The 60,948-nt window shown below is 45.8% G+C and overlaps 1 protein-coding gene across 1 annotated transcript; it reads right to left on the bottom strand.

Moving 5' to 3' along the window:
- Positions 1-1,078: 1,078 nt before the first annotated feature.
- pou2af1 (POU class 2 homeobox associating factor 1) lies at positions 1,079-25,252 on the bottom strand. Its single transcript, XM_078426602.1, has 5 exons — positions 25,177-25,252; positions 14,242-14,363; positions 9,890-9,932; positions 7,059-7,345; positions 1,079-1,369 (listed from the first exon to the last, which is right to left on the bottom strand). Exons 1-5 carry the CDS (start codon positions 25,250-25,252, stop codon positions 1,079-1,081), a joined length of 819 nt encoding a protein of 272 aa, XP_078282728.1.
- Positions 25,253-60,948: the final 35,696 nt, after the last annotated feature.

The raw sequence follows: 60,948 nt of genomic DNA, 5'->3' as shown, positions 1-60,948 counted from the left end.
AACTATTGTCAAATAGAAAGTTAGGAACATGGGGCTGACACACAGATCTGACACGAGATCTAAGGAAGGAACTGCAGATGCTGGTTTACACCGAAGATAGACACTAAATGTTGGAGTAACTCAGCGGGACAGGCAGCATCTCTGGATAGAAGGGACGGGTGATGTTTAGGGTCGAGACCCTTCTTCAGACAGAGAGTAAGGGGAGAGGGAGTCACAGAGGCAAGGAAGTGTAAGATGTGAAAACAAGACATCAAAGGGGATGGTGTTCAAGGACAATGTAGAATAGATCATTGCTAGCTAGGAGAAGGTGACAACGAGGCGTACAGAGATAACATTTAATCAGGAGGTCAGTCAGACTGATCGGAGAACGAGGAAGGTGGAGGGTTGGAGAGAGAGGAAAAGCAAGGGTTACCTGAAGTCAGAGAAGTCAATATTCATACTCTTCCATGTACCTAAACTTGCGAGAAGCAATGTGACAAGAATGTATGTAGATACAAGAAACTGTAGATTCTGATTAATACACAAATGCTGGAGTAACTCAGCAGGTCAGGCAGCATCTCGGGAGAGAAGGAATGGGTGACGTTTCGGGTCGAGACCCTTCTTCAGACTCGACCCGAAACGTCACCCATTCCTTCTCTCCTGAGATGCTGCCTGACCTGCTGAGTTACTCCAGCATTTTGTGAATAAATACCTTCGATTTGTACCAGCATCTGCAGTTATTTTCTTACACTGATTAATGCACAATCAGGCCAGGAAGTGTTGGAGTAACTCAGCCGGTCAGGCAGCATCTCTGAAGAACATGGATAAGTGACGTTTCGGGTTCACACCCTTCTTGAGACTCAACATGGATAGGTGACATTTCAGGTCGAGACCCTTCTTCAGATTGAAGTCCTATCCATGTTCTCCAGGGATGCTGCCTGATCTGCTGAGTTACTCCAGCAACTTGTGCCCTTTTGTGACAAGAATTCCTGTAATCAGTAGGAGTTACAAGCTGCAAGCCCTCTCCAGCAACCTCTATAGAGTCGTATATCTGTGGCTCTGCGCCACTACTCAGTCTAGACATTCAGGCTTCCCGCTGCTATTGTAAAGTAACGTACGTGTCGTTGTCTTCGTCTTGCTGCAGCAGCTTCTCAATGGGCATGTTTGCAATGGTTCTCCTGGCATCCTCCAGCTCCAGAAGTCCAGGCTCAGGGATAGAAATGTTCAGAGGCACAAACTGGGGCGGCAGGGGCGGCAATGGGCCGGCCTGGCACGGCGTCCCTGGCGCTGGGAGAGCCGAGAGAGGTTGGTTCCAAGGAGAGTGGTTGAGTGACTGCTGCTGGCCTGAGAGGTCCATTTGCGAAAGACCAGCTGGCGTGGGCGCCCTCGACTGTGGAGAAACAAAACGGTTTTATCAACTCACAAGTTCACAAGTTATAGGAGTAGAGTTAGGCCATTCGGCCCATCGAGTCCGCTCCGCCATTCAATCATGGCTGATCTCTGCCTCCTAACCCCATTCTCCTGCCTTCTCCCCATAACCCTTGACACCCGTTCTAATCAAGATTTTGGCTATCTCTGCCTTAAAAATATTTGGCCTCCACAGCCTTCTGTGGCAATGAGTTCCACAGATTCACTACCCTCTGACTAAAGACAGTTCAAAACATAGCTACCAGTTATTGATAAACCCTTGCCTCCCCTCTCTCTCCGTCCCCCAACCTAGACATTGTACTAGGTTCACTGTCATCCTGGTGAGTTTCATTGTCTCTATAACTTATTCTCACCGAGACCACAGCCAGCAAGGGGGCCGTTTCCTTTATCATCATTACTTTTTTGCAGATCTTTCATTCATTTGTTCCATATCTCTCGATGTCACCGTCTATATCCCTCGTTAACCTCTCCCCTGACTTCCAGTCCGAAGAAGGGTCTCCATCCAAAACATCACCCGTTCCTTTTCAATAGACAATAGACAATAGGTGCAGGAGGAGGCCATTTGGGCCTTCGAGCCAGCACCGCCATTCAATGTGATCATGGCTGATCATTCTCAATCAGTACCCCGTTCCTGCCTTCTCCCCATACCCCCTGACTCCGCTATCCTTAAGAGCCCTATCTAGCTCTCTCTTGAATGCATTCAGAGAATTGGCCTCCACTGCCTTCTGAGGCAGAGAATTCCACAGATTCACAACTCTCTGACTGAAAAAGTTTTCTGCACAGATGCTGCCTGACCCGCTGAGTTACTCCAGCACTCTGTGAAACGTCACCTATCCATGTTCTCCAGAGATGCTGCCTGACCCGCTGAGTTACTCCAGCACTCTGTGAAATGTCACCTATCCATGTTCTCCACAGATGCTGCCTGACCCGCTGAGACACTCCAGCACTTTGTGTCTATCTTCGGTTTAAACCAGCATCTGCAGTTCCTTCCCACACATTACGTCTGGTGACATTGTAGGAATGTGTGCGTGTTAGGGTGGGTGAGGGAAAGGAATATGAGGGGGTGGGGGGGAGGAATATAACCTGAAACGGGGAAATCCGCCGTTCTTCCCCACAGGTTGTGACAACCTGGTGTGGAGCCGTTGCAGTACCAGGAGTGTGCTGTTGGGGGTGATGTTGATCAGACAAGGCAATAAAACGAGGGGCTGCTTCCCTTCTCAGGCGGGTGTGATAATTACCCTGGCATTATTTCACATAAGAGAGCGATATCCTTCCCTCTCACTCGCCCAGGGCACCCCAAGTGCCTTCGAAATACTCAATGAACGCCACAAAATAGCTAGGCAATCTGACCTCCCAACACATTGCCACGTATAAGATTATTAAGGGGTTGGACACATTAGAGGCAAGAAACATGTTCCCAATGTTGGGGGAGTCCAGAACAAGGGGCTACAGTTTAAGAACAAGGGGTAGGCCATTTAGAACTGAGATGAGGAAAAACTTTTTCAGTCAGAGAGTTGTGAATCTGTGGAATTCTCTGCCTCAGAAGGCAGTGGAGGCCAATTCTCTGAATGCATTCAAGAGAGAGCTAGATAGAGCTCTTAAGGATAGCAGAGTCAGGGGGTATGGGGAGAAGGCAGGAATGGGGTACTGATTGAGAATGATCAGCCGTGATCACATTGAATGGCGGTGCTGGCTCGAAGGGCCGAATGGCCTCCTCCTGCACCTATTGTCTATTGTCTATTGATGGACCTAGCTGTGTGCAAACAGACCATGGCTGTTCCTACATTACAACACGGCTCCAGGGCAAAGGCGTTGGTCTGCATGGCTATTTTGATGTCTCGGGACTGTGACTGATGTTAAATAATTGCAAATAATTTATTTTTCCATCTGCAGCCTCTAAATTACAAATGTGTCCCCAATATGCGTTATTATCTTGTAGCATATCAGCATAGCAACTACTCACACTGACCTGCGTGAATATTTATTGCTCCAACATTTTCCACAGTGGCTCGTCTGAACATGTTGCTAAGTTTTACTGGGTGAAAGGGAGTTAGGTACTACATGTTTTGACATTATTTGAAATGATAAGTAGACAGGAAGTTTAAGCCAGCAGCTTTTCAATCACCATTTCAATGTGGCATAAGCAAATGTGGTTTTGTACTTAATCAGCCGTGCTTTCTACTTCTGACACTTTCATCGCCACGATAATGTGATAAACTGCGCTGGTCTCTCCTTTTGGTTCTGAAAGACATCTACCCTCCAATATCTGGAGGCAAATGGCCTCTTTTCACGCTGCATCTGCATCTCGAAAAGTAAAAGTTGAGTGAAGGTGAAATGGGGAGCAAAGTTGTACAATTCTTATTTCATCCCAGAGGGCGGTGCAGCGGTCTAGTTGCTGCCTCCAGAGACCCAGGTTCGATCCTGACTAGGGGCGCTGTCTGTACGGAGTTTGTACGTTCTCCCCGCGGCCTGCGCGGGTTTTTTCCGGGATCTTTGGTTTCCTCCCACGCTCCAAAGACGTACAGGTTTTGGCGGTTAATTGGCTTGGTATCAATGTAAAAAGGTTCCCAAGTGTGTGTGGTGTTAATGCGTGGGGATCGCTGGTCAGTGCGGACTCGATGGGCTGAAGGGCCTATTCCACGATGTATCTCTAAACTAAACCAGTTAGTATCTCGAAGCCAAGCCTATTGAGTTACAACATTGCAGTCACGGTACAATTGGATTTGGTGAAGCCTGAGCTGAATGCTTCTGTGTGTTTACAGAAGGCATGGGACATGATTCTCAACGAGGTCAGATGAGGAAGATATAATGAACTGCAGTTGCTGGAATCTTGCATTTCAGGTCAGCACAGCGGTGCAGCGGTAAAGTTGCTGCCTTCCGGCTCCAGAGACCCGGGTTCAATCCTGACCACGTGTACTGTCTGTACGAGTATGTACGTTCTACCTGTGACCGCATGGGTTTTCTCCGGGTGCTCCGGTTTCCTCCCACAATCCAAAGACATACAGGTTTGTAAGTTAATTGATTTTGGTAACAATTGTAAATTGTCCCTAGTGTGTAGGATAGTGTTAGTATGCGGCGTGATCACTGGTCTGCATAGACTTGTTGGGCTGAATGGCCCATTTCTGCACTGTATCTCTAAAGTCAAAAGGCTAAAGTAAACACAAAGTGCTGGAGTACCTCAGCGGGTCAGGCAGCATCTCTGATGGACATAAATAAGTGTCGTTTAGGGTCGAGGCCCTTCAGACAGAAAAAGCATCCCGACCCAAAACATTGCCTGCCCATGTCTTTCAGAGGTGTTGCCTGACCTCCTGAGTTACTCCAGCACTTTGCCTTCTATGAGGAAGTTGATTATTGGAAGGAACCTTCAGTTGCACCGAATCAGTCGCATTTGTGGTTCATCTACCTGACAGTTGTTTGGTGAAGCACCGTCAAGGCCATATGAACCACAAAGTGAAGTAAATGATTGCAAGCACCAGGAATCTTCTCCTAAATTGAATCTCGAACTGACTTGCCATGAATGGTTGGGCAGGAGGGACAGAAGCCTGAAATCCCACATCACCAGGTTCAAGAACAGCATCCATCCTGCAACTATTCCCTCCTTCATCTTCCTTGGCAATGGAACACTATGGACCACCTTTTGCACTACCACGGACTTGTTTCCTAAACGTGTGTTTGCACAGATTTCCTTTCACGGTGTTGGGAGAATTTGTGCATGGTTTATGGATAACTTAGGTTTTTAGTCTGCTGTCTGAGTCCATGTCCCCGTGAGCAAGTTTTTAAATTGTATCTGCACCTTGTCATACTTGTGCATGTGGCTACAATCTCGACCTGACTTGACTTGATCTGATGCACGGCAGGCATACCTATCACCATCTGTTGATGAGACTCCAGAACAAACTGAGTCATCCCATTCACAAAAACTGGCAGAGAAACTATATGAAGGGTTTGCTACATAACTCTGTTGTACCGGTGCAATTTTTTGACTGAGTTTTGCGTACATTTCATTCACACTCAGAGGGGAAGAGATCATCCTTCAAAAGGTATGGTTTGTTTTAAGAAATATGATTGTATTATCACTTCCCTCTAGTGGTCAGATGATGTTACGAAAATAAAAGTATCTTCACACAGAGAGAGGCATGTGGTGAACTTGATGGTCTGTGACTAACGTTCACGCAAAAGGGTGATAGGAGTATGGAATGAGCAATCAGAGGAGGTAGTTGAGGTAGGGACTATTGCAATGTTTAAGAAACAATTAGACAGGTAAAGGATAGGACAGGTTTGGAGGGGAAAGAGACATGTTGGCCGGTGACAATATGACAATATGACAATATGACATCTATGACAATATTTTAATCAATTTTCCACCTAAGAGAATGGAACAATTATGATCATAACTCATTAGTGATCGATCCAACGCAACACATAATCAGGCTCAGTGCATCTATTCCTGCTCTCCAGTTCCTGAGGATGATACTGGTCATTTTAGTGCAGAGAATCAGATCTGAAACTTGCAGGAACATAACTGGTTTCCCAAATCAGCCCAACTATCAATTTAAGGGGAGAGTCTGGAAGTTTGGAGGGGTGCTGAGGGTAGGTGAGGTCAGGAATGTGCTGCCTGAAGAGGTGGTGGGGCTGCTACTCACAAATGAGGCTTCTAGACAAGTATTTAAACCATCACTGTATGGAAGGCAGTGGGCCCACTGCAAGTAGTTGGGATGAACGTCAATCGGGGCAGTGGATGGCATGGATGTGATGGGCCGAATGCAAGTCGTCCTTTTTGCTCTCACAGCCTCCCCTCCACTTTATTTCCCACTTAAAATATGGTTTAGCTTAGTTTAGAGATACAGCATGGAAACAGGCCCTTTGGCCCATCGAGTCCACGCCATCTATTGATCACCTGCTCACACTATTTGTATGTTATCCCACAGTCTCATTCACTTCCTACACACTAGAACAATTTTAATTTTACAGATACCAATTAACCCATAAACCCGCACGTCTTTGGGATGTGGGAGGAAAGTGGGACACCCGAAGGAATCCCACGGGGTCACGGGGAGAACGTGCAAACTCCACACAGACAGTGTCTGAGGTTAGGATCGAACCCGGGACTCTGGCGCTGTGCGGCAGTGGCTCTCCCAGCTGCACCACCTTTACCTTTTCCAGCTGCAGAGGATGGTTATTGAAACGTCAATTGTCTTTCACTCTGCAGAGACATCGCCTGACCGTCAGGGTCAGTCAGGTCAGGACGGGCTTATTGCCGTCTGTACAAGGACGCTGAGGTACAAGTACAATGACAATCCTGGTCACAGCAGCTTCACCAGCACATAAACGCAGCCAAACACACAAAAGCTAATTGGACTTAAATTACACTGAAGAAGGGTCTTGACCCGATACGTCACCCATTCCTTCTCTCCAGAGATCCTGCCTGTCCCACTGAGTTACTCCAGCTGTTTGTGTCTATCTTCGGTTTAAACCAGCATCTGCAGTTCCTTCCTACACAATTACACTTAACGTATTTGTTTGTGCAGTACAAGACTCTACGATTGCAAGGCATCAAAGGTGTTCCCCATTCATTGTACCCTTGTTGGGAGCGCATGGAAACAAACCCAAGACATATCGTACAATAGACAATAGACAATAGACAATAGTACCTGGCAGTTCCCTGTGAAGTTGCCCTGCAGTGGCTGGGAACTGTAAGGCATGGCCGAGGGGGGTCCCAGCATCGTGTAGCTGGGACAGGCAGCTGGCATGCACATGTCTTGCATGAACGGTGAGTCGACAGCATCGTGCGGGGGGTAACTGGGGCAAGGTGACCATTGTGATACCGGCTGTAGGCTGGCAGAGGATGGCTGAGGCAGCCATGTAGTGTGGAAGGTTCCCTCCTCAGCAGGTTGCACTGGTGGTGAAGCAGCATCTGCCTCATGGAACGCTGGATATCCTGAAGATAGGAACGAATAGCAGCAAAAAATTAAAAATACACACGTATTCTCAGCCTTGATTGGCAGTGAACAGTGATGCCAATAAACTTTCCAAATATTATGCATTCTATGCTTTGTAAAATTCTATACCATCATTATTAAAATGATTTAATAGGAACCTGATGGGTAACTTTTTCACACAAAGGGTGGCGGGTGGTATGGAACGAGTTGCCGGAGGAGGTAGTTGAGGCAGGGACTATCGCAACGTTTAAGAAACATTTAGACATGCACATGGATAGGATAGGTTTAGAGGGATTTGCAGGCAGGTAGGACTAGTGTAGATGGGACATGTTGGCTGGTGTGGGCAAGTTGGGCCGAAGGGCCTGTTTCCACACTGTATCACTCTATGACTCTATAAATCTTCAGCTTGATGATCTGCTGTAATGACTCCATTACAGACTAAAGTTGCTCGAACAAGGTGACAGGTACAACCGGCACCCATTGACAACCGTTTTTCCGGCACCCTCGTTTCCACAGCCTTTCCATATTATCCATTTTGCCATCATAGGTCACGTAATAATAACTCTACAATACACCGCTGTCACACTAATTATACCCTCCTGTATCTTTAAAGCACCATGGACTGCTAAATAATAACCTAAATAACGAAGTAACAATTAACAAAGAAATGAATAATGAACTCTTTCAGGACGGAAGGCTCATGTCCCTAAGGACTTTGCACTCTTGTCATTCTGTCCGGATTAAAGAGGTGCCAGGCCATCAGTTGCTGCAAAATCGGTGGTGGACCTGAGCTTATATTAAAAACTGAAAACACTGGAAATCCTTCCTCGACAATGGAACACTTCAGCCCACTCTTGCACTGTGATGGACTCGTTCTCTTTTCGACTATTGTCCAAAAGTATATATTGTATATTGTATATACAATATGTCAAGAGGACTGGGATACAAAAACAGAGATGTGATGCTGAGCCTCCATAAGGCGCTGGTCAGGCGGCATTTGGAGTACGGTGAGTAAATTTGGTCCCCATACCTGAGGAAGGGCGTGCTGGCTCTGGATAGGGTCCAGAGGAGGTTTACAAGAATGATTCCAGGAATGAGTGAGTTAGTATATGATGAGCGTTTGCCAGCACTGGGCCTATACTCACTGGTGTTTAGAAGGATGAGGAGGGGCCTCATTGAAACTTACAGAATAATGAAAGGCATAGATCGAGAGGACATAGAAAGGATGTTTCCACTGTCGGGAGAGTCTAGGACCAGAGGCCACAGCCTCAGAGTTAAAGGGGGCTTTTTCAGAAAGGAGGTGAGGAGGAAGTTCTTTAATTAGAGGGTAGTTAATCTGTGGAACTCATTGCCACAGAGAGCTGTGGAGGCCAAGTCAGTGATATTTTTAAGGCAGAGATAGACAAATTCTTGATTAGAACGGGTGTCAAGGGTTATGGGGAGAAGGCAGAAAAATGGGTATAGGAGGCAGAGGTCAGCCATGATTAAATGACGGAGTAGGCTCGGTGGGCCGAATCCTATTCCTAGAACTTGTGAACTTGTGAAAGTCTTCTTTGCAGAGACGAGGGTAGGGTGGGAAATTGGGCAAACAAGTGACAAGTGAAAGTTAATACAGAGAAGTGTGAAGTGATACATATTAGCAGAGAGAAAACTGAGAGTGAACATAGATTGGATGTCACAGGTTGGAAGTGTGTCCCACATGCACACTAACATCCCCCAGTGCAGTTTAGGGAATGGCCACGTTCTAGGAACAGAAGTAGGTCATTCGGCCGATCAAGTTTGCTCCGCCATGCATTCGTGGCTGATCTATCCTTCGCTCTCAAACCCATTCTCCTGCATCCTCCCCATAACCCTGACACCCGTGCCAATCAAACGACAATAACCTAACGCCGACCTATACCCAATCAATCCATGAAAGATTCCTCACTCCGTTGGTTGTAGGAACTCTAGACATACTTATTCAAGACAAAGGATACTATCTAGAAGCAATACCTCCCCACAAAAGTGTCCATCACTCAGTACAGTAATAAAGCCTCAGTCCCATCAGCAGCATTGATCGAGACATCATTAAAAATGATGGACACAAAATGCTGGAGGAATTCATTTGCTGGAGTAAACCAAATGGTAGAATAACGCAGAAGGGTCTCGACCCAAAATGTCACCTATCCATTTTCTCCAGAGACACTGCCTGACCCATATTCTGACTCCAACATTTTGTGTTTATCTTTGGTATAAACCAGCATCTGCAGTTCCTTTTCATTTTATTAAAAGTGATTCCATTTAACACAATATCTGGTGATAAAAAAAAGAGCTGGAGGATAGTTCTATTATGAACCATAGTTACCGTTTTATGTCATAATATTTGGCACGTATGATATAAACACACAATAACTAAAATAATGCTGGCTAGATATCTCTGGCGATAAAAACAATGCCAGTTTTAAATGGAGAAACAATGACTTCCTGTATGTAGACAAATTATTAGGAGCTTCTTGCTATCAAGTTACATTATTTATGCAATAAATATGTACATTGAATCTTACCTATTTGCGAATAGCATGTCATTGAGAGATGTGGCAGAATCACCTGGTTGGCATAAAAAAAATACATAATTAGAAAAATGATAATATATGTTGTTGCTGTAAACACAAGATATTTTGATCTGAGGAATGCGATTAGTAATTTTTTTTGTAGGCAGGAACTACAGATGCTGGTTTACACTGAAGACAGACGCAAAATGCTGGAGTAACTCAGCGGGACAGGCAGCATCTATGGATAGAAGGAATGGGTGACGTTTCAGGTCGAGACCCTTCTTCAGAATGAGAGTCGGGGAGAGGGAGACACAAAGATAAGGAAGGGTAAGGTGTGAAAACGAGATATCAAAAGAGATGCTGCTTAAGGAAATTGTAGAATAGATCATTGTTAGCTCGGAGAAGGTGACAGCAAAGCAAACACAGTTAAAACACATAGGAGATTAGTGGGCAAAATTAGAGCACATGGTATTGGGGGTAGGGTACTGACATGGATAGAAAATTGGTTGACAGACAGAAAGCAAAGAGTGGGGATAAATGGGTCCCTTTCGGAATGGCAGGCAGTGACCAGTAGGGTACCGCAAGGTTCGGTGCTGGGACCCCAGCTATTTACGATATACATTAATGACTTAGATGAAGGGATTAAAAGTACCATTAGCAAATTTGCAGATGATACTAAGCTGGGGGGTAGTGTGAATTGTGAGGAAGATGCAATAAGGCTGCAGGGTGACTTGGACAGGTTGTGTGAGTGGGCGGATACATGGCAGATGCAGTTTAATGTAGATAAGTGTGAGGTTATTCACTTTGGAAGTAAGAATAGAAAGGCAGATTATTATCTGAATGGTGTCAAGTTAGGAAGAGGGGATGTTCAACGAGATCTGGGTGTCCTAGTGCATCAGTCACTGAAAGGAAGCATGCAGGTACAGCAGGCAGTGAAGAAAGCCAATGGAATGTTGGCCTTCATAACAAGAGGAGTTGAGTATAGGAGCAAAGAGGTCCTTCTACAGTTGTACCGGGCCCTGGTGAGACCGCACCAGGAGTACTGTGTGTAGTTTTTGTCTCCAAATTTGAGGAAGGATATTCTTGCTATTGAGGGCGTGCAGCGTAGGTTCACTAGGTTAATTCCCGGAATGGCGGGACTGTCGTATGTTGAAAGGCTGGAGCAATTAGGCTTGTATACACTGGAATTTAGAAGGATGAGGGGGGATCTTATTGAAACATATAAGATAATTAGGGGATTGGACACATTAGAGGCAGGAAACATGTTCCCAATGTTGGGGGAGTCCAGAACAAGAGGCCACAGTTTAAGAATAAGGGGTAGGCCATTTAGAATGGAGATGAGGAAGAACTTTTTCAGTCAGAGAGTGGTGAAGGTGTGGAATTCTCTGCCTCAGAAGGCAGTGGAGGCCATTCGTTGGATGCTTTCAAGAGAGAGCTGGATAGAGCTCTTAAGGATAGCGGAGTGAGGGGGTATGGGGAGAAGGCAGGAACGGGGTACTGATTGAGAGTGATCAGCCATGATCGCATTGAATGGCGGTGCTGGCTCGAAGGGCTGAATGGCCTACTCCTGCACCTTTTGTCTATTGTCTATTGTAATCGGGGGACAGTCAGACCGGTCAGAGAACTGGTAAGGGGGGAGAGATAGAGAGGGAATGATCCTCCTTGTTCGATTCCTCTGTGAGAGCACACATATCTTCATCATCCACTCACTGAGCACGTTGCAATAAAATATCACCTCTCATTCTTCTAAGCCATTGAGTATGAGCTCAACATTATTTAGTTGAGTTTATAGTCACATGTACCGAGGTACAGAGAAAAGCTTTAGTTGCGTGCTATCCAGTCAGCGGAAAGACAATACATGGTTACAATCGAGTCATTTACAGTGTATAGATACATGATAAGGGAAGAATGTTTAGTGCAAGGTAAAGCCAGTAAAGTCCAATCATGGATAGTCCGAGGGCCACCAATGAGGTAGATAGTAGTCCAGGACTGGGATGGTCTTTCCACAATCCAAACATGGGATTGGTGTTGGTTTATTCTTGTCATGTGTACTGAGGTACAATGAAAAACTTTGTTTGCTCTCCAGTCAAATCATACCATACATGCCTACATTCTTGAGAAGGGTGAGGGGAGAGGGACCTCATCTAAACCTACTGAATAGTGAAAGGCCTGGATAGAGTGGATGTGGAGAGGATGTTTCCACTGGTGAGGGAGTCCAAGACCAGAGGCTAGAGCCTCAGATTTAAAGGACGTACCTTTGAGAAGGAGATGAGGAGGAATCTCTTTAGTCATAGAATGGTGAATCTGTGGAATTCATTGCCGCAGACGATGGTGGAGGCCAAGTCAATGGGTATTTTTAAGGTGGAAATTGACAGACTCTTAACTGGTAAGGGTGTCTGGGGTTATGGGGTGAATGCAGGAGAATGGGGTTGAGAAGGAAAGATTGATCAGCCATGATTGAATGGTGGAGTAGACTTGATGGATCAAATGGCCTACTTCTGCTCCTATAACCCATGACTAATCAGCCCATACACAATACAACCCGCAGTGAAAAATACCAGATTGAAGAATATAGTTTCTCAATGTTAATTTGACAAAGTGAGACAGCAGTGTATGGTGTGAAGAAGGGTCCCGACCCAAAATGCCACCTACCCATGTTCTCCAGAGATGCTGCCTGACCCGTTAAGTTACTCCACCACATTGTGTCTACTTTGGAAAACCAGCATCTGCATTTCCTCGTATCCAGCAGTGTACGGTTCTTTTATTCAATGAGAACTGACCAAGGGCTACAAAGATGGGCGGTAAACTATCGTACAGAAACTATCGTACAATGCAGTTCTCTTGAGAAACTTTGTCCCTGGTTCAGAACCTGCCAAAGAAACCCATTGGGTTTCCTAATGCCCATTCCCCACCTCATCAAGGATCATGTTAGAAGGGTAAGAAGCTCCATCTAGCTCCAGCTAGTCTTACTAAGAACTGGACAAACTCAACAGAAAGAATGCAGGGAACAAATGAAAGATGACCCCGAAAGTTGTGCCAAAATAGGACGCTGTTTGAGAAATAAAACAGAATTTAATCTGTAATTATCTGGCTATGTTTGTTATGTTCTGTAAGTTGCAATGTCAGGATTGTGCTGCAGAGTCTGAAGGTTGTTATATTCAATACTGGTCACCATACTTTATAGAAAGGGTGTGAAGTTCCAGAAATGTCGGTGAAGGTTTCACTGGAATAGTCCCAGTGCTTGACGTTACCATTGCAAGGCTGGGATTATTCTCTTCGGATCACAGAGGTTGAGGAGAGAATTGTCAGTGGCGTTTGAGATCATGGTGGGATTTGACATGGTAGGTAGAGAGATGGTCCCTGTAGCAGAGGTTCCACAGACCAGAGGTCGCAGATGTATGACTGCAGTGGTGTGATGGTGGAAAGTTGTTTTTCAGACTGGAGGCCCCTTGACTAGTGGTGTGCCTCAGGAGTCATAGAGTCATAGAGTGGAACAGCGTGGAAACAGGCCCGTCGGCTCGACCTTCCCACACCGGCCAACATGTCCCATCTACACTAGTCCAACCTTCCCCGCACTTGGCCCATATCCCTCCAAACCTGTCCTATCCATGTACCTGTCTAACTGTTTCTTAACTGTTGGGATAGTCCCAGCCTCAACTACCTCCTCTGTTAGCTCGTTCCATACACCCACCACACTTTGTGTGAAAAAGTTACCCCTCAGATTCCTATTATACAGTGCTGGGTCCATTGTTGTTTGTCATCTACATCAAGAATTTGTGTAAGGCATGGTTAGTAAGCTTGCTGATACACTATAATACATGATGTTATGGACAGTGCAGAAGGTTATTAACAATTACAGAGGGAGCTTGATCAGCTGGGTCCGAGGAATGGCAAATGGAGTTTAATTCACAAAGGTGCGATGAATTACATTTTAGGAAGTAAAACCAAGGTAGGACTTTCAGTGTTTTAGTTTAGTTTAGTTTAATTTAGTTTAGAAAGATGGCGTAGAAACAGGCCCTTCGGCCCACCGAGTCTGCACTGACCAGCAATCACCCACACACCTGTTCTATCTTACACACTAGGGACAATTAACCTACAAACCTGCACATCTTTGGAATGTGGGAGTAAACCGGAGCACCCGGAGAAAACCCACGCGGTCACAGGGAGAACGTACTAACTCCGTACAGACAGCACCCGTTGTCAGGATCAAACCCGGGTCCCCAGCGCTGGGAGGCAGCAACTCTACCGCTGCGCCACCATGTTACCTCAGTGAGTGGTAATTTTGATGATATGTGCCTGATTAAACGCTGAAAACAAACGTACGACACATATCAAATCAATGCAATAACCACTAAAATGCTCACCGAGCTGCCGGAAGTTGTGTTAGTGTTCTCAACGTTCTTCCTCTTTCTTTTAAGCAGTTCCTTCACGGGATCTTTCACACGAACACCTAAATAAGGTCGCTGCTGTGACTGGTCAGAAGAAGCTGGAAAAGTAGAAGCAATAAATCGTGAGTGAACATCTTTAAATATCATGTGCTGATGAGCCCACCAACACACTCTGCAATGTGTGCTCTGCAATCTGAAGAAGGGTCTCGACCCGAAACGTCGCCCATTCCTTCTCTCCTGAGATGCTGCCTGACCTGCTGAGTTACTCCAGCATTTTGTGATGAGATGGCCAACAACCTCTTTTTGGAACAAATCATTTGAAACAAATCATTTTTTTTCCTCTCTATACTCTATATTGTTGGACTAGATATTGTCAGATATTCACTGTTTCTTTATGATCCTCGTATTGTTGAGAAGACAGGTTGGAGACGCAAGAGACTGCAGATGCTGAATCAGGAGCAACAAACTAATGGTCGAACGAACTCAAAAGGGCGAGCAGGGATTAACCATAGAGTGAGACAGCATGGAAACAGGCCCTTCAGCCCAACTTGCCTACACCGACCAACATGTCCCATCTACACTAGTCCCACCTGCCTGCATTTGGCCCACATCCCTCTAAACCTCCTATAACATGTTGGTTTGTAGGTTAATTGGCTTCAGAAAAATTATAAATGATCCCTAGTGCTAGTGCTAGATCATCGCTCGGCGGGGACTCGATGGGCCAAAGTGCCAAAACTAAACCAAACTCATAACCAGACTATGCATAAAATTAAAGGTCTTTTCTCACCATCCCCCCTACATTTAAATTTGGTGCACCAAAGAAGGGTCTCGACCCGAAACGTCACCCATTCCTTCTCTCCTGAGATGCTGCCTGACCTGCTGGGTTACTCCAGCATTTTGTGAATAAATCACAGCACTAAATGTTATTTCTAATTGAGCTGGAGTCAAGGGAGAAATTCTATTCATCAGATAGTTGTAATGGCCTGGAATGCATTGCCTGAAAGAAGGCAGACGCAGATGTAATAGAGATTCTCCAAAAGGAATTGAATATACAAGCATGAAGCCAAAATGTTCGGCTATTGTATAAGTGGGATTAATCAGGTGGTTGAGAGAACGAACACTTGTAAGACTGGTGTAGGAAAATAACTGCAGATGCTGGTACAAATCGAAGGTGTCACAAAATGCTGGAGTAACTCAGCGGGTCAGGCAGCATAGATGCTGCTTAACCTGCTGAGTTACTCCAGCATTTTGTGGTACTTGTAAGACTGGTCACCTCTGGGGTACAAGGTACTGTAATTTCTCCACTGAGGAGCTTTAAAATATTAAAGGAACCACCACCGAGGAGCTTTATTTTCATGGCTGCTGGACATCATATTAAAAACAATGCTTAAACACTCACATGTGCAGGTGAGGGATTGACCAGTCCAGTTACTCTCCCAACTTGCACATTCCACATACGATAACTGACCCAGTGCACAGCAGATCGTGAGAGGTCTAGACAAGATTTACGAGGATATTGCCAGGACTAGAGGGTCTGAGCTCCAGGCAGAGGTTGAGCAGGCTGGGACTCTATTCCTTGGAGCACAGGAGGATGAGGGGTGATCTTATAGAGGTATGTAAGATAATGAGAGGAATAGATCGGGTAGATGCACAGAGTCTCTCGCTCAGAGTAGGTGAATCGAGGACCAGACGACATAGGTTTAAGGTGAAGGGGGAAAAGATTTAATAGGAATCTGAGGGATAACCTTTTCACACAAAGGGTGGTGGGTGTATGGAACAAGCTGCCAGAGGAGGTAGTTGAGGCAGGGACTATCTCAACATTTAAGAAACAGTTAGATAGATACATGGACAGGACAGGTTTGGAGGGATATGGACCAAATGCTGGCAGGTGGGACTAGTGTTAGCTGCGACATGTTGGCCAGTTTGGGCAAGTTGGGCCGAAGGGCCTGTTTCCACACTGTATCACTCAATGACTCTATGACTCTATGGCCTAGACCATTTAAAGTTCTTCCCTTCAATTATCGTGGTCCTCACTGGGCTCCATTAGTTCGGGTGGCACAGTGGGGCAGTGCTGCCTCACAGAGTTGCTGCCTCACAGAGCCATAGACCCGGCCGGGTTCCATCATGACTATGGGTGCTGTCTGTACTGAGTTTGTACCTTCTCCCCGTGACCATGTGGGCTTTCTCCAGGTGCTCAGGTTTCCTCCCACGCTCCAAAGACCTGTAGGCTTTCGACATGCAACAAAGGCTTTTCACTGTACCTCAGTGACAATAACTTAAAAACTAAACCTAACTAAACTAAAGATTTGGTCGGTTCATTGGCTTCTATCCCTAGGATAGAACTAGTGTACAGGTGATTGCTGGTTGGCACGGACTCGATGAACCGAATGGGCATGTTTTCATACTCTATCTCTAAACTAGTTATATTTCCCTCTCCCTGAGTCAATACCAATATCATTACACTTGCCTATCAAAGGCTTCAGTTGACTTGAACCACGTTATCTCTGCAAACTTGTGAAATCTGACATTGCTGAATGTAAGACTGAAAATAGAAGGATTGAAAGATACAGCATGGTCCAGTCCTAGTTTAAATTTCCCAAATGCACCATCTCGACTTATCTGCATTAAACTCCATTAACCGTTCTTTTAACAGGAACCTGAGGGGCAACTGCACAAAGCCTGAAATAAAACTTTATACGTTGGAGTGCAGGAGGGTAAGGGATGGTCTTATAAAGGTGTACAAAATCATGAGAGGAATAGATCAGGTAGACTCCAAGAGTAAAGGGATTAGAGAACCAGAGGACATAGGTTTAAGGTAAGGGGGGGGGGGGAAAGATTTATTTTTACACAAAGGATGGTGGGTGAATGGAATGAGCTGCTGGAGGAGGTAGTTGAGGCAGGGACTATCGCAATGTTTAAGAAGCATCTAGACAGGTACATGGATGTGATATATTTCGAGGGATATGGGCCAAATGCAGGCAGGTGGGACTAGTGTAGATGTGACATGTTGGCCAGCATGGGCCATCTGAGCCATAGGGCCTGTTATCATGCTGTACGACTCTATGGCGGCACGGTGGCACAGCGGTAGAGTTGCTGCCTTACAGCGAATGCAGCGCCGGAGACCCGGGTTCGATCCCGACTGTGGGTGCTGTCTGTACGGAGTTTGTACGTTCTCCCCGTGACCTGCACGGGTTTTCTCCGAGATCTTCCGCTTCCTCCCACACTCCAAAGACGTACAGGTTTGTAGGTTAATTGGCTTGGTAAATGTAAAAATCGTCCCTAGTGTGTGTGTAGGATAGTGTTAATGTGCGGGGATCGCTGGTCGGCGCGGACCCGGTGGGCCGAAAGGGCCTGTTTCTGCGCTGTATCTCTAAACTAAACTATGAGTCTAAACTTGTGCCACTCATTCTCTCCTCCCTACCACGAACACCTTCCACACTTCCTCAGCTAATTTGCAATGGCTTCGTTTTTAATTTGTTCTCAGTTCTGACGAAAAGATGTCGACCTGACACTTTGTCTCTTTGACCACAAACACTGCTTGAATATTTCCAGAATGTTCTAATTTGTGCGTGAGTCACGTTCACCTCAGATGCCTTGGCCTTCTTTGGCTGAGCAATGCAGGGTCACCTGCACCTGACTAAGTGAGAAACCACCAAACACACACACGCTTCAAGTGATTCACTGCTTACTGTCCTCACACCTACAATTACTGTCCTCACACCTACCACCCTCAGCTGCAGGATGATCGTGACTGTCATCTCCGGAAGGTCTGAAACCTTAATCACTTAAGAAAAAAGGCACCGATTTCTGTCATTTTAGTTTTGCAAGGCCATACTTTAAATTATTATCTAAAGATGAAGCAGGAGTTATTGAATTATTATATGTAGGAAGGAACTGGAGAGCCTGGTTTAAACCAAAGATTGACACAAACGCTGGACTTTCTCAGCGTGACAGGCAGCATCTCTGGAGACAAGGAACAGGCGGCTCTCAGTCTGAAGAAGGGTCTCGATCCGAAACATCACATATTCCTTTTCTCCAGAGATGCTGCCTGACCCGATGAGTTACTCCAGCTTTTTGTGTCTATATTCGATGTAAACCAGCATCTGTAGTTCCTTCCTAGACATGTACCATGAGATGCTGGTTTATACCAAAGACGGACACAAAGTGCTGGAGTAACACAGCCACATCTCCAGCCAACTGTGCCTTACTTCTCTGGTGCAAAAATCTATGCTTTATTCTCTCTCGCTCATCAGAGATGCTACCTGACCCGCTGAGTTACTCCAGCACTCTGTGAAACGTCACCTATCCATGTTCTCCAGAGATGCTGCCTGACCCGCTGAGTTACTCCAGCACTCTGTGAAAGGTCATCTATCCATGTTCTCCAGAGATGCTGCCTGACCCGCTGAGTTACTCCAGCACTCTGTGAAACGTCACCTATCCATGTTCTCCAGAGATGCTGCCTGACCCACTGAGTTACTCCAGCACTCTGTGAAACGTCACCTATCCATGTTCTCCAGAGATGCTGCCTGACCCGCTGAGTTACTCCAGCACTCTGTGAAACGTCACCTATCCATGTTCTCCAGAGATGCTGCCTGACCCACTGAGTTACTCCTGCACTCTGTGAAACGTCACCTATCCATGTTCTCCAGAGATGCTGCCTGACCCACTGAGTTACTCCTGCACTCTGTGAAACGTCACCTATCCATGTTCTCCAGAGATGCTGCCTGATCCGCTGAGTTACTCCAGCACTCTGTGAAACGTCACCTATCCATGTTCTCCAGAGATGCTGCCTGACCCGCTGAGTTGCACCAGCTTTTTGTGTCTAACTATGATTACATTATTGATGGCTTCAGATCTAAGGCAGATCTAAAATATTGCACACCTTCCTAACAACTGCTAATATGAAAGAGACACAAGGGTCTGCTGATGTTGGAATATTGTGCAATAAAACAAAGTGCTGGAGGAACTCAGTAGATCAGGCAGCATCTGTGGAGGGAACGGGCAGATGGCATTTAGGATCGGGCCCCTTCTTCAGAATTGATAGACCTCTCTTCTCCAGCTTTCTCCCCTGCTACAATCAGACTAAAGAAGGGTACTGACGTGAAATATCATCTGCCTGAACTGCCGAGTTTAGTTTAGTTTCGAGATACAGTGCAGTAACAGACCCTTTGGCCCTCCGAGTTCACGCCGGCCAGCGATCCCCGTACACTACATCTATCCTACACACGAGGGACAATTTTCAGAAGGCAGTTAACTTACAAACCTGCACATCTTTGGAGTGTGGGAGGAAACCGGAGCACCCGGAGAAAACCAACCTAGGGAGAAGGCACAAATTCCGCACAGACAGCACCCATAGTCAGGATCGAACCTGGGTCTCTGGCGCTGTGAGGCAGCAACTTCACCTCTACCCCACTGTTCCGCCCACTTAATTCCTCCAGCACTCTGCGTTTTGCAGTCTCGTCGCAAGATAGACGTGGGAGTGGAGGATTTACGAAGCAGCAGGTTGGTTGGAAATTGCATATAACCTCCTTTGAAGAAGCTGATGACTGCTTTTAATGTGGTTTGTCTATGGTGTTGATCTATGAGCCGTAGAGCCTCCCCCTGTATGGTTACCTTCACTACTTCCCACACTGAGTCAATGATCAGCTGAAGTTTCACAGTTGTACATATCAAAGGAAACGTGTGCACACACTTGCTCATCCAACACAGAAGAAGTGCCTCATATTACCTAACCTCAAAAACCATTGCTGAAAGGTCATTAATCGGGAAATAGTTCTGATAAAATGGGGAGGGGAGGGGGGAGGGGGGAGGGGAGGAGAGGGTGCTGCACCAATGCAGGAGAGGTTTGAGCCCAACGGGTCCACTTGGTCTAGTTTAACGAGATAAAATTGGAGAAACGATAACAGTTGATCTTTTGCCACTAGTTTACATTCAAGTGGGCAGCACAGTGGGGCAACAATAGAGTTGCTGCCTTAAAGCACCAGAGACCCAGGTTTGATCCTGACTACAAGTGCTGTCTGTGTGGAGTTTGTACGCTCTACCTATGACCACATGGGTTTGCTCCGGATGCTCCGGTTTCCTCCCATATTCCAAAGAGGTACAGGTTCAGGTTTATAGCTTAACATGGCTTCAGTAAGTTGTAAAATTGTCCCTAGTGTGTAGGATAGTGCTAGGGTTTGGGGGGGTGTCGCTGGTCGGCACGGACTCGGTGGGCCGTAGGGCCTGTTTCCTCGCTGTACCTCTAAAGTCTAAAGTTCCCAAACAGCTAGAAATCACGACTGCTGAATAAGATGAGAGACTTCCTTTTTAGGAGTGTTATTTATTCAGCACTCTGCGAACTCACAACCCTCGTGTGGGAAGTGTGAATTGAAACCATTGCTATTTTTCTGCACTCAGTTTCCTATAAACTCACGTGAACTAGATGAATTATAGGGTGCTTAAATGGCTTAGTTTTAACACCATAACCCTGCCAAGTCCTCAGTGGGCTCACTTTTACAATTCAAAGAAATGCAAAGCCTGGAATAAAAACTAATTTCTAAACACATGACATTCAAGCAACAATAGTCAGTTCTCATGGATTGTAATTGTAATGTAATACTCTAATCTTCTCAGTAAGGATTCCCAGCTTCTTTGAATACAGATTTCTCAGGTAGGGTCCCCATAAGACTTATTGTGCCAGGTCACAACAAATTTTTTAGAAACAGGATTTTACTGAGGCAAGTTCCCAAACAGCCAGGGTGAGGAGTCAATGGGATGAAAGGTCATAGTCATCTGATTGGAGCAAATTTAGGCCATTCGGCCCATCAAGTCTACTCTGCCATTCAATCATGGCTGATCTATCACTCCCTCCTCACCCCACTCCCCTGACTTCTCCCCATAACCCCTGACACCCGTACTAATCAAGAATTTCTCAACGTTATTTATTTCACAAAATGCTGGAGTAACTCAGCAGGTCAGGCAGCATCTCAGGAGAGAAGGAATGGGTGACCTTTCGGGTCGAGTCCCTTTGATTCTGAAGAAGGGTCTCGACCCGAAACGTCACCCATTCCTTCTCTCCTGAGATGCTGCCTGACCTGCTGAGTTACTCCAGCATTTTGTGAAATAAATACCTTCGATTTGTACCAGCATCTGCAGTTATTTTCTTACACTAAGAATTTCTCAATCTCTGCCTTAAAAATATCCATTGACTTGGCCTCGACAGCCGTCTCTGGCAAAGAATTCCACAGATCCCCCCCCAACCCCCCCCCGGCAATGCGTTCCAGGCCTCCGTGTGGAAAAAACCTGCCTCAAACATCTCCATTAAACTTTCCCCCTCTCACCTTATCGTTTTATGCCCTCTAGTGTTGAACATTTCCACCCTGGATTAAAAAAAGGTTCTGACTAATATTGGCTGCAAAATTCTAGCAGCCTGATTTTACTTTGATTTTTCAAGATATATATATTGGGCTTTTGTTTTCGGGAAAATAGGTGCAAGTGTTTTTCCACAGAGAAGGGCGGCGCGGTGGCGCAGCGGTAGAGTTACAGCACTTAAGACCCGGGTTCGATCCTGACTACGGAGTCTCATTTTCACTGTCAGAGGTTACGGGGAGAAGGCAGGGGAATGTGGTTAGGAGGGAGAGATAGATCAGCCATGAGTGAATGACGGAGTAGACTTGATGGGCCGAATGGCCTAGTTCATTAATGACCTCATGACCATAACCCGGTAAACTGATATAGCAGACTTCACCGAGGCAGTACACGTGTTGCCATGGTTTGGCGCCAACATAGTTACAAATGTTCACCGCACAGTCCTATCAACCGGGTGCGGCACGGTGGCGCAGCGGTAGAGTTGCTGCCTTACAGCAAACGCAGCGCCGGAGACTCAGGTTCGATCCTGACTACGGGTGCCGTCTCGGTACGGAGTTTGTACGTTCTCCCCGTGACCTGCGTGGGTTTTCTCCGAGATCTTCGGTTTCCTCCCACACTCCAAAGACGTACAGGTTTGTAGGTTAATTGGCTTGGCAAATGTAAAAATTGTCCCTAGTGGGTGTTAGGATAGTGTTAATGTGCGGGGATCGCTGGTCGGTGCGGACCCGGTGGGCCGAAGGGGCCTGTTTCCGCGCTGTATCTCTAAACTAAACAACCGTGCCGCAAGTGGCAACAGACCACCCCCCCCCCTCCTCCTCTGGAACCCCCACCGTTCTTAGCAGCCCCCCGCTGGGTCCTGCTTTGTTATCGGTGGCCCCCTATCCTCCTCGCCCCCCCCCCCCCCAAGGCTGGGTCTCTCATCATTCATCGTAGTAGATGGATGTACGATCATAAAATGTTATCATCAGTCCATGCTCGTTTTCAGAAAAAAAATAGTCTGCCCACAAACATTTTCTGGCAAGGTGTCAATATATAGATTTTGTTCAGACACTAAAATCTATTGATCAATATCGTACAAGAAAAGAGCCAGTGTAAAAAAGCAATTGAAGGTTTCACAGCTTGGTGCAGTTCCAGCGGGTAGTAATATACTGACTCAGCACGATGTGCTACATTGCACACTCGGGTAGAAATTATTTCCTCATTAGGATTTCCCTTTGACAAGTAAAAATCTTTAAATGTAAATTCAAGGGGATAGCCCAAAGACGTGCTTTTCCATTCGGTCATCGTTACTCGGGATTCCACTTACACTAAAGTTTGCATATTGGTTGAAACCCACAAAGATAAGTCGAAGATAACTTGCTCCAAATCACCAGAAATAATAATTACAATACCCATGGTAAATTTTAAAAACCGACGCAATATTTTTGAAGAAATGACTTTGGAATAATTGCTTTCGCTTTAGTTTACCAACTATCTCATTTTTAACCAGGCTTCAAAGTCTTAGAGCAGTACAGCGCAGACACAGGCCCTTCAGCCCACCACTTTCATGCTGGCCCTTTTACCCACCTGCATTAATCCATTTGGTGAATCGAGGACCAGAGGACAGAGGTTTGAGGTGAAGGGGAAAAAGATTTAATAGGAATCTGAGGGATATCTCTTTCGCACAAAGGGTGGTGGGAACACGCTGCCAGAGGAGGTAGTTGAGGCAGGGATTATCCCAAAGTTTAAGAAACAGTTAGACAGGTACATGGATAGGACAGGTTTGGAGAGATATGGGCTAAATGCGAGCAGGTGGGACTAGTGTAGCTGGGACATGTTGGCCGGTGTGGACAAGTTGGGCCAAAGGGCCTGTTTCCACGCTGTATCACTCTATGACTCTATGACCGCATTAGGACCATATTTTTCCATGGCTTGCCCACTGGAGTGCCTGTCTAAAGTTCTCCTGAACATCGTGATTGTATACAATTCCAGCTTCTCCTCTGGCAGCGAGTTCCAGATTTAACTACTTTAGTTTCGTTTAGAGATTCAGCGCGGAAACTAGTGGGAGAGTCTAGGACTAGAGGTAGTAGCCTCAGAATTAAAGGACGTTCCTTTAGGACGATGAGAAGGAATTTCTTTAGTCAGAGGATGGTGAATCTGTGGAATTCTTTGCCACAGAAGGCTGTGGAGGCCAAGTCAATGGATGTATTTAGACCAGAGATAGATAGATTCTTGATTAGTATGGGTGTCAGGGGTTAAGGGGAGAAGGCAGGAGAATGGGGTTAGGAGGGAGAGATAGATCAGCCATGGCTTAATTCTGCTCCTATCACATGACCTTATGACCTTTGGCTCACCTTTGGCCCACCTTTGGCCAACCGGGTCTGCAGCAATCAACGATCCACTGCACATTAACACTATCCTAGGCTAAGGACAATTAACAAAAGATTATACCAAGGCAATTAACCTACAAATCTGTACGCCTTTGGAGTGTGGGAGGAAACCAAAGTTCTCGGAGAAAACCCACGCAAATGTACAAATGTACAAATCCAGCAGTGAAAATAGACTCCGTAGAGAAAGAGCCCTTAGTCAGGTTCGAACCCGGTTCTTAAGTGGTGTAAGGCAGCGACTCTACCGCTGCGCCACTGCACCGCCGTTCTCTGTGTAAAACACCTAGCACCTACTTTCCCTTTTGGATGAATCAGAAGAAGGGTCCCAACCCGAAACGTCACCTTTCCATGTTCTCCAGGGATGCTAGAACAAGGGGTCACAGTTTAAGGATAAGGGGGAAGTCTTTTAGGACCGAGATGAGAACGTTTTTTTTCACACAGAGAGTGGTGAATCTGTGGAATTCTCTGCCACAGAAGGTAGTTGAGGCCAGTTCATTGGCTATATTTAAGAGGGAGTTAGATGTGGCCCTTGTGGCTAAAGGGATCAGGGGGTATGGAGAGAAGGCAGGTACGGGATACTGAGTTGGATGATCAGCCATGATCATATTGAATGGCGGTGCAGGCTCGAAGGGCCGAATGGCCTACTCCTGCTCCTACTTTCTATGTTTCTATGTTTCTATGCTACCTGACCCGCTGAGTTACTCCAACACTCTGTGTCTTTTTTTTAACCACAGTGGTTGGTCCAAGACTGTTTCTGATCAATAGTGATGTAAGTCAATGGTGAAGGGCTTGGCCATGACAATGCCCATTGAATGTCAAAGAGTAGGTGGTTAGAGAGATGCAGCATGGAAACAGGTCCATTGAGTCACTGCTGATTGTTAACCACCAATTTACACTCATCAAATCCACAACAAATTATTATATTAAATCAGAGATATTATTTCATTGGAAGTTAAGTTTCATTTTATTTTGAACTGCGTAACCAGGATTGAGTTTTCTTTAATTGTTTCATTGTATGTCTCCAAATTTACCCTTGAATTCTAAAAAAAGACGAGTCAGCTTCTTCCCGTAATTCTCGATGACGAAAATTAATTTCTTATTTTAGACTGAACAGCAACCAAAACCTGAAAAATGTCAAAAATACTAACCATCGATATTTCAGTTCCCTTCATTTGAACCCAGACATCCTCTCTCTTACATAAATAGTTCAATAGTTCAGGCCTGATGACGTTAATGTCCACTTTCGAACTGGCTAAGTCTGCATCTGTGTCCATTCCAACTCTCTCAGAATAACCCGTCTGAGGTTTTAAGAAGCAAAGTGGCGTAGTAACTCAACGGGTCAGGCAGCATCGCTGGAGGAAAGGAATAGATTTAGATTTTCTTTAGATTTAGAGATACTGCGCAGAAACAGGCCCTTCGGCCCACCGGGACCGCGCCGCCCAGCGATCCCCGCACACACTAACACTATCCTACACCCACTAGGGACAATTTTTACATTTTTGCCCAGCCAATTAACCTACATACCTGTACGTCTTTGGAGTGTGGGAGGAAACCGAAGATCTCGGAGAAAACCCACGCAGGTCACGGGGAGAACTCCGTACAGACGGCGCCCGTAGTCAGGACCGAACCTGAGTCTCCGGCGCTGTAAGGCAGCAACTCTACCGCTGCGCCATATTCACCTATGGCGAATAGGTGACGTTTCAGGTGGAAACCCTTCATCAGACGAGTCTCAACCCAACACTTAATTCAGAAATCGGAGGTCCAAAGTGACTTGGGGGTTGCCGGTGCAGGATTCCCAAAAAGTTAATTTGCAAGTTGAACCGGTAGTAAGGAAGGTGAATGCGATACTAGCGTTTATTTCAAGCAGACTGGAACACTAAAACAGGGATGTCATGTCGAGTCTTCATAAGGCACGGGTCAGACCGCATTTGGAGTATTGTGAGCACTTTTGTGCCCCATATCTGAGGAAGGATGTGCTGGCGTTGGAGAGGGTCTAGACTAGGTTTACGAGAATGATCCTAGGAGTTATTGGGTTAACATCTGATGAGCGTTTGACAGCACTAGGCCTAAACTCGCTGGAGTTTAGAAGGATGAGGGGGGACCTCATTGAAACGTACCGAATCGAGAAAGGCCTGGATCGAGTGACTATGGAGAGGATGTTTCCACTAGTGGGAGAGTCTAGGACCAGAGGCCACAGCCTCAGAATTAATGGACGTGGTGACCTTCATCATTGTTGAGCCTGATGAAGGGTTGACAATATATTTTCATGTCGTGATGGTGTGTGGCATGGAGGGGAACAACTAGAGAGCGGTTCTGACCCACCAACTACCTAATTGGAGACCCTGAGACCATCTTTAATTGGCCTTCACTGGACATTATCTTGCACTAAAAATTATTCCCATTATCATGCATCTGTACACAGTGGATGGCTCGATTATAATCCTGTATCGTTTTCCTGCTGACTGGTCAGTATGCAACAAAAGTTTTTCACTGTACCTCGGCACGTGTGACATTAAACTAGTTTAGTTTAGTTTAGTTTAGTTTTGTGATACAGTATGGAAACAGGCCCTTTGGCCCACCTAGTTCTTGGCGACCAGCGATCACCCCACACTAATACTATCCTACACACATTGTGCAATTACAATTATAGCAAGCCAATTAAACTACAAACCTGCACATCTTTGCAGCATGGGAGGAAACCAGAGATCCCACTTGGTCAGGGGGAGAACGGACAAACTCCGTACAGACAGCACCCGTAGTCAGAATTGAACCCAGGTCCCTGGCGCTGTAAGGCAGTAACTCTACCGCTGCGCCACCGTGCTGCCCCACTAAACCAAACAGAACTTATTTTTAAAGTGGTGGTGATGCCAGGTGCTGTTGCCCTGGCCCGGCTTGGTGGCACCCATTGCGGGTCTGAGAGGTGCTGCCAGATGAGTCCATGCTCGTCCCTCTGAGTACTGCTAGTTACATGTGAACATGCTTCTCCTGAACAGTTAGAGTGGTATTAGTTTAGAAACAAACTACCTTGATATTGGAGACATAAACATGTATTAGACCTCTTATCTGTTTCCGCAAAGACAACACTTCAGAAGGGCAGCTTGTGTATCTGACTGGATTCCTTGAGCATAACCTTGCTTGCACACAACAGATCGCACTTGCACTCATCTGCAGAAAGTGCTACAGCTAAAATATGAGTCACTCATTAGAGATACATTGCAGAAACACACCCTTTGGTTCCCCCGAGTCTGTGCCAACCATTGATCACTCTGAACACTAACACTATCCTACACACTCGGGACTACTCTACCAAAGCCAATTAACCTACAAACTTGTACTTCTTCGGAGTGTGGGAGGAAACCGGAGCACCCGGAGAAAACCCACGGGGTCACAGGAAGAACACACAAACTCCATACAGTCAGCAGCTGTAGTCAGGACCGCACCCGGGTCTCAAGCTTCATAAGGCAGCAACTCAGTCGTACTGCCGCTAATTTAGATTTAGCAGAAAGAGATTTTCATTGTAAATAAATGTCGACTTCACCTCACAGTCACATATTGATGCAAATGGCTTTTTATTGATTACAACCGGAATTCATTACCCAAGCAGCCATCAAACAAAGCTTTGATACCACAAAAACATTGATACCACCAGGTATCACAAGGTGATCTACATCCCCCTTGATCTCTCAGTTTTACACCTCACCCTTCCATATCTCCTAGTCTCCCTCTCCCCTAAGTCTGAAGGTCTCAACCCAAAACGTCACCCATTCCTTCTCTCCAGAGCAGCTGCCTGCCCCGCTGAGTTACTCAGGCATTTTGTGTCTATCTACAAGGTGGCCATAGTTGGCTGAACTCACAAACTATGCCCTCAGGAAATTCATACTTTTTATTTCTTAAATCAATAATTTTTTCCTTAGAAAAAGACACAATTGTCAAATGAACACGATGATTTAATGCAGATAATCCTGGCTCAGATGGTTACTGATTTACGCACATTTCCTGTTTTAACTGGTGATGATATTGCCCTGTATATCATCCTTAAATGGTCCTACTGTGTCAGCCTTAAATATGCACAGTCGTGAAAACTGAAATTTATAAAAGGTTTTTAAAAATGCTTAAAAATGTAACACCATCTCACCTAACAAAATTATTAAAAAATCAAAATCAAATTTTGGGTAATGTTGCAAATTATTACAGCAGGACTTTTATATCAATTTCTTCTCATCGCCTGTTTTTAGGGAGGCATTAACACCTGGAAACACATGGTAGTGCTGCTGCCCATCAGCTCCCGATCCTTGGTTCTGTCTGTGTGGAGTTCGCATGTTCTCTCTGTGACTGCATAGGTTTCTCCCAGGTGCTCCTGCTTCCTCTCACATCCCAAAGACATGCTGGTAAGTTAATTGCCCCAGCAAAAGGCATGCTCTACAGTATTGGTAAGGGTTTATTATTGTCATGTGTACTGAGGTACAGTGATAAACCTTGTTGGTGTGCTACTCATTCAACTCAACTATACATGTGTACAGTCAAGACATACAACGGGTGGTGCAATGAGAAAAATATCTAAGTGCAGAATATAGTGTTACAGTGTTACAGTTACAGAGAAAGTGCAGGTGAAAAAAAGTGAGGGCGCAGTGAGGTAGGTTGGGAGATCAGGAAAACACCCTTATTTATGAGAGGATCTTTTCAGTAATCTGACAACAGCAGGAAAGATGGGGAGCATTGGAGAGCAGAGGGTCACAACCCTGAGTGGACAGATCCAGGATGGGGAGGAACCTGCCTACCAACAGGGAGTGACACAGCTGGTGTCTTGGTGCCTTCGCGACAACCTGGAGATCAAGGCTCTTAAGTCGGTGGAATTGATTGTAGACTTTAGGAGAGCTCCCCATCCCCTATCCCCTACCCCCACTCATCCTCAACAACACCACAGTCACGTCTGTGGAGTCATTTAAGTTCCTTGGAACCATCATCCCCAGGGACCTTAAATGGGGGGCCACCATCGGTCAAAAAGGCCTAACAGAGGATGTACTTCCTGCGGCAGCGGAGAAAACACAATCTGCCACAGGCAATGATAGTCCAGTTTTACACTGCCATCATAGAGTCTGTCCTCACCTTCTCCATCATGGTCTGGTTTGGCTCAGCCACCAAGCATGACATCTGGAGGCTGCAGCGCATCGTTCGATCAGCCGAGAAGGTTGTTGGCTGCAACCTTCCCCCCCCCCCCCCCCCCATCTCTGACCCCTCTCACCCTGGCCACAAACTCTTCGAAGCACTTCCCTCTGGAAGGCGGCTCCGGACTGTCAAAGCACCCACAGCCAGACCTAAAAACAGCTGTTTTCAAGCTGAGGGGTGAGAGGGGTAGCTTTTAAAAGACTTTCAGATAGGTACGTCGATATACAGGGAATGGAGGGGTGCGGATTATGGGCTAGCACCTAAGAGCTGGTCTGGGCATTATGTCTGGCATAGACATTGTGGGTCGAAGGGCCTGTACTGTACTGTTCTATATTCTATGTTTGTGGCTGGGAATATATACAGGCACTCAATGAAAACAAGGCTGTATGTAATCTGATAGAAGAGAGCAGAGGCCAAGAAAGTATGTACAGGAGTGACTCATAGGTGCAACTTTAGATAAGCTTTTCGCTGATGTGCAGATCCATTAAAGGTTTCTTGGAAGTGATTACAGTGGTGAAATCCAACCAAAGCATTCATCATAAACCATCTGAGCCAGGATTAGATTATAGCTTTAACTTTCATCTCTGCCACTACAGAAATTATAATGAAACACCTTTCACTTTAAGTCTTATTGTGTTTAGTATTATCATATCATATCATATATATACAGCCGGAAACAGGCCTTTTCGGCCCACCAAGTCCGTGCCGCCCAGCGATCCCCGTAACATTAACACTAACCTACACCCACTAGGGACAATTTTTTTTAATTTTTTTTTTACATTTACCCAGCCAATTAACCTACATACCTGTACGTCTTTGGAGTGTGGGAGGAAACCGAAGATCTTGGAGAAAACCCACGCAGGTCACGGGGAGAACGTACAAACTCCTTACAGTGCAGCACCCGTAGTCAGGATCGAACCTGAGTCTCCGGCGCTGCATTCGCTGTAAAGCAGCAACTCTACCGCTTAGTTGCAGATGTGGAATTATCATACTGCCATGATGTATTGCGATGCGTCGGAAATAATCTTAAGAAATAATCTTAAGAACGTTTTCTCTGCCCACAATAAAATAGACAAATGTGAACCAATAGTCCAGATAAGCCATTTGACAATGTTACCGAAGGTAGTAGTGTTGGTCGTACCCAGGCCGTGTGGCCTTGCAAGATGTTTTTAAAGGCATTATAATTCGATATAATTAAACCATGAAATGGTTGCTCTCATGTAGCTTTGGAGCATTAGATTGCATGGTAATGATGGAGGGCAGAGCAGCAGTAGGTTAATTGGCTTGGCATTAAAAAAACGTAAAAATTGTCGCGAGTGTAGGATAGTGTTAGTGTGCGGGGATTGCTGGTCCGTGCGGACTCGGTGGAACGAAAGGCCTGTTTCTGTGCTGTATCTTTAAACGAAACTAGAGTAAATTAAGCAGCAACTAGCTAATAGAGGCATTGATGCACTTCCAAGCTGGTCTCGTGACTTTGATCATTGGGTGATGGAGGTGTGTGAAGGAAATGTCATCTATGTCGCAGTCATGACCTTAAGTGGCCAATTTAACCATGAGACTCGTGAGAAGGTCCTTCGAGTTTCTCGTCACCTTCTGCACAGAGTAATCTAAGATCAGGAGGGAGTGACCAGAGGATGACCAGTATTCAAGGAAGTTCTCCATCAAATAGTGAAAGACAAATCATCTGACAACAAAGATAGACACAAAATGCCTGAGTAACTCAGCGGGACAGGCAGCATCTCTGGAGAGAAGGAATGGGTGACGTTTCGGGTCGAGACCTTTCTACAGACTGGGTTCAGGCTGAGCTCAGGTCTCGACACAAATCGTCACCCATTCCTTCTCTCCAGAGATGCAGCCTGTCCCGCTGAGTTACTCAGGCATTTTGTATCTATCTTCAGTATAAACCAGCATCTGCAGTTCCGTCCTACACGTTTCATCTGACAGCATCTCACTCTATGGGTGAAATGTGCAATGTTCTGAGCTGGAAAGGTTACAAGGCTTTGCGGTTCTCCTTCGTTAGTTGACTTTATTGCCACGTGCACTAAGGTACAGTGATCCGCTTAAGAATCAGTTGCAGGACTACTCCAGCGCCCTGAATGCCAGATACCCAGGGGAACAGAGATCGGGCACAGGATCCCAGGAGAACTTGTCCCATTCCCAGATGGATTTACCACTAAAGCCGAAGGGCACAATAGGCAACAAACCTTTTGTAAAGTCTGCTTAGAATACTTCGAAAATAAACTGAGAACATTTTGTGCTTATCACAAAGCCAGCCAGTGTTATATTTCAAGGCTGAGGGAGCAATCTGATTTTTTTAATTCTTTAAAATAATCTTTGCGGCCGCACTTTGGCGCAGCGGTACATTTGCTTCCTCACGGCGCCAGACACCCGGGTTCAATCCTGACCACGGGTGCTGTCTGTATGGAGTTTGTACGTTCTCCCCGTGACCGCGTGAGTTTTCTCCGGGTGCTCCAGATTCCTCCCACATTCCAATGACGTACAGGTTTGTAGGTTATTTGGCTTCGGTAAGAATTGTAAATTGTCCCTAGTCTGTAGCATAGTGCTAGCGTGTGGGGATCGCTGGTCGGCGATGACTCGATAGGCCGAAGGGCCTGTTTCCCCACTGTTCCTCTAAATTCAACTAAAACACAGCATGAACATTGAATTCTCCAATTTTAGGTAACAACCCCCCTTTCTTTCCCCCTTGTTTTCTTGTGCCCCCTCCCCCAACCCCGATGCGCCCCCCCCATTTTCCCCACTCTCCTGCCTCCCCTGCGCTCTCTCTCCATCCCGTCCCTCCCACCTACATCTCTCCCCCTGTCTTCACCATTCACTGTCTCGCTTTTGTCTCCTTTTCATGTCCCCCCCTTCAGCCAAAGCCCCCCCCTCACCTGCATCCACCTATCACTTGCCAAGCACTTGCCACACCATCCTGCACACACTAGGGACAATTTACAATTATACCAAACCAATTAACCAACAAAGCTGTACGTCTTTGGAGCGTGGAAGGAAACAGTCAGGGAACACCCACACAGGTCACGGGGAGAACGTACAAACTCCGTACAGACAGCACCCGTAGTCGGGATGGAACCCGGGTCTCTGGCGCTGTGAGGCAGCAACTCTACCGCTGCGCCACCCTGCCTCCTGTATGGGCGGTAAGCTGCCCAAGCAGAAGATTAGGTGCAGTTTGTGTGTGACAATGGAGGAGGCCCAGGACAGAAATGGCAGTGTGGGAACGGCAGTGATGGAACTGGGTTTTAGGAACTAGGGGTACTCTAAGGTCTGTGAGGCTGAGGTTGGGAAGGAAGGGGGGGGGAGGATTTTTTTATGTGCGGTCATACCCATGTAAGAGTACAAGAATGCATAACTTGTTTATAGTGTATTTATAATATAGTATTGGTACTACTTATTTAATTTTCTCCCCATCCATTCTAATTTAACTGAAACACAGCAGCAGAGAGGCACAGAGGCACAGTGGCAGAGCGGCAAATAAAATAACGTGGAATAATAAGTTAACGTGACTTTACCTGAGCCCGTGCTAGTGGTCCGGTAGCCCTGACAGTGAGTTTAAGAAATTCTCCCTTTAATTTTATTCAAAGGAACGCGGCGTCATTAATACATGGTCAAAACACAGTTACATTTACTGAGGAATGTGGATCGATGTATTGATGACACATTGTATAACTACTACCTGTTAACTACTGGCTGTTTATTCACAAAATGCTGGAGTAACTCAGCAGGTCAGGCAGCATCTCGGGAGAGAAGGAATGGGTGACGTTTCGGGTCGAGACCCTTCTTCAGAGAGAAGAAGGGTCTCGACCCGAAACGTCACCCATTCCTTCTCTCCCGAGATGCTGCCTGACCTGCTGAGTTACTCCAGCATTTTGTGAATAAATACCTTCGATTTGTACCAGCACCTGCAGTTATCTTCTTAAACTACTGGCTGTAAACAAGTGCTAACAGTGGCAGTTAACAAATCGTTTTCGTCCGAGTTGAATAAAGTGATAAACGACTCGAATCTTTCTGCAGTGCTCATTAAACCCGAGCTGGAAATTGAAAACTAGGGGAACTCCATCCCCCTGCGTACCCCCCCCCCCCCCCCATTTCCATCACTGGGGAACGGTAAGCAACCTGGAAATCTAGCAGGCCTCAGACAGCCATGCGCAAGTTTTCGGCAAAACAGTCGCCTGGTCTCACCTAAAATGCCAGTAGTGCCAGGCAATTTATTCCTTCAGAAACAAAAGGTAGAAGGATTGTTTTCTATGGAGCATCGGAGGTTGAGGGGAAATTTGATAAAAGTATATAAGATGATGCAGGGCATTGGTAGGATAGATAGTCAGAACCTTTTTTTCCCAGCGTGGACATTTCCAACTCCAGAGGGCAGAGCTACGAAGTGAGAGGGGGAAAATGTCACGGGGATGTGCAGGGCAAGTTTTTTTTTCAGACAGAGGATGGTGGCTGCCTGGGGAACACGTTGCCAGGGTGTTGGTGGAGGCACATACGATAGTGGCACTCCAGAAGCTTTTAGATAGGCACATGGATTGTCAGCCCATGGAAGGACATGGATCACTTGCAAGTAGGTGAGATCATGTTCAGCACAAACATTGTGGGCCAAAGGGAACATTCCTTGGTGTACTGTTCTGTGTACTATGTAAATTGTTAAGCAAGACCAGAAAACTTTCTCTCACCTGACTATTAGAACACAGCCTGTTGACTATTTCCAGTAATTCCTGAAGATTCTTTTTTTAAATTTAGAGATACAGCGCAGAAACAGGCCCTTCGGCCCATGGGGTCCGCGCCGCCCAGCGATCCCCGCACACTAACACTATCCTACACACACTAGGGACAATTTTTACATTTGCCCAGCCAATTAACCTACATACCTGTGCGTCATTGGAGTGTGGGAGGAAACCGAAGATCTCGGAGAAAACCCACACAGGTCATGGGGAGAACGTACAAACTCCGTACAGACGGCCCCCATAGTCAGGATCGAACCTGAGTCTCTGGCGCTGCATTCGCTGTAAGGCAGCAACTCTACCGCTGCGCCACCGTGCCGAGGCCTTTAAGCCCCCTTTGCTTGACATTCAACGGTATTATATTTATTTGTCCTCCACTATCAGTCCTGTTCATAAGTTCATTGGTAATAGGAGCGTCATTAGGCCATTTGGCCCATCAATTCTACTCCGCCATTCAATCATGGCTGATCTATCTTTCCCCCTCAACCCCATTCTCCTGCATTCTCCCCATAACCCCTGACACCCGTACCAATCAAGAATCTGTCAATCTCTGCTTTTAAAGTATCCATTGACTTGGCCTCCACAGCCTTCTGTGCCAATGAGTTCCACAGTCCTGTGAGTCACCGTTGACCATAGGTCTGATGAGACCGTTGACATAAATGCAGAGGAGAGAAAGAGGCATTACAATTTTATCTTGACAATATCTAGATGTGTGCAGCTGGAGGGTAGTGAGTCAGTGATGGGCATTAGTCACTCACCTCTTCACACCTCGATGACTTTCCGCCAACTACGAGACACATGTCAGGTGTATGATGGAATACTTTCCACTTGCCCTGATGAGTGTGGGTCCAGCAATTCTCCTGAAGTGTCTCACTCTCTGACACACTTCTTTGGTTCACCATTCACCAGCACAGGCATTCACTCCCTCCACTGACTCTAATGCGTACCATCTACAAGATGCCTTTAAGTTACTAACCAAGGCTAAGTTCTCCCAAAACGTCATCATTTATCAGCAAGGATGATAGGAATATCATATCATATCATATCATATCATGTATATACAGCCGGAAACAGGCCTTTTCGGCCCACCAAGTCCGTGCCGCCCAGCGATCCCCGTACATTAACACTATCCTACACCCACTAGGGACAATTTTTACATTTACCCAGCCAATTAACCTACATACCTACATAATCCGAGGGGCAACATTTTCACACAAAGAGTGGCGGGTGTATGGAGGAGGGAGTTGAGGCTGGGACTATCCAAACGCTTAACAAACAGTTAGACAGGTACATGGACGGGACAGGTTTGGAGGGATATGGACCACACACAGGCAGGTGGGACTAGTGTAGCTGGGACATGTTGGCTGGTGCGGGCAAATTGGGTCGAAGGGCCTGTTTCCACGCTGTATCACTCTATGACTATCACTCTATGACAAGGACTTTGAGAGCATCGAAACACCCTCCACCCAAGCACCATACTGACCTGGAAACCTCTCACCAGCTCATCGTTACTGAGTCTAAATCTTGGAACTCCCTCCCAATTAGCACCGAGGAAGAACCTTCACTAAAGTTGCCAGAATTTATGAAGGCTGCCAGCTTTTCCTGAAGGGTTGGGCAATAAATGCTGATCTTGTTCTGATGAAGAGTCAGTGATCTGGACAGAGTGGATGTGAAGAGGATGTTTCCAGCAGTGGGAGAGTCTAGGACCAGAGGTCATAGCCTCAGGATTAAAGGACGTTTCTTTAAGGAAGATCAGGAGGAATTTCTTTAGTCAGAGGGTGGAGACTAGACATGTGGGGCACCTTGGTTAGCATGGGCAAGTTGGGCCGAAGGGCTTGTTTCTGTGCTGTCTGACCCTATGACTGTGTGACTCTATAATGCAGCTAGTCTCCAGAGCCCTGGATTTGTAGTTCGATAGAGAGGTTGTAAGGTTGTGCCAATGACTGATTTGGACATGGGATCACTACCACAAACGTCATCAGCACCTGAGCTGGGGAGCAGGGTCAAGCAATCGAAGGATTGGGTCCTCCATTGATGAGGATAGATTCTCAGAAAGCTGGAGAACTTGGGCCATGGGCACCACAGGTGGGTGTATTTGGTTGAGAGAGGGAGGGATGGAGGACCAAGGGTGAGATGGTAAACATGCTCGATGTTGGTCAATCTTGGGACCTTGCGCAATATTTTGTTTTTCTCTGGCAAAAATTCAAAAGGGAATGTTATCATTTCATGTGAATCTGATGTCAAAATCATGTCAGACATGCAAATGAGAGTCACATTAGGAAGTACCCAAATTAGGTTCCAAAATAAGGCAGCACGGTGGCGCAGCGGTAGAGTTGCTGCAGTACAGAGACCCGGGTTCCATCCCGACCACGGGTGTCGTCTGTACGGTGTTTGTACGTTCTCCCCGTGACCCGCGTGGGTTTTCTGTGAGAACTTCAGTTTCCTCCCACTCTCCAAAGACGTACAAGTTTCTAGGCTAATTGGCTTGGTATAAATGTAAAATGTAAAAATTGTCCCTAGTTTAGGATGGTGTTAATGTGCGGGGATCGCTGGTCGGTGCGGACTCAGTGGGCCGAAGGGCCTGTTTCCCTGTTGTATCTCTAAACTAAACTAAAAAAACTCAAAATAGCCTGTATTTCCCTCTATCTACAGTACTTTCTGAAACTCTGAAATAAAAAGTGCCATGCAATTAAATTTCTATGCCCACATTGTCAAGCCCATAACCTACACACCATGTCAGCAATGCTTATATCCCAGGAGAGGATTAATAATAACCTAGATGTTACTCATCACACGAGTTCCACCATCTCCGAATCAAGCAGTTGATGCTGAGGATTTCAAGGCTGATTTAAAGCTGTGCTGAGCTTCCATTTCTCACAATGCCGGACATACATTGTGGAGCAGGCGAGGAGATGTTTCCAACTCTACAACGCTAATATATCTGGTTCTTTAGGAAGTTCAACTGAGAAGGTAGTTGAGGCAGGTACTATCTCAACGTTGAAGAAACATTTAGACAGGTCCATGGATAGGGCAGGTTTAGGGGGATGTAGGCCAAATGCAGGCGGGTGGGACTAGTGTAGATGGGACATGTTGGCCCGTGTGGGCAAGTTGGGCCAAAGGGCTATTTCCATGCTGTCTGGCTCTATGATTCTATTGCCTGACTACTTTTCCACTCCTCAAATTCTAGGTCATAGTTATTTCCACTCTCATCTATTCCATGCTTCTTCTGAGGGCCCTGCCACAGCTTGAGATTCTTACAGTCAGGTTCTGATCTGACCATGGTCTTATCCCCTCTCTCCATTCCAACAATCCTCTGGGATCTCTGCATTCCTAAATCATTCGGATTCTACAAACCAGTCCGAAGAAGGGTTCCGACACGAAACATCACCTATTCCTTTCCTTCAGAGATACTGCTGAGTTACTCCTGGATTTTGTGTCTATCTTCCTAAATGATTGATGGTGAAATTAGCCCCACGCCTTAGATTTCCTTCCTTAAACCACTTTGTTTCTCTCTAATCTTTTGACACCTCTCAAAGCCTTCTTTGACTAAGTCCCAATTGAATGTATAAGTTCATAGGTTCTTGGAGCAGAATGAAGCCATTCAGCCCATCAAGTCTACTCCGCCTTTGAATGATGGCTGATCTATCTTTCCCTCCCATCCCCATTCCCCTGCCCAGCCACTGTCGTGTTAGCTCCGCGGAGACGGTGCGTTTTTTAAATTTGTACGTTTATTTTAAATTTATTTTTAAGTACTAACACACTAGCACTAATAACGTACGACTGGAAAACTCGTTAAACGAAGCTTTAGCGTAACTGAAGACGTATTAGACACTGTACTCACCGATCCAGCGTGGCCGACAGAGATCAAAGGAGCGCGCCGCGGCAACAACAATGGGAGCACGGCTCCGAGAAAAAGTGGGAGAAAACATCAAGGAAAGCGGGGGAGGGGGGGGATTGGGAATAGGCTGAGAGCCCGAGCCTTCCGTCCACCTCTGCCCAGCATCCTTCTGGCGAATGTCCAGTCCCTGGAGAACAAGCTGGATGACCTCAGGGCGAAGATCGGATTCCAGAGGGACATAAGGAACTGCAACATCTTCTGTCTGACCGAGACATGGCTGACCCCGCTGGTGCCAGACCAGGTGATCTGCCCATCCGAGTCCTTCACTGTTTTCCGGGCGCACAGAACGGAAGAATCCGGGAAATCCAAGGGTGGAGGAGTCTGCTTCATGACCAACAACAACTGGTGCAACTCTAGGAATATTAAGACGCTTTCTCGTTCCTGCTCGCCGGACCTGGAGCATCTGACTATCTCATGCCGACCGTTCTACCTTCCCCGGGAGTTCAGCTCGGTGATCATCACAGCCGTCTATATCCCACCGCATGCGGACACCGACCTGGCACTGTCGGCCCTACACGATGTGTTGTGTCGACACCAAAACAAGAACCCTGATGCAGCTGTGGTGGTGGCTGGAGATTTCAATGGGGCAAATCTCAAAAAGGTCATGCCCAACTTCTACCAACACGTCACGTGTGTCACCAGGGGGGAAAGAACTCTGGACCACTGCTACACGCTGTTCAGGAAAGGCTATAAGGCCGTTTCTCTCCCTCCTCTTGGAAAATCTGACCACACTGCCATTTTCCTGCTGCCGGAGTATAAACAACGGATGGTACGGGAAACGACAATGACGAGGGACGTAAAGCGGTGGGCTGACCATTCAGAGGCCATGCTGCAAGATGCACTGAGCGATGTCGACTGGAATATGTTCCAAGCAAGTTCCAGAAACGTCAGTGAGTTCGCGGAAGCGGTTACGAACTTCATTTCAACAATAGCCGATAACATCGTCCCCACGGTAAGGGTCAGTATCTTTCCTAACCAAAAACCCTGGGTGGACAGGTCTATTCACGTTGCCTTGAATGCTCGCACCGCTGCTTACAACTCCGGCCTGGCATCCGGCAATATGGACAACTACAAGGTAGAGTCTTACCGACTGCGAAGGGCAGTGAAGGATGCAAAAAGGAGGTACGGGGACAGAATGGAATCGCAGATGAAGCAGCAGGACACCAGGCCCCTTTGGCAGGGGCTACGGACTATAACTAACTACCGATCCAGCACACCCTCAACCGGAAGTGCCGGCACCTCCTTAGCTGATGACTTGAACTCCTTCTACGCACGGTTCGAGACGGGCAACATCACCCCTAGCTCGCCGTCTAAAAACAACACCACCAGGGCGCTGGCTAGCGAGGCGGGAGGGGGATCCACCGCCGGGGATGTGCACACATTCTTGGTGTCCGAGCATGACGTGAGGTGGGCTCTGACGTGTGTGAACACGAGGAAAGCTGGAGGCCCAGATGGTATATCTGGGCGAGTACTAAAGTCTTGTGCTACTCAGCTTGCTCCAGTGCTCACCACAATATTCAACCTCTCCTTGGCCAAGTCCGTGGTCCCTGCATGCTTCAAAAGATCCATCATCGTACCGGTGCCAAAGAATGCCTCTCCAGCGTGTTTAAATGACTACCGACCGGTGGCCCTCACCTCGGTTGTCACGAAATGCTTCGAGAGGCTGATCAAGAACCACATCTGTGCCCTCCTCCCTCGTAACATGGACCCACTACAGTTCGCATACCGTCCGAACAGGTCCACGGATGATGTGGTCTCCCAGGTTCTGCACACCGCTCTCTCTCATCTGGACAACCAGGGGGGCTATGTGAGGATGCTGTTCATTGACTTTAGTTCAGCTTTCAATACAATAGTCCCCACCAGACTGGCTGGGAAGCTGCTGGAACTGGGGCTTAACACTCCCCTGTGTGCCTGGGTTCTGGACTTTCTCACCGCCAGGCCCCAAGTGGTCAGGATGGGGGAACACACATCTAGCCCCCTCACCCTGAACACAGGATCCCCCCAGGGTTGTGTCCTTAGCCCCCTACTGTACTCCCTGTACACACATGACTGTGTGGCCAGGTTCAGCTCAAACTCCATCATCAAGTTTGCTGATGACACTGTGGTGGTGGGCCGGATCTCCGACAACGATGAGAAGGCCTACCGGGAGGAGGTGGCTGATCTGGCACTCTGGTGTCAGGACAATAGCCTCCTCTTGAATGTCACTAAAACAAAGGAGCTGATTGTGGACTTTAGAAGGGCTCAACATCCGAGGACGTACACGCCACTGGAGTTAAATGGGATTACTGTGGATAGGGTGAGCAGCTTTAAATACCTGGGAGTCCACATCACAGAGGATCTGACATGGACAACACACATTGCCGCACTGGTGAGTAAGGCAAGGCAGCGCCTTTACCACCTCAGACAACTGAGGAAATTCAGAGTCTCTCTGAGGTTCCTTCAGTGCTTCTACTCTGGGGCTGTAGAGAGCATCTTGACAGGCAACATCTCAATCTGGTTTGGGAACAGTTCTGCCCAGGACAGGAAGGCTCTGCGGAGAGTAGTGCGTTCGGCTGAACGCACCATGGGAACTACACTCGCCCCCCGGCAGGACCCATACATCAGGAGGTGCAGATCCAGACTCAGCGACATTATGGGGGACCCCTACCACCCCAGCAACGGACTGTTCCAGCTGCTACGGTCAGGCAAATGCCTCCGCTGTCACGCTGTGAAAACAGAGAGGATGAGACGGAGTTTCTTCCCACAGGCCATCAGGACTGTTAACTCTTATACCACCAGGGACTAATTTACTGTATTAATTTTTTTTTGTGTTGTGTCTTTTTAAAAAAATGTTCTATTCTGGTTTGTAGTTTTAGCACAATCCGCAGGCGTTGCCATTTTAATTTCACTGCACATCTTGTATGTATATGTTACCAATAAAGTCAACTTGACTTCTCCCCATAACCCCTGACACCCATACTAATCAAGAACCTGGCAGTCTCTGCCTAAAACTCTCCATTGATTTGGCCTCCACCTGCCGTCTGTGGCAATGAATTCCACAGCTTTCCCACCCTCTGACGAAAGAAATTCCTTCTCATCTCCTTCCTAAAGGTACATCCTTATACTGAGGCACTGGTCTCTGGTCCTAGACTCTCCCACTAGTGGAAGCGTCCCCATCCACATTCACTCTACCCTGGCCTTCCACCATGTTGGCTGATTTAGTTACGCGAGCAGATGTGGGCGAGGTCTATCAATGTCATGGCACGCAGCCTTCCGCCGAGATTTATCAGGTTGTCTGATCTCTGCATGCTCTTCTAATTTCTTTGCTAACTCTCACTGATTGCTGACTGGGCCTGTTCACCGTTCCTCTGCAGTCGACGCAGCAGCAAAACAGGGTGGCAGGAAATGAGTGCAGACGATTCTGAGAAATATATCTCTACGAACCATATAAGTCACAGGATCCCCTCAAGAACAGGAAATGGGAGGTCAACGCTTTGAGGTATTGTGGTATACCCTCAGAACAATATCAAAGGTGGCGACTCATGGAAGAAAAGGTGTGTGCACAGTTTAGCTGTCGGAATGATCCATTCAGCCACCCTCCCTCGCCATCGGAATTATTCACGTTGGCGAGACGATCAATACCGGGGTGATTCACGGCTTCGAAGGAAAATGATGGTCAATCGTCTCCAGTGGCAACTGACACATGTCGAGTAAAGGACAAGCCAGAAGCAAACGTGACGAGACTAACTGTTTCCAACTTGAACTGGCGGTGGCGTGGCTGTGTACGATCGGCGTGAGTCATGTGCTCTGATCCTTCCAGGTGCTGGGAGTACCAAGGGGCAGTGAGATGGGCATCTCAATACATTCATCTACACCATATATTATTACATACTTCAGAAAATGCCTTTAGTGAGTCAGTCTCTCTCTCTCTCTCTCTCTCTCTCTCTCTCTCTCTCTCTCTCTCTCTCTCTCTCTCTCTCTCTCTCTCTCTCTCTCTCTCTCTCTCTCTCTCTCTCTCTCTCTCTCTCTCTCTCTCTCTCTCTCTCTCTCTTCTCTCCCTCTTCTCTCCCTCTCCCTCTCTCCCTCTCCCTCTCTCTCTCTCCCTCCCTCTCTCTTTCTCCCCCTGCCTAACTCTGTCTCTCTCCCCCCCAAACGCTCCCCGTCTCTCTCTCTCTCCCTAACTCTCCCCGTCTCTCTCCCTCCCTAACTCTCTGCCTCTAACTCTCTCTGTCTTCCTCTCAGTCCAAGGTAATATTTTGACGTTACTATCTCTGCCACAGGTAAAGGACATAGTTGGCAAGAGCTGCAACAGGGCAAGTTGGAACAGCTGTACAACAGATATCACAGATAACAGTGTCTGTGGGCGCATAGGGAGAGGCGAGATAGACTGGGATGATACGGGATATTCCTTCACACAATGGGTTCCATGTAGCCAGTTGTTGTTGATGGCATCATTTCAAACTCCTTATCTTTACTTCAGTGATTCTGATACCAGCTGGAGGCCAGGCAATGATTGTAAAACACCAGTGTTGGCAACACACACAAGATGCCTGAGCTACCAAGTTAGGTGCTGCACAGGAAGTTGATATTTAAAGAAAAATAAACTCACCTAGGTAAAGAATCATTTTAAACCCTCCATGATATAGATAAAGATAGATATAGCTCTTAGGGCTAATGGATTCAAGGGATATGGGGAGAAAGCAGGAACGGGGTACTGATTTTGGATGAACAGCCATGATCATATTGAATGGTGGTGCTGGCTCGAAGGGCCGAATGGCCTACCCCTGCACCTATTTTCTTCAGAAGGGCGGGCACCAAAACTGTACACAGTACAGAGTCTAAAGAAGGGTCGAAATACCAAAACGTCACCCATTGCTTCTCTCCAAAGACGCTGCCTGACCCGCTGAGTTACTCCAGCATTTAGGTCTATCTTCCGTTTAAACCAGCATCTGCAGTTACTTCCTACACAAAGAATCATTTTAGTTGTGTACATTGTAATCAATGTTCAGTGTTCAGTCAATACATTTATGTAAAGTACAGTGTTATGTAAAGTACTGAGTCAGGCTGGCCATTGCTTGAGGGTCCTTAAAATTGTTTCTAGTAGTTATTCCACCTACGGCATGTAATGTAATATGTTTGGACCTGTTAAATAAGCAATTCATCTCGCACATGTCCAACTTGGAATTCACTGTGCAGGCAAAGTACTGGGTAATCAATGATCGGAATGGACTCGGTGGGCCGAAGGGCCTGTTTCCATGCAGTAGCTTTCAATCCATCGGTCCAGTTGAGGACGGCAATGACTTTAGTGGTAACAGGAATGCTGAACTTGCTCTCGGATAGGGGCCTTTCAGTGGGAGCTCTGTGTCAGTCACTGCAGAAGAAGTGTACCCCTGTTATAAGGTCGTAGGTGATAGGAGTAGAATTAGGCCATTCGTCCCAACAAGTCTACTCCGCCGTTCAATCATGGCTGATCTACATCTCCCTCCTATCCCCATTCATAGAAACATAGAAAATAGGTGCAGGAGTAGGCCATTCGGCCCTTCGAGCCTGCACCGCCATTCAATATGATCATGGCTGATCATCCAGCTCAGTAACCTGTACCTGCCTTCTCTCCATACCCCCTGATCCCTTTAGCCACAAGGGCCACATCTAACTCCCTCTTAAATATAGCCAATGAACTGGCCTCAACTACCTTCTGTGGCAGAGAATTCCACAGACTCACCACTCTCTGTGTGAAGAAATGATTTTTCATCTCGGTCCTAAAAGACTTCCCCCTTATCCTTAAGCTGTGACCCCTGGTTCTGGACTTCCCCAACATAGGGAACAATCTTCCCGCATCTAGCCTCTCCAACTCCTTAAGAATTTTATATGTTTCTATAAGATCCCCCCTCAGTCTTCTAAATTCCAGCGAGTATAAGCCTAGTCTATCCAGTCTTTCTTCATATGAAAGTCCTGCCATCCCAGGGATCAATCTGGTGAACCTTCTCTGTACTCCCTCTAAGGCTAGAATGTTTTTCCTCAGATTAGGAGACCAAAACTGTACACAATACTCCAGGTGCGGTCTCACCAAGGCCCTGTACAACTGCAGCAGAACCTCCCTGCTCTTATACTCAAATCCTCTTGCTATGAATGCTAACATACCATTCGCTTCCTTCACTGCCTGCTGCACCTGCACACTTGCTTTCAATGACTGGTGCACCATGACACCCAGGTCACGTTGCATCTCCCCTTTTCCTAATTGGCCACCATTCAGGTAATACTCTACTTTCCTGTTCTTGCCGCCAAAGAACCTGCCTTCTCCCCATAACCTCTGACACTTTGCTTCACTGAGAACTGTAGGCACGGTAACGATTCTACCGAGCACCATAGTTCTCCTTCTGGTGAGGTTCCATTATATTCCTCTTCCTCCTGCTACAGTGTCGGCCCCAAAAGGACCAGCAAGCTTGAAAATACAGTGGAGTCCTTTTAATAAGTGGCATCACTGTCCGGGCTTGCTACAAATTATGAATTGTATAAATAGACAATATTGATAAAATGCAAGAATTTCCCCAGAAGGCCATCCAGAGCGATTGAACGATCTTCGAATCATCGTTCAGAAATGACAAACATGACATTCCACCTCTGAAAATTGATTGCATGGAATTGAAATCTTCAAAACACTTCCATGTGTTTCACTCAGCTGAGGGTTCTTTCCATAACATTAAGAGTGACAACATCTTAATCTGTGCCACCCACGTGATGTGAGCGAGTTGAGGAACTGTAGCTTGCATGGCAGATAGCAACCAGAACCACTTGCTCACTTGCCTCTGCTTGGGCCTTGAACTCTTCACATCTAAACTCCTGCTTAATTCCCCTAACCTGCACCGTTCCATCTCTCCCATTACCTGTCCACCAGCTACCCCATATTTGTTCCCCGTACAGAGACTCTTCAATCTTCAACCCTTGCTTTCCCTCTCTCCCCTCCCCTCCCCCACCCTAGTTCTCTGACCAGTCTGACTGCCCTTCTGATTAAAATGTTATCTCCGTCTGCTTCATTGTCACCTTCCCCTAGCTAACAATAATCTCTTCTACATTTTCCTTGATATTTGCCCCCTTTGATTTCTCATTTTCACACCTTACCCGTCTGTATCTCTATGTCTCCCTCTCCCCTCACTTTGTCCGAAGAAGGGTCTTCTTGGATCTTCCTGGATCGTCACCCATTCCTTCTCTCCAGAGATGCTGCCTGTCCCGCTGAGTTACTCCGGTATTTTGCATCGATCTTCGGTTCTTCTGCAGTTCCTTCCTACACATTCAATATTGCACCCTAGTTTGCAAATCCAGCCTTAGTTTGATCGTTCCTCATATCTGTAGCCTCTTACAACCCTATGACCGCCAAGATCGCTAGGGTGTTTAATGCTGCTTTTGTAAATATTACCAAACTTAACTCAATCCTCCTTCAACAGGTCAGCTTTGGAATTCTCTTTCTTTTGAGCCTTCTTAGAAGTCACTTCATTAGTATTTCCCTCTGCACGTTTGTACCAATGCTCCATGAATGTTGCAGTGTTTTGGTACCAAAAAAACCCCTAAAAATACTAAAACTGCAAGTTTTCATTTTGTAACACATGTGCAGATACAGTATCAGATAGTGCAGATCAATTTAACTTGGCATGAGTTAGAAGGATGAGAGGAGATCTTACCGAAACATATAAGATTATTAAGGGGTTGGATACGTTAGAGGCAGGAAACATGTTCCCAATGTTGGGGCAGTCCAGAACAAGGGGCCACAGTTTAAGAATAAGGAGTAGGCCATTTAGAAATGAGATGAGGAAAAACTTTTTCAGTCAGAGAGTTGTGAATCTGTGGAATTCTCTGCCTCAGAAGACAGTGGAGGCCAATTCTCTGAATGCATTCAAGAGAGAGCTGGATAGAGCTCTTAAGGATAGCGGAGTCAGGGGGTATGGGGAGAAGGCAGGAACGGGGTACTGATTGAGAATGATCAGCCATGATCACATTGAATGGCGGTGCTGGCTCGAAGGGCCGAATGGCCTCCTCCTGCACCTATTGTCTATTGTCTATTGGCATCATGTTCAGCACAGACAATGTGGGCCGAAGGGCCCGTTCCTGTGCTGTACTGTTCTATGTTTTATTTACACCCACCCCTCAGAACTTTACTTGCTATTGATACTTAAATAAAATCACACTCAATAAATTGCAAGAACATTGGCAATGACCACAGAATCACACAGCATGGCCCTTCAGTTCATGGACTTCACATAAACAGGCAGCCCATTGCTCTAACCCGTCATTCTCCAAACATCTCATTCCCATCCACAGATGCCGCCATGTGCCGACAACCCAGGGGCAATTTACCGAGGCCAATTAACCTACCAGTCCACACAACTTTACGCAGTGGAGGAAAATGGAGTATCTGGAGGAGGTACACGTAGGCTCAGGACGAACGTGCAAACTCTGCACAGACAGCACTAGAAGCACCGGGTCTCCTGGATTTGCACCGCAGTGTTGCTCCAATATTGCCTCCGTCAATTCTCCACCCCACCACATGATCCAATGGTTAAAAGACATGACAATAGATGGACAACAAATGTCTTCAGAGTCCGTAAAGTTGATTGAATCGCAGCCAATGTTAGCCTAAGATTCATTAAAGTTAACTGGCAGATGAGTGAAACTGTGATCAGGCAGCTGAACCATCCTCTCACCAACTAGAGTGGTCCTGACCTCCCATCTACCTCAGCGGAGACCTTAGAACTATCTTTAATCAGACTTTACTAGACTTTATCTCGCACTAAACCTTCTACCCTTTATCCTCTATCTGTATACTGTGGACTGCTCGATTGTAATCATGTATAGTCTTTTTGCCGACTGGATAGCACGCAACAAAAATCTTTTCAGTACCTTGGTACACGTGACAATAAACTGAACTCAACTCAGTAGTCCCAGGTGATTTGCTGCCCAGCACATTGCGACAAGCTGAGGCGTCGTGACTCAGGCTTGTTTGCAGAGCAGTGTCTTTACATGTAGAAACATGCATTAAAATCGTGCTTTGCTGGTTTCCTGTGAAGACTCAAGGGAATGCATGTCCAGCCTGCAGCAGTGCAAGCCGCCATGCACGCCAGTGGCACCTGCAAGGATTTTTAATGCGTGCGTACATGCTAATCACATGGGGCAGTCACGGTGGTGCAGCGGTAGAGTTGCTGCCTTACAGCGAATGCAGCGCCGGAGACCCGGGTTCGATCCTGACTACAGGTGCCGTCTGTACGGAGTTTGTACGTTCTCCCCATGACCTGCGTGGGTTTTCTTTGAGATCTTCGATTTCCTCCCACACTCCAAGGACGTGCAGGTTTGCCGGATAATCGGCATGGTAAATTTAAAACTTGGCCCTAGTGGGTGTAGGATAGTGTTAATGTGCAGGGATCGCTAGTCGGCGTGGCCCCGGTGGGCCGATGGGCCTGTTTCCGCGCTGTATCTCTAAGCTAAACTAAACTAAGAGTGGGGGGAAAGGTGCCAACTAACCTTTGCCATCACCGACCATGATGAAAGCTCTTCCAGTGGGATTCTCAACAGGACCCACTCTTGAAAGCACCGGGACCGATTCACCGGGCCTACCGCTGGAGCTTTGAGGCGAGACATATCGTCTCTCTGACACAGTGCCAAGTGAGTGGATGCAGAGAACAAATAGTCCGTGTGGTCGTGTTTCCTCTTCCTCTTGGCTGTTTACCAAAACAAGAAAGACCTCGCACGCAGTCACAAGGAGAACGTACAAACTCCGTACAGACAGCACCCGTAGTCAGGATCGAACCCGGGTCTCTGGCGCTGTGAGGCAGCAACTCTACCGCTGCACCACCGTGCCACCTCTGAATTTCCTTGCAATTGTCTGTAATTGAGGATTTTAATCCCATTTTTAAGGATGTGAGTTTGTTCACCAGGCAACAAAAGCTTTTCACTGTACCTCGGTACATGTGACAATAAACTAAACTGAACTAAGCTAAACTAAAGATACCTCAATCAAAATACATCTGGTCCTTGAGAAAGATATCTATTGTACTAATCATTGGATTTCCCAACAACACCTCTAGTCAGGCCCATCTCTTTAAACAAGGATCTAGTCTGCTTTGCTTTAGATGGCCCTAGTTGTATCTGTTGTGTGAGAGGTGCAGCAGAAACTCCAGGCATGCATTGACACAGACTGATATCATTGTTGTGTGCCTGAACTGAAACCCGCATTGTGAGATAGAGCCATAGAGTGATACAGTGCGGAAACAGGCCCTTCAGCCCAACTTGCCCACACCGGCCAACTTGTCCCAGCTACACTAGTCCCACCTGCCTGCACTTGGTCCATATCCCTCCAAACCTGTCCTATCCACGTACCTGTCTAACTGTTTCTTAAACGTTGGGATAGTCCCTGTCTGGCAGCTTGTTCCGTACACCCATCAACCTTTGTGTGAAAAAGTTAACCCTCAGATTCCTATTAAAACTTTTCCCCCTTCACCTTGAACCTATGTCCTCTGGTCCTCGATTCCCCTACTCTGGGCAAGAGACTTTTGTGCATCTACCCGATCTATTCCTCTCATGATTTACGTCTCAGTAACATTTTCCCTTCACACATTCAAGCGTAGAGATGGAACTCATTTGTAATTAGGTTATTAAGAAAATGAAACCTAACCACTAGTTCAAAAATACAGACAGAATATAAACCTCATTGTTTTCATTAATACACAGAGTTTTTAAACCTGCATCCCTCAAACGTACCCTGCCCCTGAGGCCCAGTGTATTAGTGTGAACACTTGAGTTAGGCTGAAAGAGGAAGGGCTTACAGACGAGTAAACAGAAGTCAGTAGCCAACAGTGCAGGTGTCACCAATCGATCTCCCAGGAGAGAAGGTCTTGCTCAGTATCGGGCATGTTTAACCGTAATCCTGACCACTCGAACGTGCAAAGCAACCAAACTCAAACTGCACACATGTACGATTTAGCAACTTGGGAATTAAAGTCCTCTTCTGGTCAAAAGAGCCAGACTGTGGCATTATTCTGAATAATGCATTCGGCACAAATCTTGAAAACCAAGTGCAACACTGATAATGTAGGGAAAAAACTGCAGATGCTGGTTAAAATGGAAGGTAGACACAACTTTCCAGTCTACACCTTTTTCATTAAGAATTGGCCATTTGGAATTCAATGCAGTTCTTTTCCTGTCTACACCTTTTTCATTAAGAATTGGCCATTTGGAATTCAATGCAGTTATTTGAAGAGTAGGTTCCCTTATGTAGAACACAGCACAGGGGTTGACCCGTTCCTTCTCTCCAGAGATGCTGCCTGACCCGCTGAGTTACTCCAACATTTTGTGTCTACCTGCAACACTGATAGGATTGACTTCACCTTCTTAAGCGTTCTCCATCAATTTGTTTCTCTTTACAGAACCACATAACTTTGGTCATAGAAGAAACCAAAAACTATAAATATCAAGAAAAGGTAAGGATTATATGCTTATTAACTTAAGGTGGACACAAAATTGCTGGAGTAACTCAGCAGGACAGGCAGTAACTCCTCCATTCCTTCTCTCCAGAGATGCTGCCTGGACCCGCTGAGTTACCCCAGCATTTTGTGTCTACCTTCAGTTAAACCAGCATCTGCAGTTCCTTCCTACACTGTTTAGTTTAGAGATACAGTGCAGAAACAGGCCCTTCGATCCACCGAGTTTGCACTGGCCAGCGATCCCTGCACACTAACATTTTCATAAACACACTAGGGACAATTTACATTTGTACCAAGCTAATTATCCTACAAACCTGCACATCTTTGGAGTGTGGGAGGATATTGGAGCACCAGGAGAAAGCCCACACCGGTCACGGGGGGAATGTAGAAACTCCGTACAGACAGCACCCGTAGTCAGGATCGAACCTGGATCGCTGGCGCTGTGAGGCAGCAACTCTACCGCTGCGCCACCATTGCTTATTAACTTTCTGGGTTCCGAGTGAAGTGCATTGTTAGGAAGATTAATTACATATTGAGAGAAAAAAACCTAATCACTGCTTTACATAATGCATTGTAATTCCCCCCGAGCTCTGTTCCGTTAATGCTCCTTGTTAGGGTTGCCAACTTCCTCACTCCCAAATACGGGACAAGGTGACGTCACCGCCCCGCCCCACGTGACCTCACCCAGCCAGCGGCCACGTGCTCCCACTCCACCAATGGCGGCCGCCCGGGTCGGGAGGCGGGTTGCCACGCAACCTCCGTTAGGCGAACACACTCGGCCCCGCTCCCCGAACACACTCCGTTAGCCTACACTGTCCCGGCCTACAACAGCCCGCGGGCCTAATACGGGACAAGGGCCATCCCGTACGGGACAAACCAATTTAGGCCAAAATACGGGATGTCCCGGCAAATACGGGACAGTTGGCAACCCTAAACTGTATTGAAGCAGAACAGTATGATGCTCAGATAGTTATTTATTTTTAGCTTTAGTTTAGAGATACAGCATGGAAACAGACGCGTCGGCCCATCGGATCCACGCCAAGTAATGATCACCCGTACACTAGATCTATCCTACACACCAGGGACAATTTACAGAAGCCAATTAACTTACAAATGCTGCGTGTCTTTGGAATGAAGTGGACGAAACCAGAACACATGGAGAAAACACAAGCAGTCATGTTTAAGAGACATTTGGACAGGTAAGGTTTAGAGAGTAGACACAAAATGCTGGAGTACCTCAGCGGGACAGGCAGCATCTTTGGAGAGAAAGAATGGGTGACGTTTCGGGTCGAGACCCTTGGAAAAGCCAATTAGCCTATGAACCTGTATGCCTTAGGAGCATGGGAGGAAACTGGCGTACCCGGAGAAAACCCACGCAGGTCATGGGGAGAACGCACAAACTCCGTACAGACATCACCCGTGGTCAGGATCGAACTCGTGTCCCTGGCGCTGTAAGGCAGTGACTCTACCGCTGCGCCACTGCGCCACCCTGATTAGAGTCAAACATTCTGCTGGATTACTCTTAGAATTGTCAGCCGCTCCAGCTCAATGATAGAGGCATGATCCTGATGGCAATAAGATGCAGTGACTCCCTGCTTGGAAACAAGCCTGAAGCCATACCTATTCACCATGCTTTCATCTGGCATTGCAAGTTCCTGTCTCAGAGACCACAGCTCTGAACATTAAGGATCCAATACTACGATCCTCTAATGTAGAGGCCCTTTCTCTTGTCCTCTCCACTTTCCTTCACTAACAAAAGCAATGAGAGTTCAGACAGAGGCCTGACATTTTGTCTAGTAATCTTTGGTTGAGTTTTGAACTAAGATTTTCACATTTTTGTGCCTAGAATGGGGATTTAGATTTTGTAATCAGAAAAGTGGATTCAGCAGCGATATCAAGAAGCCAAATTGTTGCTATTAATCTCATTAGAGATGTACAGAAAAAGCCAAACCAGTCCACACGGATCATCAAGCATCCATTTACATCAACCTTACGCTAATCCTATTTTATTCTCGTCATATTCCCAACAATGCCCCACTCACATACAGACCAATGGTCAATTAATAATAATAACTACCAGCATGCATAGCTTCAGGATCGCAGAGGAAAGCAGAGCACCTGAAAGAAACACTTGTGGACACAGGCGTGTTGGGAAGTCAGGATTGAACAGAGGTTGCTGAAGCCATTAGCCAGCAATGGAATCCGGTGCGGTCCACTTAGGGCAAGAAATTATCAAACACCAATGGATCAGAAATGATGATCATTTAAAGTCTCTTTGTATGTAAGAATTGGACAACTTAGATTCACGTTTGTTCTGTGCAGGGACGAACTGCTGATGCTGGTTGAAACCGAAGACAGACACAAAACGCTGGCATCACTCAGCAGGTCAGGCAGCATCTCTGAAGGGAAGGAATAGGTCACATTTGTTCTGATGAAGACTCTACTTCTTACTTCTAATAATATGCATTTCATGGTTTCATGTAGCTGTGTAAAACGGGTTTACACCCAAGCTTACCGCAAGATGAGTTTCATAAATTCATAAAGTCATAGGAGCAGAATGATGCCATTTGGCCCATTGGGTCTACGTCATTCAATTATGGCTGATCTATCATTCCCTCTCAACCCCATTCTCCGGCCTTCTCCCCCATAACCCTGGCACCGTACTAATCAATCGTCTAGTCTTGATCAAAGCATCTGGATGAATTGAGATAGTTCACCAGTAAAAAGCAGGTGAATTTGGAAAGTGATTCAATATGTGTTTCCCTGGATCTGTTGGATGTTGGGAAAACAGTGGATGAAGTTGGAAATAATTAACATAAACACAGATAAATTCATAGAGTCACACAGCATGGGAACAGGTTTTGCAGCCCAATTCACCCAAGCCGACCGCGATGCCCATCTAAGCTAGTCCCACTTGCCTGCGTTTAGGCATTATTCCTCAAAACTTTTCCTTTTACTTTACCACGAGTTTTTTGTGAATGAAATTAATAAATCCAGTCGACAGCGTTTGAAAATGCCTTCATTACTTTAACAATCTTTGCAAAATCAACTTGTTTCCTTGAAACGGCCCAGAAGGCTTGTCTCTGCGGGCGAGCTTGTGAGAGGGATGTGTCTCGGCACAGCCTTTACACTTCAAAGTTCCTCTTCAGTACCAAGAAACAAATCCGCCTGATTCAATGGTATTTTCAACTGTAATGGGTTTTGGAAATGAGCAAGACCCTTGCCAACCATGACAACTTGCCCCGCCAAGATACCTACTTTGATATCTGGTATCTATTTCCTATGTGCTCTGTCTGCCTCTGGAAAATTCTTTTAAAGCAGATTGGAAATTGAGAAGAATGGAAAGTGTCGGCTGACGAGAAACAGGTGCCGTTTGATCACCATATTAATGATCGGAGCCGACACGAATCATAACTCAGTTATCAAGGGGAAAAAATTAAATATTAACACCCCACAATGGAACTTCTTCGACAATTAAATATATGTGCAGGAAGGAACTGCAGGTGCTGGTTTAAACCGAAGATCGACACAAAAAGCTGGAGTAACTCAGCGGGACAGGCCACATCTCTGAAGAAGGGTCTCGACCCAAAACGCCACCCATTCGTTTTCTCAAGAGATGCTGTCTGACCCGCTGAGTTACTCCAGCTTTTTGTGTCGATCTTCAGTTAAATAACCGAAGGTATTTATTCACAAAATGCTGGAGTAACTCAGCAGGTCAGGCAGTATCTCAGGAGAGAAGGAATGGGTGACGTTTCGGGTCGAGACCCTTCTTCAGACTGATAAATAATAAATAATTATTCATAATAAATAATAAATAATTATTCAGTTAAATAATAGCTCCTTGATTTCATTTGATTTCAACTAAGAATAATACATACAATATACAATACAATACAATACAATATATCTTTATTGTCATTGTACCCAGGGGTACAACGAGATTGGAACAACATTCTCCGCCAACCAGTCCATGCATAGAATAATATTTCCTCTTCGCTAATCCTCGATTCAGAAGCCTGTGGATATTTGTGGGAGTTGACTGCTCTCAATTTGGCTAATTCTTTTGTTTATTTTGCTAGTTAGATCTTTCAATTGTAGATGATTGTGTTAAACATTACACAGTGCTTTAGACAACATACCTACAGTAATGGAGATTGTTCAGAACCTTCTATTGCTCAGTGAATGGAATAAAATGGTGAAAACAAACTGCTTAATCAATAAATATCAATTGATGAAAATTGTAGAAGTGCAAAGAGGCATCTCTATTTTTTTTAGCCAGTGCCTGATTGATTTGATGAAGTGTCTTATCAGAATTTAAAAATCAATGAAGTCAATTTCTACACTTTAACATTGGAAAACATTGAGAGACTCAGAGGTGCCTGAGCAGAATAAGATAATGACTCAGAAAGTAAAGTCTTCCTCAAATCCAAACCCACACTTTCTTGGTATATTTAACTATTTCATTTCCCCAAAGGTTTTGGAGAGAGTAAGTATTAGCATGGATAATGTAATCATTCTAACCTGTTTCATTATTTTACAAAAGGCTCCAAATATGGCAGGATGTTTGGAAAATAACACAAAATCAATAAGGTAGAGTCAGTCATACAGCATGGAAACTGGCCCTTCAGCCCCACTTGCCCATGCCAACCAAGATGCCCCATTTACACATAGCGTCATAGAGTAACAATGATACGGTAAATTAAATGTTGCCATTCTCACACAAAGGACGTACAAGAGCGAATTTTACAACATACATTCTGCTTGAAAATTAATAATCTTCCAGAAACCTCAAAATATAAAATACACAACTTCTATATATCTTTGTGCAGGCATGTAACAAAACATTATTATGATATTAGAGTCATAGAATCATAGAGCATGGAAACAGGCTCCTTGGCCCATCTGACCCACACCGACCAATATGTCTCATCTACACTAGTCCCACCTGCCTGCATTTGGGTCATATCCCTGTAAAAATGTCCCATCCATGTACCTGTCTAACCGTTTCTTAAACATTGCAATAGTCCCTGTCTCAACTTCCTCCTCTGGCAGCTTGTTCCAAATACCCACCACCCTTTGTGTGAGAAAGTTACTCCTCAGATTCCTATTAAACCTTTTCCCCTTCACCTTGAACCTATGTCCTCTGGTCCTCAATTCTCTTACACTGGGCAAGAGACTCTGTGCATCTACCCGATCTATTCCCCTCATGATTTAAAACACCTCTGTAAGATCATCCCAAATCCTCCTGCACTGGGAATGGAGTCCCAGCCTGCTCAACCTCTCATTATGACTCAGACCTTTGAGTCCTTATTAGAAAAATAAATATAAAAGTCTTCATAATTTGAAACAATTTACTCAAGAAGATTGAGACCTTCTGCTGAATGACATGAAAACTTACCTCCTCCACTTCCAAATACTTTGTCAGCAGTTTGAACAGGGACATGACTCCAATTACAATAGGTAGATTGAATGCCTTTGTTATTCCATACAAATGTATTAATTGTCTGTATTAAATGTATTAATTGTCAACTAATATCAAAGGTGTAATTATCAGGTTAACTGAAACTGTCTGTCAACTAATTGTCTGTCAACTAATATCAAAGGTGTAATTATCAGGTTAACTGAAAGATAAAACCATTCATTGAGTTGAGTAGCTGGTGTTTTTTTAAAGCTGATGGTACAGAGATTTACAACATGTTTGTCTATAAATAAAGCTCATAAGATCATTCAGTAGCTGCTCAACTTTATCTGTTGTGTTCAAAATTCTGAACCAGTGTTTTTAATCAGTCTACTTCTTTAAGGTATCTCTTTTGACACCTCTTTTGTGTCTCTTTGGTTTAAACCAGCGACTGCAGTCCCTTCCTACACATAGGAAGAAATCAGTCTGAAGAAGGGTCTCGACCCGAAACGTCACCCATTCCTTCTCTCCTGAGATGCTGCCTGACCTGCTGAGTTACTCCAGCATTTTGTGAATAAATACCTTCGATTTGTACCAGCATCTGCAGTTATTTTCTTATACTTCCTACACATACCTCGTTAAGGTGCTTATTAACCTGCTGACTGCTTCCAGGTTAGACACAAAATGCTGGAGTAACTCAGCGGGACAGGCAGCATCTCTGGAGAGATGGAATGGGTGGCGTTTCTGGTTGAGACCCTTCTTCAGACAGAGTCAAGGGAGAGGGAGACAAGTGTCTTCTGACTCTCCAATGTTTCTCTCAATTAATCTGTACCCTGCTGATATGGGATGCACAGAGGCACTCTGATAATTCTACACTATAACTGCTGGGCCTTACTAATATTCTGTTGAAGCAACACAAAATTAGTACTTTCCCAAAGCATCTTTCCTGATTTAAGATGAGTTTGAATTAACAGAATAAATCTGTGGATAACATACTTGTAGGATCATTAAACCATTATCTCAATAAGATAATTTCCATTTCAATTTTTGAATATTTTATAAATCTCTAATATTAAATATAAGCCCATGAGGTCATTGCTTCAGCCATTGGCGTGTTCATAACACAATACCACATTTTAAGTTTGTTATTATAGTGAAATAATTATTTAATTAACATATATGCACAAATATGCACTGTTATGCATACAACATTTCTTGGGTGAGAATCTCCTTGTTAAGTTTGATACCTTTCCTAACTATTGGCAAGTGTACCTGAAGACAGCTCTTAAATTTTTGACACTTGCACATGGAGTAAGTTTAAATGTCTCTGTACACTGTGAATGACTCGATTGTAATCATGAATCGATTACAATTTTATTCTCTGGTTTGAGCCGCGACAAAAGCTTTTCACTGTACCTCGGTACACGTGACAATAAACTAAAATAAACTAAACTGAATGTGTAAATTGTGCTGCATGCTTGAAGAGAATAAAATTGTACTCACGTTTTTGCCAGTGCACCTTCTGTGCCATGGGGTAGTCTCTCTCAACTCTCTCTGATGCAGACAGAGTTGACATTGCTAGGTTCTTACAAAAGTGCTTCAGTGGAAGATGTGTACAAGCCACTGAGTGAGCAGGCTGCTGAGACTTGAGGTCCCGCTCTGTGGCTGATGTCATCGTGCTACGCTCCAATCTCTCCTCTTGTGGCCACCATTGTTTTTCCTCAGCACAGCGTAATCAGAGTGAGAGGCAGAGCAGCACACGCTGGAAGATATTATGCAGAGAGGAGAATCGTGTGTGATGGGTTTAATGACTAGCCCCTGCCTTTAAACCAGAGGTTTGCTTCTCGTTTACAAAATTCGGCAAACTGATGATCGCGTAGCGGCAGCGAGTTAAAGACATACTTAAAGGAAGCACCTGCAGAGTCTTACTGAAACAGTACATCCTGTTCTAAAGATATTTTCCTGTCTTAGATTTGGAAAGAAAAGGGACAGGGAGTTTGTAACGCAATGTATTAAAAAGAGTCTTATTCGTGTTTCTGTGCTATTGCCATCTTTTATTACCTTTAGATTTACCAGGTCATTAAATATGATTTTGCATTTGTCGAAAAACAATAATTTCATTCAAGTTGTCAAATTTAATGCCTTCAATGCCGGTGGCGCAGCTGGTAGACATACAGTCAAATGCTGGAGTAACTCAGCAGGACAGGCAGCATCTCTGGAGAGAAGGAATGGGTGGTGTTTCGGGTTGAGACCCTTCGTCAGACTTAATCGTTTCGGGTCGAGACCTGTCTTCAGACTTATCCGTTTCGGGTCGAGATCCTTCTTCAGACTGATAGCTGGTAGAGCTGCTGCCTCACAACGCCAGAGACCTGGATTTTGGGTGCTGTCTGTGTGGAGTTTGCACATCCCCCCTGTGACCACATGGGTTTCCTCTGGGTGCTCCGGTTTCCTCCCACAATCAGAGATGTGTAGGTTTGTAGGTTAATTGGCCTCTCTCTGTAAAGTGTCCTTATTGTGTCGGGAATGATTGAGAATGTGGGAAAACATAGAACTCGTGTGAATGGGTGTTTAATGATCGGCATGGGCTTGGTGGGCCGAAGGGCCTGTTTCCATGCTGTATCTCTAAACTAGGCAACCTTTTCCTCATCAGGAGCAAAGTATGTGCTGTGTAAAAGACAGGCATGTCACGCACACATTGGAGCCGGCCACGTGACCTTGCCAATTAGCCCACTTTGTATGTATTCCTTCCATCTTACTCTCCCACCATTCACTGAATCTGGTGAGAAAGTAAACTTATTATTTACTTATATGCACATCCCAGACGCACAAGTTCCATGCTGAACATCGGTACTTAAGTAGAATGAATGCATGTAGTTGGCAAGACTAAGCTGAGGCAGCTGGGTGACCGTTTCACTGAACACTTGCGCTCGGTACGCCAAGGCCAACTGGATCTCTGGTTTCTCGTCATTTTACCTCCTGTTCCCATTCCCATTCCGAACATTCAGCCCTGGGCCACCTGCATCGCTCAGAGTGAGGCCACACATGGACTAGTTTAGTTTATTTTTGTTTATTGTCACGTGTTCCGATGTACAGTGAAAAGCATTTCTGGTGGAACAGCACCTTGGGTAGCTTACAGCCCAACAATATGATCATCAATATTCATAACAATATGAACATGAACTGTCTGAAGAAGGGTCCCGACCCGAAACATCACCCATCCATGTTCCCCAGAGATGCTGCCTGACACGTTGAGTTACTCGAGCAATTCGTGTCTATCTTTGGTATGAACATTGAATTCTCCAATTTAAGGTAACACCCCACCCCGTCCAACCCCCACTCCCCCTCTCTGTCCTAACCTTGGGTGCTCACCCAATTGTCCCTCTAATCTGCCCCTTTCGCTCACCCATAGAAACATATAAACATAGAAAATAGGTGCAGGAGGAGGCCATTTGGCCCTTCGAGCCAGCACCGCCATTCATTGTGATCTTGGCTGATCATCCACAATCAGTAACCCGTGCCTGCCTTCTCCCATATCCCTTGATTCCACTAGCTCCCCTAGAGCTCTTTCTAACTCTCTTTTAAATTCATCCAGTGAATTGGCCTCCACTCTAAACCTATCCTATCCATGTACCTGTCTAAATGTTTCTTATACATTGCAATAGTACCTGCCTCAACTACCTCCTCCAGCAGCTTGTTCTATACATCCACCATCCTTTGTATAAAAAAAGTTACCCCTCAGGTTCCAAAGACATGCAGATATGTAGGTTAATTGGCTTGGTATAAGTATAAACTTTCCCTGGTGTGTGTAGGATAGTGTTAATCTGCGGGGATCGCTGGTCGGTGTGGACTCGAATGAGCCTGTTTTTGCGCTGTATCTCTAAACTAAATTAAACTAAACTAATGCTTTCCCCCCTCACCTTAAACCTATGTTCTGATCTCTCATCTTCTAAAACCTTTAGATGTGTGTCAAATAATGGATGAAACATTTATAATATGATAACATTTAAGTAAGATGAATCACACTTTAATTTTCCCTTTCAGTAAAACCCTTGATAAATCTTACCAATGTATTAGTAATTTCCCTGTTTCTATAGGGCAAAACCCACATGAGGTTGTGATTTTAAAAGTGATTGCAAAACTAATTCTCACTCTTGGAAACAAATTTTATCATTAAGAAACATGACAGTATGATGACTCTTGAGCAAAAACACAGAGTGCTGGAGTAGGGCAACTGGTCAGGCAGCATCTCTGGAGAACAGAGATAGGTGCCATTTCAGGTCGGGACCCTCTGTCAAAAGCACAGCACATTTTTGATAGAAAATTAATAATCGGTGTATAGCAGCATTTAATTTTGAAATCTGGGAGAGATACCAAACTCAGAAATATAGAAGATATTAAAGATTGTTGATGTTGTGATATATATATATATATATATATATATATTTATGTATGGATCAGCTGTCAGGGCGGCCGCTGCCCAGAATCATCTGTGATGCATACTGAATTTTCGAGAAGGCCAAGTGCAGCACAGTATTATGATTAAGCAGGATTGCCCCCAAATGGCTGAGTTAACCTTCACCATTCTTAGATTTTATATATATATATATATATATCTTTAACAGTGGGAAAATCTCCCAAGACTCCAAAAAGCTAGGCTCATGTACCGCGCAATTCTTAAGATTTAAAGTTGAAGTAAGTTTTCAAGATATTAAGGAGGTTTAACAGAATAGACAGAAGATATTTCTGTTGAATGGGGAATCTAGGAGTCACAGGGTCAAACACCATGGCAATAGGCTATTTGGCGCACCTTGTCTCTGCTGACTAGTGGGCACCCTTGTGTATTAATACCACCTTCCAGCACTTGGTCAGATATGTGGATAAGTAATTCAAGGGCTGATTTATGATAAAGACCCAGAGGTGACAGGCGGAAGTATTTTATTTAACATCGCACGTTGTTATGATCCAGACCTGCCTCGTAGGATGGTGGATGCAGCTGGAATAGAAACTTTCAAAGAGTTCATAATTTTGAAACAGAAGAAATATGGCCCCATATCTGAGGAAAGATGTGCTGGGGGGCCTTGGAGAGGATCCAGAGAACGTTTACGAGAATGATCCTGGGAAAGACTGGGTTAACATATGATGTGCGTTTGACGGCTCTGGGCCTGTACTCGCTGACTTGCGAAGGATGAGAGGGGACCTCATTAAAACTCACCGAATAGTGAAACTCACCTGGCTGTGAAGTGGATGTTCCGCCCCCTCCCCTGACATCAGTATGAAGAAGGGTCTCGACCCGAAACGTCACCCATTCCTTCTCTCCTGAGATGCTGCCTGACCCGCGTAGTTACTCCAGCATTTTGTGATACCTTCGATTTGTACCAGCATCCGCAGTTATTTCCCTACATTAGCAAGGAGCAGATGTTTTTTCTTTTTTTCCCTCTAATTTTCTGTTCTTGCCGGAGAGTTGCAGGCACCTGGAGTTGAACCAAAAGGTGACTGTGCCTCTCGATAACAGCCTACTGTGAAAATGGAGCAACTGCCAGGGCGGCTGCTGCCCAGAATCATCTGTGATGCATACTGAATTTTCGAGAAGGCCGAGTGCAGCACAGCATTATGATTAAGCAGGATTGCCCCCAAATGGCTGAGTCAACCTTCACCATTCTTAGATTTTTAGATTTTTTTTAGATTTTAGAGATACAGAGCGGAAATAAGCCCTTTGGCCCACCGGGTCCGCGCCGCCCAGCGATCCCCGCACATTAACACTATCCTACACACACTAGGGACAATTTTTACATTTACCCAGCCAATTATCCTACGTACCTGCACGTCTTTGGTGTGTGGGAGGAAACCGAAGATCTCGGAGAAAACCCACGCAGGTCACGGGGAGAACGTACAAACTCCGTACAGACGGCGCCCGTAGTCAGGATCGAACCTGAGTCTCCGGCGCTGCATTCGCTGTAAGGCAGCAACTCTACCGCTGCGCCACCATGCCGCCATTCTCACTGGGGTCTGGGCTGAGATCATCCCTAAACAATGCAGAATCCAAGTTGGAATCAAGATGAGCTACTATAAAGGACCTGCAGATGCTGGTTTACACCGAAGACAGACACAAAATGCTGGAGTACCTCAGCGGGTCAGGCAGCATCTCTGGAGAAAAGGAACAGATGATGTTTCGGATGGAGACCCTGCTTCAGATATTTTTTACTTGCTTTCTTCCCATTCTTGGGATGTGGGAGTTTCAGGGTATGTACATTTTTGTTGCAACAATTTTTTTTACATTTTTTTTAAACATTTTTTAATTTTTGTGACATAATTGCAAAGACATACA

Source organism: Rhinoraja longicauda, chromosome 32 (assembly GCF_053455715.1).
Source record: "Rhinoraja longicauda isolate Sanriku21f chromosome 32, sRhiLon1.1, whole genome shotgun sequence".
Lineage (NCBI taxonomy): Eukaryota > Metazoa > Chordata > Chondrichthyes > Rajiformes > Arhynchobatidae > Rhinoraja > Rhinoraja longicauda.
The sequence above is the reverse complement of the archived record's forward strand: the minus strand, read 5'-3'. Positions and strand labels throughout refer to the sequence as shown.

Excerpts from the sequence above, each read along its gene's own strand:
- pou2af1 (XM_078426602.1), bottom strand. The coding sequence starts at position 25,252 with ATGGACACAGATGCAGACTTAGCCAGTTCGAAAGTGGACATTAACGTC. Across the intron at positions 14,364-25,176 it reads TGAACTATTGAACTATTTAT|CTTCTTCTGACCAGTCACAG; the intron begins GTAAGAGAGAGG and ends CTACTTTTCCAG. Across the intron at positions 9,933-14,241 it reads ACACAACTTCCGGCAGCTCG|GTGATTCTGCCACATCTCTC; the intron begins GTGAGCATTTTA and ends TATGCCAACCAG.